This window comes from Lontra canadensis, unplaced genomic scaffold, assembly GCF_010015895.1.
Source record: "Lontra canadensis isolate GAN:19392208 unplaced genomic scaffold, GSC_riverotter_1.0 scaffold148, whole genome shotgun sequence".
NCBI classification, from domain to species: domain Eukaryota; kingdom Metazoa; phylum Chordata; class Mammalia; order Carnivora; family Mustelidae; genus Lontra; species Lontra canadensis.
In genome coordinates, this window is record NW_022631142.1 from 1,556,726 (window position 1) to 1,614,826 (window position 58,101).

The window sequence follows — 58,101 nt, forward strand, 5'->3', positions numbered from 1 at the left end:
CTTACTGCTATGGTGTCCCATGAACTGTGTGTGTGTATATGCAAATGGTAGGGAGGGACGAAGTTTTCATTTATTGTGTAAGGAACAGTGAGAAGTTCAATGTGGTTGAAGTATAATGTACATGGCTCAACCAAGAAAAATTTGTGCAATGAGTGATTGAATGAATGCTTTAAAGAACTACAACTTCACCCAGGAAAGTAGGCATCAACCAGATTATTAAAGGTCTCCTAAATTCACACATCCAGACATTTGAACTGCCTCTATCACATTCCCCTTCTCTCTCCCTGGTCTTCTACTCATTGTTCAAAATGCCTTCTTGTCCTAGAATCCTTTACTGAAGGCTCTCCTCTGTTCTTCCAGTCTACCACTCTGTTGTGCCTTTCTGGGATCATTGAGGTCCTGCAGACAGGCTCTGGGGGCCTGATGTTGCCGCTGTCCGGATCAAAGTCCACTGATTAGAACTCTAGATACCAAGTTGTATGAAACCTTCAAGATTATCCCTTCTCTAACAGGGAACTAGTCTCCTGGCCTTTTACTTTTTGTTTGTTGCTGAAGCACCTAATTCTTGGAAGTCTTTGACGAGAAGGGCAGCAGTGCCACCCATGGACTCCTGGATCTCTCCAGTTGATGATCTGTGGGGACCCCAAATTCAGCTTGTCCAAAATCAAACTACTGGAAAGGGCTTGCGTTTTGGAATCAGAAAAACCAGAGTTTATCTCTGCACTTTACTTGTTATGTGGACATTGGGCGAGTTATTTCAAATCTCTGAACCTCAGTTTCCTCAGCTGAGAGCCCAAAGGTTTTGGAACAGGGGAGAGCTATGGTCTATGCCTCTTTTAGAAAGATCACTCCGCAGCTGTGTGGGGGATGGGCTGGAGGGGCGAAACCAGAGGCAGTTCAGAGGCTGCTGAATAGAAGTGTTTCCAATTACCTCAGCCTCGGGCCTCCATAGCACACTCTCCACTGTGACCCCAGAGCCAACCTCATGCTGTTGCCTAGCAACTCACCTGCATCACCCAGGGATCTGAAGCTGGGGCCCCACTGACGATGGGGAAATGACCGGTTTAATTACAAAGTCTCAAGGGAATCATGCATCCGTTCATTCCTCAAATACTCATGGGGCTCCCATCAAGTGCCAGGCCCTGGGCTAGGTATTAGGGATTTAAATATTAATAAAACACTGTCCCTTTCCTCAAAAAACTCATAATGTAGCAGAATGGATCACCAAATGACCTATGATGAGTGAAAGAAGCCAGATAGAAAAAGATATATTGTTTGCTCACAGACTAAGTCACTGAAGGGTATTTAAACAAAAGAAAGCAAACCACGATCAGATTTTTGTATGAGAAAGATTTTTCTGGTTTCTCTGTGGGAAATTGCATTGCATTGGATGGGATAAGAGTGGAGGCAGGGAGACCAAGGAGAGAGCTGCCCCAAGAGTCCAAGTGAGAGAAACTGAGGCCTAATTGGTGAGGATAGAGGCTAAGGAGAGGAGGGGAGGATTTTTAAAAATCAGTGACAACCTATCTGCTTTGCATTTTACATACACTGTTAGAAATAAAATCCCCCCCCCCAAAAAGAAATAAAATCCCAAGAAGGCAGAGATTGTAGTATTTTATTTTATTTTAAACTTTAAGTGCAGAGAGTTGAGTTAAACATATTACTCAGTTGTTTCTTTGGCCTGAAAGACCTGTCCCGTTCATTCATTCATCCATTCTCTCTCTCTCTCTTTCTCTCTCTCTCTTTTTTTAGTTAATCTCTACACCCAACATGGGGCTCAAACTCATGATCCCAAAACTGAGTTGCAGGCTCTATGGACTAAGCCAGCCAGGTGCCCCTACTTATTTTCTTTTACTATCTTTCCTCTCCCCTCCACTGTAGGTAACTCTTTAATGTGTTGATTGTGAGACCGTGTTTGTGTTTTTGTTTCTAAGATTTTATTAATTTATTTGCTAGAGAGAGAGAGCACAAGCAGGGGGAGTGGCAGGCAGAGGGAGAAGCAGGAGCCCTACTGAGCAGGGAGCCCTATGCAGGACCCCGGGATCATGACCTGAGCCTAAGGCAGACGCTTAACCGAATGAGCCACCCAGGCGTCCCATATGCAACCATTTTTATTGTTCTTGCAAAATGTGCATTTTCATATCATGTGCACATATTTCATATTTATATAAATGACACCCGATTATGTATCTCATTCTGTATCTTACTTTTGTACCACACACTCTGTTTCTCAAGATCTATCCCTGCTGCTATGTGCGTCTTTAGTTTGTCGTCTCTAACTGCTTGCCAGGATTTTAGAATTAGATGGACAATACAATGCCACTGAAAGTGCTGTGCCACGGAGCGGAGAGCCTTCAACTATAACCTCTACCTCTCTACTACCTTGTCGTGTGAACTTGGGCAAGTGCCTTCACCTAATTGAATCTTGGCTTCCCCACTTGTAAAATCAGAGGTTCCTTTTACCTCTAACTTCCACGCAATTTCCCTTATTTTACACACAAGAAACTCTGGTCTGGAGTATATGATTTGATCAAGGTCACACAACAGTTACCCATAGTTTAGCCCACATTTATTGCGTATCAGGCATGGTGCTAAGTGCTTTGGATACCTAAATAAGCCCTGCTGAGTCCCTTCTCCCAGGGCCTCTAAACAGAGCTGTGTTAATTTTCCAAGAGCAGGTGCAGAGACAGCCTGCGGGCACCGGTCAGAAGCAGTAGAGATATTAATAGGATATAGCCTCAGATAGAATCTAACACAGCACCTCCACCACCCCAATCAGGCCCCACAACATTCCTGACCTCAAGAAAAGGAAAGAGGTTGGGTACATAGTTTCCTGTTTATAAAAGGTTATGTACTGCCTGCCACAGTATTTACCAACGATAACTGGTCTAAGACAAAAACCCTTATCTATCTGCATGCCCAATAGTATACAGCAGTAATTGCAGGATAAATAAACTTTTATATTCTGCTTTTAAAAAGGTTTTTGTTGTTGAACAATAAAACTGTTGATTATTTACTCTGTGCTAGACACCAAGCACTTTACATATATTATGTCATTTAATCTTCTTTGCAATCCCATAAAGTAGGAGGTACTATTACTACCCCCTTTTTATTTATTTATTTTTATTTATTTTTAAGATTTTATTTATTTATTTGACAGAGATCACAAGTAGGCAGAGAGTCAGGCAGAGAGAGAGAGGAGGAAGCAGGCTCCCCACCGAGCAGAGAGCCCAACGTGGGGCTCGATTCTAGCACCCTGGGATCAAGACCTGAGCTGAAGGCAGAGGCTTTAACCTACTGAGCCACTCAGGCGCCCCACTACCCTCTTTTTAAAAAATAGGGAAACAGAAGCACAGACAGTAGATTACTTGTCCCAGGTCCGTGGATTTCAAGCATTGTGTACGCAAGCAACAGCAGAAACATAGTTCATATTGTAACCTGGATCACTCATGCCTGTTTCACAATACTACACTAAACCTTACTCTGTGGGACCTACTCTGGTATTTTCTATTCAAGTCTTTTTTTTCCCCCTCATACTGTTCTGAGCCACTAAATTGATTCTAGGACCTTCTAATGGGTTGCAACTTGCAGTTTGAAAACAATGCCCTAGGTGACAAATATACCATAATCCTAACAAAATTACACAAAATGTGAAGTCATCGTACTCTGTAATGTGAACTCTCATGTCCTGAGCACCTGCCAGGTTATCGAGTTCCATGCTGCATGTTAAGGACATGATCTTCCCCTCACAGCGCTCAGACACTCAAGAAAACACAGGTAGGTAGGTAATGACAACACAGCAGTAGTTCTCAGTCCTGGCTGCACCTTAGAATCACCTGGAGGATTTTTTAAAAAGCACTAATGTTGAGGACCTATTCTCAGACTTCCTGATTCAACTGGCCTGGAATGGGACCGGATGTCAGTTATTTTTTCAAAGCTCCCCAAGTGAGGGGCGCCTGGGTGGCTCAGTGGGTTAAGCCTCTGCCTTCGACTCAGGTCATGATCTCAGGGTCCTGGGATCGAGTCCCGCATCGGGCTCCCTGCTCAGCAGGGAGTCTGCTTCCCCCCCAGTCTCTCTGCCTGCCTCTCTGCCTACTTGTGATCTCTGTCTGTCAAATAAATAAATAAAATCTTAAAAAAAAAAAAAAAAAAAAAAAAGCTCCCCAGGTGATTCTAAGGCACAGCCAGGATTGAGGATCGTGGCAATACAGCCTAAGTACTACGTTAAAGGGAAGCTTAGCATAGGCACACCTAGCTACCTAAAGATCTTGAGAGGGGCACCTGGCTGGCTCCGTCAATGGAGCGTGCCACGCTTGATCTTCAGGGTTGTGGGTTCGAGCCTACATTGGGTGTACAGATTACTCAAAAATAAAATGAAAGATGTTGAGAAAAGCCTCAGTTGTTTTTGGAGTTGGGTTTGCATGGATACCTTCTGTTTGGCTCTCTAGATCCACTGTCTACTCACAGCCCAGTACAATGAACCTGAGCAGACCAAGTCAATTTGCTTCTTCCACTTAGGTATGCACCAACACCCTTGCAGGGGATCGATGAGAGGGAGGAATGTGAGAGCTGGGTCATTAATTCCCCGGCTACTTCCTACAAGTTTCCCTTGAGCTGGCTGTGAACCTTCTTTGAAGGTAACTGGTGAACGGGACTCTTCCAGTTTCGGTAATCTCCCCCCTCCCCCAAACCCCTCCAGGTCAAGGGGCCTTAACAGCTCGCATGAGGTTCCTGGACTCTTCCTAGTCTTCCTCTATACCCCATCCACATGTTTGAAATTAGCCCCTTTGTAAATAAACCTTTGTCTAATTGTCCTAATCTGAATGTGTCATCTGTTTCCTATTGAGACTGACTGATAAAGCCTGGAAGCAGGACAGGAGCTTGCTGTAAGGATAAGAAGAAAAAATGGCAGAAGGAGCAGGATAAGTAATGGCAAAAAGGCTTGAAAATATTGTATTTTTGTTTGTTTGATTCTCTTTGTGGGCTAAGAACAAATTGATAAATCCACTGTTTGGTTCTCAGTCCTAGTCTTACCACCAACAGCATTTGACTAGTTAACAACTCCTTTTTGATAAAACAAGCAAACAAAAAAATTAAGAATTTGAAAAAATTTTAAAACAAAATACAAAAAAATAAATACATAAAAAATAACTCCTTCTTGAGACAAATCTGTCACTTGTTCTCCATGACACTGCACCCTATTGGTTCTTGTTCTTCCTCTAGCTACTCTTTGGAGGCTCTCGTTTCCCTGATGCTGAATGTTGGGAGTCCCAGGAACTATTCTTGGTTCTCCTGTCTATCTAGACCAATCTCTATCTCTATCATCTCCATCATCCAGTATCATAGCTTTAAATACTCCACATGCTGTCCACTCCCAAATTTATATATCTGACCAGTTGTTCTCCTCCAAGTCCAGACTCAGATACCCAGCCTAAATAGAGAAAGAGTGGTGTCTGGACCAGGCTCCTAGAGACAACTGCTACATTTTCAGGAATTTTTCCAGCCTCTTGTTAAACACAGCCATTACTAAAAATTAAGTTATATAAAGTTAAAATGAAATAAATTCTATTTTTAAAAAGGTAAAATTTAAAACTCATCACTTTATAAAATTTCATTTTAATTCATATAAATGAAATTTATAAAATTTCATTTATTTATTTGAGAGACAAAGCACAAGCAGGTGGAGGGGCAGGAAGGAAAGAGAGAAACAGACTCCCCGTGCTCCAGCGGGGAGCATGATGTGAGGCCTGATTCCAGGACCCCGACATCATGAATGGAACCAAAGTCAGACACTCAACCAACTGAGCCATCCAAGCACCCCAAAACTCATAATTTTCGTATATTTTATTATTTCCTATGCTCTTGATGTGATTTACAACTATTCTTTCTTATGAAAATACTATTTAATGATGTGCTATTCTTTCATCTCTTCCCAACTCCACATTCAGTGACATGTTGGTAGCTCTGAAACCAGTCATGGTGAGAGTATTACACTGCAGAAATTGGCAAATGCTACCAATCAGAGTTTGACTTGTTACTTTGTTGATTGCCTGCACCTAAGAAAGCGATGTAAAAAATATTAATAATGCAGATTAAATTTAGATTGCATTGTATCTGTAGCCATTACACTGTAAATAATATTTAAAAATTTGGGGACACCTGGATGGCTCAGCAGTTAAGCTCCACCTTTGGCTCGGGTCATGATCCCAGGGTCTTAGGATCAAGCCCCACATCAGATTCCCCGCTCATTAGAGAGTCTGCTTTTCCCTCTCCCTCTACTGTTCCCCCTGCTTGTGCTCTCTCTGTCAAATAAATAAATACATATAATCTTAAAAAAATATCATTTCAGGAATGCCTGGGTGGCTCTGTTGGCTAAGCGTTTGCCTTCGGCTCAGGTCATGATCCTAGGGTTTTGGGATCGAGTCCCACATCGGGCTTCTTGCTCACAGGGAGCCTGCTTCTCTCTCTCCCTGTCACTCCCCCTGCTTGTGCTCTCTCTCGCTCACTTTCTCTGACAAATAAATAAATAAAATCTTTAAAAAAAAAATTTGAGGAACTATTCTTCCAGTGTTGGAAAACAACTGAGTCAACAAAGAGTCATTTGTGTCATTGGCTAGTGAAGTTCCAAAATAGTTCTTTCTTGTTTCACTTTCATCTTATTATTTTAAAGATTTTATTTTTTTCTATTTATTTATTTGAGAGAGAGAGAGAGCACATGAGCAAGCAGGGGGAGGGCCTGGAAGGGGGTGAGAGAATCTCAAGAAGACTCAGCACCAAGCAAGGAGCCTGACACAGGGCTTCATCCCACAGCCCCCCAAGATCATGACCTGAGCCAAAGCCAAGAGTTGGACACCCAACCAACTGAGCCACCCAGTCCCTCCAATTTGCATCTTACTATTAATGTAAAGAAATATCAACCAATATTCACCTTGGAATTATACTTTTTTAATTTTAATTTTAACTCTACTATAGTTAACATACAATGTTTTATCAGTTTCAGGTGTACAATGTAGTGATTGACCAATTCTGTATGTTACTCAGTGCTCATCACTGTAAGTATACTCTTAATCCCCTTCCCTATATCACCCCTTTGCCCACCCATCTCCCCACTGGTGACCATCTGTTTGTTTTCTATAGTTAAGAGTGTGCTTTTTGGGTTGTCCCCCCTTTTTTCCCCCTTTGTTTTGTTTCTTAAATTGTACATATGAGTGAAATCATATGGTGTTTGTTTTTCTCTGACTGACTTATTTTGCTTAGTATACTACTCTAGGGGTCATTTTCATTTCATGTTGTTGCAAATGGCAAGATTTCATTCTTTTTTATGGCTGAACCTTGGAACAATCCTTGTTCAGCAGTTGCAACCATTAGCTGGCTTCAGATACAAATCTGGCAAAAATCGTGGCACCTGCCTGTCTCAGTCCATAGAGTGCAAGACTCTTGACCCTGGGGTTGTGAATCTGAGACCCATGTTGGGTGTAGAGAATCCTTAAATAAATAACTTTAAAAATTCATTGAAAAACAAACAGACAAGTTTGGCAAAAACTGATGAAAACATTCTGTGAGAATAAATTGGCCATATGGAGTTTATGATAAGGAGTATTATATAAAGTCCTCCCTTCTCCGAGGCTTTGCCTTCTGGAGTTTCACTTATCCAGGTCAACTGCTGTCTGGAAAAAGTCTTCCTTCTGATGCACCATTAGGAGGCCAATAGTCCCCTAATACTACATCACAAATGCCTAGACATTCAACCCACTTCACATCATCACAAGAAGGGAGAATATAAAAGAGGACGTCAACTACCTGCATTGTGACCTCAGTCTGTACTTTCACATTGATAAAGATCTTTTGTTTTTTTAAGATTTTATTTATTTATTTGACACAGAGAGAAAGGGAACAGGGGGGAGTGGGAGTGGGAGAAGCAGGCTTCCCTCGGAGCAGGTGGACCATGATCTCAGGACTCTGGGATCATGACCCGAGCTGAAGGCAGACACCTTCGAGACGCCTTAATGACTGAGCCACCCAGGTGCTCCACACATTGATGAAATTCTTCCCCTGCCCCCCCATCTCTTAACTCAGTCAGAAGACCCTTTGGGCAAAGCATCCCCTAATGGGAGCCCAAAATGCCCTCTCAAGCAATGAGGACTGCCCTGAGCCAGCAAGACCTGGCTGGTGATTGACCCCAAGATAATGATCAACCTGACATTTACTGTGCACCTGCCTGTACCCGCCCACCACCATCCCACATCTTCTGTATAGAAACCTAGCAGTGTTCTGGACACTTTGGAGACAGGCTTTGAGACGCACTAGTCCGTTGTCTTCCCGCTGTTGGCCTTACTGAAATAAACTCCTTTCATGTTACCACCACTCATCTCTCTGCCTTTGGACTTTGTCAGCAACAAGTGGCCAAACTTGGTGTGTTTGGGACCCTGAGAGCTGGGTGCTCTTGTACCCCGGCACCCTGACTACAAACACAGCGCAAGATGTTTTGAGAGAAGGACCACACTATGTAACTTTATACTATTCTATTACTTGCACTTGTTTTCAATCTCAGACTGTGCCTATTTATAAATTAAACTCTCTCGGGGCGCCTGGGTGGCTCAGTGGGTTAAAGCCTCTGCCTTCGGCTCGGGTCATGATCCCAGGGTCCTGGGATTGAGCCCCGAGTCGGGCTCTCTGCTCGGCGGGGAGCCTGCTTCCTCCTCTCTCTGACTGCCTCTCTGCCTACTTGTAATCTCTGTCTGTCAAATAAATGAATAAAATCTTTAAAAAAAATTAAACTCTCTCGGGTATGCATTTATAGAAAAAAATCTTAGGTTTGTGGGTTTTTTGTTTGTTTGTTTGTTTTGATTTGATTTTTAGGGGAGGGCAGAGGGAGAGGAAGAGAAGCTGAGTTCCCGCTGAACAAGGAGTCTAAAACAGCTCAGTCCAATGACCCTGAGATCATGACCTGAGCTGAAATCAAGATTCAGATGCTTAACTAACTGAGCCACCCAGGCATACCAAAACATAGTTTCATATAGAGTTCAGTACTACCCCAGGTTTCAGGCATCTACTGTGGATCTTGGAACCTATCTTCCACAGATGGAGGAGAGCTACTAAATTTTATTGTGAATTGGGTGGTATATGTCCATTTATAATAAATTTATATGAACACACACACACACACACACACACACTCACACCCCTTTTTCCCTTGGAGAACCAGTTGTCAAACATTCACCAGCACACTCCTACTCATAAGCAACTCCAGAACTGAGCTCTTGATCTTCCATCCTGAACCAGCTGCCACTGTAGGCATCTTCATTTCAATTAATGGCAAAACTTCATCTTTCCAGTTGCTCTGGCCAAAACCTTAGAAAGTCATCCATGACTCTTCTCTTTCTCTCACACCCTACCTCCAACTATCAGGAAATCCTTTTGCGTCTCCTTTCAAACCTGACTACTTTGCACCACCTCTACTGCCATCTCTTTCTTCTAAGCCAATCAGTTATTGCACTAGCCTCTTGACTGGTCTCCTTGCTTCAACGGTGCAGTCAGAGCGATTCTGTTAAAATATGAATTAGAAATGCCACTCCTCTGCTTAAAACTTTTTTTTTCTTTTCACATTTTTTTTAAAAAGACTTTATTTATTTGAGAGAGAGAGTGAGGAACTGTGTGTGCGCACGCACCTGCACACAGGCGAGAAAGAAAGCAGGGGTGGGAGGCAGAGGGAGAGTGACAAGCAGACTCTAAGCTGCCCACAGAGCTCCACACTGGGCTCCATCCCGCTGATGAGGGATCGAAGGCAAGCTGAGATGCTTGGGTGGCTCAGTTGTTAAGTGTCTGCCTTGGGCTCAGGTCATGATCCCAGGGTCCTGGGATTGATCCTGCATAGGGCTTCCTGCTCAGCAGGAAGCCTGCTTCTCCCTCTCCCACTCCCCCTGCTTGTGTTCCCTCTCTCACTGTGTCTCTCTCTGTCAAATAAATAACTAAAATCTTAAAAAAACAAAACAGAAAAAACCACAAACTGACACTCTGTAATCCTCCTCACTCCCCGGGGGGAGGGGGGCTATACGTGACATTCCTCAGGCACTGCTTGCTGCCCTAAAGCTAAGGGAAGGAAAAACAAATGGTTAACTGATAGAGATCACAGTTCAGTAAACCGAGAGTCTCCCTCAGCTACAAATGTCTTAGTGTCTTACAAGAGTAAAAGCACTGTTACCAATAACCTAACTTCCAGAAGGAAACTCCCAACTATCTTCATATTAATGCTTTACTAGAGGGAAAAATCACCTTAACTTGACAATGACAAGGCGTCTAGTATCTTGTAGATCCTCCTTAGCATACAAAAATCTTTTGAAAAACTCCCTTTTCCCTATGTCTCCCAATACAATCAGTCACCCCTCAGAACCTTGGGGCAGCAGCTCTTCCTGCCCACGGGTCCTGTCCCAGTGCTTTAATAAAACCACCTTTTTGCACCAAAGATGTCTCAAGAATTCTTTCTTGTCCATTGGCTCCGAACCTCACCAACATTCAGAAACTACATCACTACCACCTTGAAATCATGACCCGTGTCTCATGCTCAACGGACTGAGCCACCCAGGCGCCCCACCTGCTTACAACTTTTCAGTGGCTCAACATCTCAGCTTCCAAGCCAATGTCTTTACAATGGTTTGTGAGGCCCTACAGTATCAGCCTGCTCCCCTCCCATTACCTCTCTAGTGTCATCTCCTGCTACTCTTCCCCTCACCTGCTCCACTCCAGCCACACTGGCCTCTTTGCTGTTCTCCAAACACACCTTCACGCTCCTGGCGTGGGGCCTGTGGACTTGCTGTTTCCTCTGTCTGGAATGTTGCTCTTCTACTAGTTCTCCCCATTGTTTACTCTCTTTCTTCAGTCTTTGCCCAAATAACACTTTCTCAGTGAGGCCGCCTGATAATTTGAATTAAAGTTGCAAAATCCTTCCCACTCCCCCCCCCTTCACCACCACATTCTCTATCCTTCTCCCCAGTTATCACCATCTAATGAACTATATGTTTCATATTATACATTTTAGTTATTATTCGTTTTCCCCCTATAAGAATGTAAATTCAAGAACTATTGTCTTTTTTTTTTTTTTTTTTTTTTTTTTTCTCTCCTATTAACTACTATATTCCTAGCCCTTAAAATGTGTTCTGTTGGGGCACCTGGGTGGCTCAGTCAGTTAAGCGTCTGCCTTCAGCTCAGGCCCTGTATTGCAGGGTCCTGGGATCGAGCCCCACATCTGGCTCCCTGCTCAGTGGGGACCCTGCTTCTCCCTTTCCCTCTGCTGCTCCCCCTGTTTACACTCTCTCTCTCTCTCTGTCAAATAAATAAATAAATACAATCTTTAAAAAAATGTATTTTGTGGATAGCAGGTGATCAATAATTTGAGGAATGAACAAAACATTAATAAAAATATTCTAAATACCTATATAAAGCTTCTTTGAACTTATTATGGGGAAGAGGAGTACAGGATATCCAGGAGTGAGTCCCTTACCCTTTCAGGCACTCAGCTAACTGTGTGGGTCTCCCACTTAATAGACCACTTAGAAATAGCTGTGCTCTTTCAGAAACACAAAAAATTCATAGTGGACTGAAAATAAAATGACAAAATATACACTGATGGCTAAAATCAATAGCATCTCATCTCAGATTCTAGCAGAGACAAGTAATGAAAGTCACCAGAAAGTTTAAGAAAAATGAACATTTACTGAGTAGCTAGTGTATGCCAGAGGGACAATGATCATTCTGATATGGTCCAGCCTGCCCCAAAAGCTGATGGGAAAGATGGCCATGGAAACAGACAACTACACAATATTATCACCACTCCACCAGGAGGAAAATGTAGTAACTACAGAGGCATAAGAGAAGAAAGAGTGATTCAGTGTAGTACCAGAGGAGGGTGATATCTGAGCTGGGTTCTCAATAGGGAGAAGGATATGCCCCAGAAGAGAAATTTAAGTGAGAAACATTACATCACTATTTTTTTTCCCTACTTAGTAGAAATGCCTACCTATCCGGATTTTTACAGGAAAAAGCTTGGCCAAGCTTGCAAAACTCTTAAGTTGTATAGAGCAGAATTTGAGAACTCATGGTTATTGGGACATCCAGGGACAGGCTGAGTGAAAGGGACAGATGGCAGGAAGAGAGATCAACATCTTCATTGGGCAGAGTAAAGCAGGAGCCACTTAATATCATAGAAGCATCATAGGCCTGAGGCTCCCATGGTGAAGGTGGGGGAGGGAGTGGGAATGGCAGGAGCACTTGATTTCTGTCTTGGCACTTGCCGGGAGCACCTCTTCTTCTTTTCCTCCTCTACTTTTTTTTTTTTTTTTAAGGATTTAATTTATTTATTTGATAGAAGACATAGCGAGAGAGGGAACACAAGCAGGGGGAGTAGGAGTGGGAGAAGCAGGCTTCCCGATAAGCAGGGAGCCTGATGTGGAGCTTATGATCTGAGCGGAAGGCAGATGCTTAACGACTGAGCCACCCAGGCGCCCCTCCTCCTCTCCTTGATAATGTTGTGTGCTCCTGAAGACAGAGGCCACCTTGGCAGTTCAGAAAGATCCCATGTTCTGAATTTGAAGGCCTGGATTTGAGTTTCATTAACTATGTGATCTTGTGCCCACCTTCCAAAACTTCTCTCGTCACAGTATAGAGTGAAGTCTGAGCTCCTTGGCTTGGCACTTAAGACCCTTCTCCATCTGGACCCTGATGACTGCTCCAATCTCATCTACCCTCAACCCTTCTCATCCCAATTGTCAGGCAGACTCTTATGAAGACTCTGTGCCCCCACAGACACTGCTCTCTCAGGCTGACATTTTGCCCTCCCCTTCCCCAAACTGGAGAATTCTCATTCCTCTCTGAAGACATGATTCTAGTGTTACTACCTACCTACTTTCCTGACTGCTAGTTTAGCAACTGCCTCTAGGCCTTAAAAACCCAGAGTTTCCTCTACCTCAGTGTCTAGAATGCTTGTGCTCTTTCCCATTTCTATCCACTCTCCTTGGAACAGCCAGAGGGATCTTTCGACATCATAAGACTCCCTGCCACTCCTGTACTTTATTTATTTGACAGACAGAGATCACAGGCAGGCCGAGAGGCAGGCAGAGAGAAAGGGAAGCAGGCTCCCCGATGAGCAGAGAGCCCAATGCGGGGCTCGATCCCAGGACCCTGGGATCACGACCTGAGCTGAAGGCAGAGGCTTTAACCCACTGAGCCACCCAGGCGCCCCGACTCCTGTACTTCAAATAACATCAATGGGCACTTGGGGGGCTCAGTCAGTTAAATGTTGACTCATGATTTCAGCTGAGGTCCTGATCTCAGGGTCATGAGATCAAGATCTGCACTGGGCATGGAGCCTGCTTAAGATTCTTTCCCTCTTCCTCTGCCCCTCCCCTTTCCATCTCTAAAGGAAAAAAAAAAAAAAAAGATAAATAACTACAACAACAAACCACCCTCATTTCTTGGCTTAAGACCATAATCTTTATTGTGGCCTACTAGCTACTTTGTGATTTCACCCCTTACCTGCCGCATTACCTTCCCCTCTCACCCTTTGCTGTCTGTGCTCCAGCCAGACGAGTCTTTTTTGCTTCTCAATGCACCATGTTTCTCTCTCCCTCAGGACCTTTGAGCTTGCTTCCTTGCTTCAACCTGGCTACTTTTTGCTTATTCTTCAGAGTGCAGATCAAACTTCCTCTGGGAAGCCCTCCTTGCCTGCCTCCCTTTCCCTCACCAAGCTAGTTAAGGTGGTACTTAACACAGTAGTAATTAGAGACCTATTTATGAATTAGTTAATACCTGTCTTCCCCTGGGTAGGGACCATGCTGTCTTGTTCATCACTGCATAAGAGGTGCCTAGAGCAGAACCTGGTACAGACCAGGTGCTCAATAAGTGTTTGTTGAATGACTATAGGAGTGCTTAGCCCTTACAACATTACAACAAATCTCCAGTTTACCTGGTTTCTCATGAAAGAGGACTTCAGCTGCTTCCATTTTGACCTCAAAATTCCCCGGTTGGGCTCTTTTTTCCAGTTTGTCTCTTGGCTCAGATGGAAGACCTTGCAGGCAAAGCATCCCCTGATGGGAACCCAAACCACCCTTTTAAGCAATCAGGACTGCCCTGAGCCAGCAAGACCTTGACCATGACTGACTCCAAGACAATTTGATCAATTTGACTGCTACTGCCTCCCTGCACATAGCCACCCACTTTTGCCCTACATTTTCCATATATAAATCTGGAAGTACTCTTGGCACTTTGGAGATAGTCTTTGAGAAGTTAGTCCACTGTCTTCCAATGTTGGCCTCACTGAAATAAACTCCTTTCTCATTTTATTACCACTCATCTCTCTGCCTTTGATTTTGTCAGTAACAAGTGGCTGCACTTGGTCTTTTGGGACCCCTGGAGCCAAAAGCTCTTGCACCCCGTGTGCCCCGGCTGTTCTCTAACAGCAGCCTGTTAGCTCCTGAAGAACCAGCACAGCATCAGCACCCAGCACCATGCTTGGCACTTTATGGGGCTCAGTAAGGGTTTTCTGATGTGGGAGACACTGTGATGTGCCGCCCAGATTCCCCATCAGTGAAGACCTGAGATATCAGCTGCTGGGAGTGTGGTCAGTGGAAAGCCTTTAACGATCGGCCCCTCCAAGGACAGGGTCACCTTGGCTCCCCTCAGGCCCCTTCCCAGATGGTCCCACATCCAAAGACTGATGAGGCAGGGATATAAAGGGATATAAAGCCCTGGCCTGGCCATTTTAGCTAATCTGGGGACTACCCTGATGGGCCGTTCTAGCTCCAGAGTCTCCAGAGACTCCATGGGGTCAGCCAAGACTGTCCTTGGGCCTGCAAGGAACTCTGGACTTGTGCCCACTCCTGTTCCCTCCCTCCCTTCCACAGGTGTTGATTCCACAGGTGTTCCCTTATAAAGTCCTGCACTGTAACCTCCATTCAGAATCTGCTTCCCCCAAACCCCACCTGCAACAGGCCCTCTGTCTTTTCTCCCCTTTCTCTGTGCCATCTCTTTCAGGGAATGTACATTCATTCACCTAAAGTTTGTAGGCACCCTTCAGCTGACAAAGCATTCTGAAGTGATGTGGACCAGGAGCAAATGGTCAAGAAATGATTCTTGAGACTTTTTTTGTGCAAAAAGATGCTTTTACTAAGCACGGGGTCAGGACCCGTGGACAGAAAGAACTGCACTGGGCTTGGGAGGAGTGACTAATGATACCCTTTTTAGTTAGTGGGTTTTAGGGATGGACTAAGTCTCTAAGGAATTTGGAAGTAAAGCTTCCAGGACTTTGAGGGGGTTAGGTGCTGCTAAGATAAGGTTATTTACTACTGCCTGGTAAAACATCAGTCATGGACCCTTCGGATGCCTATCATTGGGCCACATGCTCAGGAGGTAATTGCAAATATATCTTGAGGAGTGTTTACAGCTATCAAGGAAAGTGACATTAATAAAAGCAAAGCTATAGCGGTAAAGCAATAAAGGAAGTCCTTGAGAGAGATGTAGGAGTGTTACAATCCGTAAGCCTCAGGAATTCTGCCCGCCGCAGCAAAGTCTGGCCTTTGATTCTTTTTCTTCCGTCAGTTTCACCTCCATTTTTTCTGTTACTCCCATTCTATATCGTCTAGGCGCGTCAGGAAGGGGGACTAGCCAGCCTCCACTGAACAGAGGGAGAAGCTGAAGCCCATTGAAGTCGCGTGACCAGCTTAAGGTCGGTCACTGAGCTCATTAAAAGCTGAGCTCTCAGATCCAGTTTTTCACCTCCCTTTCCCTGCCGAGTCGCTGCATCCTGGAACGAGAAGCCTCACAGTCACTGATCAGAATGGTCTCAGCGGTCAGAATCCCCAAACCATGTTTCTGGGGCCCGGGAACCAGCGCGCAGTCGGACGCTCCCCCGGTGTCGGTGGGGAGACTGAGGTCCAGAGCCCCGTGCTCCAGCGCCAGCGAGGCAGAAAGCGAGGGGGAGCGCCCAGCCTTCCCAGCCGCCCGGCGCCGGGGCCGCCTCCGCCCGCCCCCCACGCTGGGTCCCTCCGCCTCGATTTTGCCCTCGCGGCGCCGTCAGCTCGGGAGCCAGTCATGGTGGTCGCACTGGTGGCGGCGTGGCTGCTCCTGTCGGCCGCGGCCTGCGCGCAGCGGGATCAGGACTTCTACGACTTCAAGGCGGTCAACATCCGGGGCAAGTTGGTGTCGCTGGAGAAGTACCGCGGCTCGGTGAGTGTCCGCCCGCGGCAGCCTCGGCCCCTCCCGGGCAGGGCCTGGTGCCCGAGCCCCGCGACCCAGGACCCTGCGGGTGTGGCTCCGAGGAGGCTCCGCAGCTCTGCCCTGGCTCCCACCACCCCAGACATTCCCCGCGGGGTGCAGCGCCCCCAGATCCTGCTCTGGGTCTGTCCCGCGACTACGTGGCACGGCCCCGGCACGCAGTGAAACCCGAAACTCTCCCAGCGGACGAGGATTTCCCTCCCAGCGAGCGACTTTGGGCTTTGGAGTCTGGACTTCTCCCAGAGGCTGATCGCCTCGGCCCAGCCTTTGTCATGCACGGGTCGGAAAGTAACCCCAGCATCCTGCCGCCTTTGTCTCTCCCACCCCCAGTTTCCGCGTCTGGAGCTGGGATTGTTGCTGCTCTTGAATCTAATGAGAGCACTGTGAAAATGAATGTGCAGTGTAGCGGGGGTTATCTGTTCAGATGCACGGGGACCTTGCCGGATCTCCCTTTAGAGGAGACACTGGGGCCAGCAGAGGAAAGGTTATTTGCACAGGGTCACACAGCTCTGGAAAGCACAGAGCCTGGAGGAGAATCACCCACCCATCTGTGGACTTCTCTAGGCAAACTCCTAAGATGGCAGCTGGGGCTGGGCTCCAAGTCACCCAGGCTAACTGCTATCTTCTTAGCTCAGAGAGGACTCAAAGAGAAATGTGCCTGGGTGAGTCTTGGAACAAAGGTGAGTTTTGGCAAGACCAAGAACATTCCAGGCAAATAACTGTTCATACCAAGGCTCAGAAGCAAACAGCAAGAAGGATGGAGGATGGGTGGGTGGGCTTCAAGGGTTCTGCTTGCAGGAGTATAAAGCTTGAGGCTTAGTGGTAGAAGATGAGGCTGAAGGGAGTAGGGAGGGCCCAAGAGGGGCCTTGAACACTATATTCAGAGGCCTAGATTTTGCACTGGGTGTAATGAAGAGTGCTCAAAGTCCATTTCCCAAGATGGACCTGAGACAAAAAAAAAAGAAGGAAAGAAAAGACAGAGATGAACCTAGGTAGGGCCTTGTTGTGGGAAAGGTCAGGAGTTGGTAATGGACACATAGGGACAGCATCCAGATTTGGAAGGACTGCACAAAAATGGCTATCAGCATTTTTCTCCTGGGAGAAAGTCTTTAGTGAAGAATGCACTTTCTAAACCTTAAAATGCCCAGTTATGCTGGGAATCCTGGGGGCAATATTCCTTGTCCTGATTGTTCCCCAAGGTGTTGTGAATTTCAAATGAGATGATAGTGTGGAAGTGATATGGGAAACAAAGGCAAAAGAAATTAAGTTTTCTTACTGCCTACAGCCCATTGACAAGTCCTTGAAACAGGTAGAGTGATATTCTTCTAGGAGCTCAGCTACCTCGATGCTGACACTTTGCTAAGGGCAAGAGGCAATCTTAGCCTGACCCCCTAGGATCCTGTGTGTCTACTTTAACATACAAAAATTCCTTTGGAAACTTCCTTTGTCTCTACCCTCTAAGATATATGTTAGCAATCATCCTCCAAGCAAATGACCTACTGATATACATATGGAGGATCTCAGGGCTGAGTTTTTACTAAACAGTAATAAATGACCTTTTCCCAACAATGGCTAGCCCCCTCAGAATCCTGGAAACCTTGTTTCCAAAATACCTTGGAGGCTTGTGCTGTCCCTAACCCCATCTCAACCTGAAAGTATATAATCAGCCACTGCTCATGACCCCAGTGCAGCTCATTCGCCCATGGGTCCTGTCCTCGTGCTTGAATTAAAGCACCTTTTTGCACCAGACTTCTCAAGAATTCTTTCTTGGCTGTCAGCTCTGAAACTCAACATTTTCCTACATCAGAAGAACCTGGTAGAGTGCTCTGTACCTGTGTTTGGTGGGCCCCAGCAGGAAACTCATCCAGGACTGAGGACAAAAAAGCCAGTAAGAGTAGGGCCCATTCCCAGTCAGGTCTCACCTTCCTTCTAGTGCAGGTTGACAGAAAGCTCCAGATTTAGCACTTGACCAGCTCTGCTATTCATTCATTCATTATTATTGAGCACCTACTGTATGCTAAGTACTAGGCCGGTGCTCGGGATACAGTGGTGAACAAAACAGACAAGTTTCCACTTTAATAGAGCTTATATAAAATGGAAAAGAGAGAGACCATAAACAGAAACAGAGAAGTGAACAAGGTAATTCCTAGTACAGTGGTACTAAATGCTAAGACATAAATAGAACAAAGTCTATTTATTTTTAGAATTAATAAGGCACTCAGAATGTGAGGAACAGAACTCTTGGAGAAAATGACCCAGAGAAGTGATCCCAGAATTCTGAGTGTTTTGATACTCTAGGTCATTGGTAAATCCTAAAAACCATGGGAGTGAGAAGCCAAGAAATCAATCCGAAAGGAATTGAAACAAACAAACAAACAATCAGAACAAAATCACATACCTACCAAGAGATAAAGTAAGAATTTGAACCCAGGCAGTCCAGGTCCAAAGCCCAAGCCTGTAACTGCAAGGTTTAAAGGGAAACCAGGAATAGTCATTCCAGGGAAGCTGTAAAGGATTCTGTGAATTAACCCAAGCTGGGTCTACTACTTGGACGATAGGGGTCATTCATTTACCTGTAAATAATTACTGACTCATTATGTGTATCTTAATAGTCTTTTTTTAAAAATTGAAAAAGGTTTCCTGGCTCCCAGTACCTGCGTGGCACTGGGTCTAACCCTGGAGACAAAGCCATGAACAAGAGCGTACGGTTTGTGCTCTCAGGCTAACTGGGAAGGCTGTCATTTAGACCAGTGTTGAGTATGGATGAATAGGTGACCACCTGGGAAAGCACTTGTCTCGGGTGTGAGCTTATGTACCTGTGGGCCTGAGTGTAGCCTGTGTGCAAATGGTTTGTTTACTTCTGTGTGCACACCTGAGTCTGTATGTTTGGCTAGACATATATGTAAATTAGCTATGTGTATTTGGGTATGTCTGCCCATCCGTGTTTGGGTTACTTAAAGGATAAACTTTTTGGTTTCAGGAATGGAACTAGAAGCCGAATTTCCCTCCTTCCAAAAAAGTGGGCAGATGCACAAATGTAGGTTAAAAATAAGCAACCTTCAATGTTCTCATTGCCCAGGTATCCAGCAGAGAAGAAAGAGGAAGACCGCTAACTAGGGAAGGGAGATAAGGGTCCTAGTTTCTCACCACCACAGGCAGAATATGACATGCTAACACCAATGAGGGAGGTTGTACTAATGGCCTGTGGCTCCATAGGATGGGTCCTTCCTTATCTGGTGGAGGCAGGGTAGAAGAGTTATAACTCAACAGTTCTCATCATCCAGCCAAGTAGTTGTCAACTCCTCTAGGAGACATACAGCAATGTTTGGAGACATTTTTGACTGCCAAAACTAGACATCTGGTGGGTAGAAGCCAGGGGTGCTGTTAATCTTCCTACAATGAATAGGATAGCCCCTGCACAATAAAGAAATAACTAGTTCAAAATGTCCCTAGTACTGAGGTGAGAAACTCTGCATGGCCTGAGCAGTTTGTGCCTGTGCATGCCCAGTGCCAGACTGCCCCTGGGAGGTGGCCCTCTTTACGGAGACAGCTAGTATAATCCCTGTTCTTCTAGAAAAGCGGCCAAAGAGATAGGCCCAGGCGGCCCAGACACAGGATAAGATTTAGCAATTCTTTTTTTATTTTATTTTATTTATTTGAGAGAGAGAGAGAGCACAGAGGAAGAAACAGAGTCCCTGCTTAGCAGAGAACCCGATGTGGGGCTCGATCCCAGGACCCTGGGATCATGACCTAAACTAAAGGCAGATGCTTAACCCACTGAGCCACCCGGGTGCCCCAGTTTTAAGAATTCTTTAACAATGTATAACTAGAAGCTAAAAACAGCACTGGTGCCAAAATTCTAACTGCAGTATTATAACTGAGTTCTACCAGCCAGCTTTGTATTTATCACCTAGAGGCTATAAATAAATGCATTTATTATAAGGTGATAATAAATTTAAGGATTAGTTACGTTAGACTCAAGAAAGTGATATTTGTGTGCTGGAGAGAGAGGGTAAAATGGGACGGATTACTGTGGGGTCCTTTTATGAAGAAAACCCATGTCTGTCTATATACCCCTGCAGGGGTATGACTGTCTGTGTGCACACTAACTTATTCATTCCACACACACTTTCTGCTTTCTTTTCCATGTGTTAAGCCCAGGAGTGAAGCAGGCGTAGCCTTCAGTGGGTTCACAGTGAGTTTATTACAAGGGAGACCATGTAAAGTGATGAGTGCCGGTTGACTGAGCCAGAAATTGAACTCAGATCTGCCTTTCCACTCCTCCACATTACCTCCTGATGGGAGGTCACCAGCGTGTGTGCCTCTCTCTGTAAATGTGTTGTGTGTGTTTGTGGGCACGTGTGATGTGCTCTGATATATTCTGTATCTTGGGGCATACGCATCCCCATTTATGGAGAGTGTATTCTCATCCTCATGAGTGTTCATGTATGTGAGTGCACACATATCTGCGTGTTTGATTTCATTTGTGCCTGCATGCATGTGTTCTTCTATCTGTGCAAGGACTGCATATTTACATATGTGTACGTTGTGTCTTTGTATTTATGAGAAAGCATTAATTATTGGGGGGCTCACTGTGTGGGCGTGTTAGGTCATGTACAAGTGCATGACTCGTCACTGGGTTGTGTATGTGTCTGGGTTTTGTTTTCGGCGCCCAGGTGTCCCTGGTGGTGAATGTGGCTAGCGAGTGCGGCTTCACGGACCAGCACTACCGAGCCTTGCAGCAGCTGCAGCGGGACCTGGGGCCCCACCACTTCAATGTGCTTGCCTTCCCCTGCAACCAGTTCGGCCAGCAGGAGCCCGACAGTAACAAGGAGATCGAGAGCTTCGCCCGCCGCACCTACAGTGTTTCTTTCCCCATGTTTAGCAAGGTCGCAGTCACTGGCACCGGTGCCCACCCTGCCTTCAAGTACCTGATCCGTGAGTCCTGATCCTTTCCCTCATCTTCCTGTAGCTGGCTGAGGTCATGGCTCCCTGGGCAGCAGAAGCCACTGGAGGGCTGGGTGACCTGGGGCCCCTTCCAGACCCCTGCATGTAGGTTCGTGGCCTGTTCCAGCACTAATCTTTGAGGGTGGGCTCAGAGGTATTCCTACCTGAGAATATCTCTAACCCCAGCTCACCCTGCTGCCTTGAGGTTCTCCCTTACTCTTGCAGACTTCTCTGGGATCCTGTTTTCATATGCGGGGGTTCTTAAAAGGAGACTGGGCCCTCAGATTTAGTCAACATTAATTAGTCGAGGTTATGGACTTAGGTTAGAGAAACCAAGGCACAGACAAGGGATGCCACATGCCTGGAGAAGGCTGACCAAGATGGCTGACAGGTATCTCCTTTCCTGAGTTAGGGGCAAAATTTGTAGACCATGGCAGGGAAACCTTTGGAGCCAAAAATACCAGATCTTAATATTTCAAAAATAGATCCCTTCTGCATCCCCAGGAGCCTCAGAACCACAAGACGGGGTCATGGGCCAAGCTTGTCATTGTGGTCCTGTTTCCTCCCTTGGGCCTTTCTCTTTCTTTTGGGGGCTCCATTTTTGCGTTCTATTCCATGCTTCTGATTGCCTTCCTATCCCTCACCACCACGCCCCATTTACTTGGAAGAGTAAATGAAAAACAACAGTGTAGCAAACAAAAGATCCCTTACTGAGGCAGATCTGAATTTTGCTCTATGGGTCAATCCTAATATTTGCTTTTTTTCCCCTTGTGTGTTTTTATTAGTTCCTTTCCAGTTCCCATAGTTATAGATCAAACCCAACACTGCTTTAGAAGCAACTGGGGAGCTCTTAAAAGTGGTTTAGACTGATACCTACTGAATCAGGGCCCAAGAATCTGTTGCTTTTAGCCCACGCCCCCCCCCCCACCATACCACCACCACCACCATGATTCAGATGCAACCAGTCCACAGACTAACATCTGGAAACTATTAAGATTTCATTAGAGAATAGAGTGTAGACTATTCAGTAGTTTGAGATCATTACAAAAGGAGGATCTGATACTGCTTTATCAAGCACTTCACAAAATCCTAAAGCAATAGTTCTCAACCTTGGAGCCATACTGACATTTCCTGGAGAGCTTTTAAGTAATACTGATGGCTAAATCTTAACACCAGAGATTCCAGTTTAAGTAGTCTGGGGTGTGGACTGGGCATCAGGATTTAATTTGATTTGATTTTAAAAATTTTATTTACTTGAAAGAGAGAGAGTAAGAGAGTGAGAGAGAGAGAGAGAGCACATGCATGGGCAGGGAGGAGGGGCAGAGAGAGAGGGAGAAGCAGACACCCCGCTGAGCAGGGAGCCCAATGCAGGGCTCAATTCCAGGACCCCAAGATCATGACCTGAGCTGAAGGCAGACACTTAACGAACTGAGCTACCCAGGTGCCCCATGGGCATCAGGATATTTAAAAGTTCTTCAGTTAATTCTAACTAATAGAACCACTGCTTCAAGGGAAGGATGGACACCAGTAGTGGAATTCCAGGAGAGGCGACACAGGGAAGCACACTTTGCTCTCCTTCTTCCTTTTTCTCTAGAGACTTCTGGGAAGGAGCCCACCTGGAACTTCTGGAAGTACCTAGTGGCCCCAGATGGAAAGGTAGTCGGGGCTTGGGACCCAACTGTGTCGGTGGAGGAGATCAGGCCCCAGATCACGGCACTTGTGAGGAAGCTCATCCTGAAGAAGCGAGAAGACTTATAACCACTTTCTCTCCTCTCCCCCATCCTCCCACCCCTGCCATCCTCCACCTTGAATGGGTGACCAAAGCAAATTCAGTGGTGCTCAGTGGTGCTATTGACTCTCCTTCCTCCATTTTTAACCCACCTACCCTATCACATCTATGGGGGGAAATTTCTAGTATTTGGGTTATTTGAGTCTTAGAACAACCTATACGAACTCTTGGGCAGTAAGAGCTCTTGACCAATGAATCACCAGCCAACAAGAACCTCTAGCCCATGAAAACATGTGGCAAATAGAAGTATATCAAGCAATAATCTCCTGCCTATTAAGAACTCTGTAAAATGGGACCAATTCCTACCTCACAGGGCTGTTGTGAGGATGAGGATGAAAGATCTATGAAAGTGCCTAGGGCAGTGCCAGTTCACTAGGAGGCATTCAATAATTTTTTTTTGCATATAAACCGTAAAATAATTTGTAATCAATAAAAACTTTTGCCCAGCAGGAATTTCCAGCCATTGAGAATCCAAGGCCAAAGATTTATTTGTTACTGTAATTGATTTCCTCTGTATTATTTTTTTAAATCACAAAGTAATGCAAATAGATTGTAAAATAATACAGGATGATATAAAATAAAAATGAAGATATCCCCTTTATTTTCTATATCTCACTCCCTGGAGGTAAATAAATACTGTCAGCATTTTGGTACAAAGACTTCCTAATTTTTTTTATCAAGCCAATCATTATTGCCCAATAAGAATTCACAGACCAAAACTACACTATAATAACAAATAGGCAAAGGATATGAATAGATAATTCACGGAATAATGTAGATGGATAATAAGGATATGAGAAGATACTCAGCCTCATTAAAGTTGGAAAGATTGTTTTAAATGATAATACCCATAGTTGGTAAGGATGTGGGGAAATGTCATTCATAGTAACTGTTGGTGGGACAATGAACTGGCACAAGTTTTTAAATGGTGATTTGGCAGTATCTTACATCATTTTTCATCCTAGAAGTCTCCCAAACGGTGCAAATATATATGTACAATAATATGTATGTACATTGTTCATAATAGTGAAAACTGGAGGGACACCTTTTGTGGCTCAGTAGGTTAAGCATCTGACTCTTGATCTCATGGTTGTGAGTTCAAGCCCTGTGTTGGACTCTATGCTAGGTATGGAGCCTCCTTATACAAAGAAATGAAAAACAAGACAAGTATCCAATAGTGAAAATTGGATGCAACCCTGTATCCATCAATATGGCCTGACAATGAATTATGGTACAAATCCAAATGGTACACTAATACAGTTATTAAAATGAATGAATTAGGGGCACCTGTCTGGCTCTGTCAGTAGACCATGCAACTCTTTGTCTCAGGGTTGATTTTGAGCCCCACATTGGGTGTAGAGATTACTTAAAAATAATTATAAAAAAGTAAAATTTGAAGGCAGACACTTAACGAACTGAGCCACCCAGGTGCCCCATGGACATCAGGATATTTAAAAGTTCTTCAGTTAATTCTAACTAATAGAACCACTGCTTCATTGGTCTCAGGGTTGATTTTGAGCCCCACATTGGGTGTAGAGATTACTTAAAAATAAAATATTTCAAAAAATATAATTTATGCATCTTATTTTAATTTTTTTTTAGTTTTTTTAAAGAATGTTATACCTAATGTGGGGCTTGAACTCAACCCTGAGACCAAGAGTCACACGCTCTGCTGACTGAGCCAGCCAGGTGCCCCAAAATGAATGAAGTAGATTTCTATATGCTACCATAGAAAAAGTTGTCCAAAAGTGATAAAAGGGCAACTTGTAAAACAGAATGAATACATGCACACACACAAAACTCTAGTATGGGGTGCCTGGCTGCTCAGTCTGTAGAGCATGTGACTCTTGATCTTGGGATTGTAAGTTTGAACCCCATGTTGGGTGTAGAGGTTACTTAAAAATAAAATCTTTTTTAAAAAATCCAGTATAAAGAAGTATAATTTTTTAAAGATTTTATTTATTTATTTGAGAGAGAGAGAATGAGTGAGAGAGAGAGCATGGAGTGGGGGAGGTCAGAGGTAGAAGCAGACTCCTGGCTGAGAAGGGAGCCCCATGTGGGATTTGATCCTGGGATTCCAGGATCATGACCCAAGCTGAAGGCAGTTGCTTAACCAACTGAGCCATCTAGGTACCCCAAGAAGTATAATATTTTTATCAAAATTTTTCTATATTAAGTGAGAGAGAGAGGAACTATTTCTTTTTTTTTTTTTTTCTTTTTAAGATTCTGTTTATTCAAGAGAGGGAGCATGCGGAGGAGAAGCAGAGGGGCAGGCAGACTCCCCAACCCCTGAGCATGGAGCCCAGCACTGGGGTGATGCAGGCCTCAATCTCAGGACCCTGAGATTAGGACCTGAGACAAAGTCAGATGCTTAACCAACTGAGCCACCGAGGTCCCCCTAGACCAAACTATTAATGGTGGTTGTCAATGAAGTAGTCAGGGGAAAGAGGGGATAACAGGAGACCTTCACAGTCTTTGTTAACTATTTCTATAATGGTTGAATTTTGTATGTAAAATATGTGTTTCACTCTTTATAGAAATATAAAAAGAGGCAGCTAAAAACTGAAGTAATGGGCAAAGTCACTCATTGATAATTCATTAACCATAAGAATTTCATGTCCACTTCTCCCAAGGTCACTTTTCTAGAAGGCAGACTCAGATGTAAGTCCTGGCTGTGCCCCTGACTCACAGACTGAGCAAATTGTTTCCTCTCTGCTGTCTTCCATTTTCCCACTGGACAATGAAAAGTTTGAACTGTGCTTATAGTTTTTGCAGTGTCCCTTAGTGGTCCCCCTCAAAAGCTACCCAGAGTAAATGAAGGCTCTCTGTGAGCTGATCACAGGCCCCACGATGGTAGCCTGCCCTTACACAACCTGCTCCAAGTTCCAGCTCTGCGTATGCTATGCGTACACACACAATGAAATGCAGCAATCATAGAAATGTTCATGATGGACACCTCAGAACCACATTCTCAGTGGACATCTCTGACCTGTCCTGCTGGACCTCTCAGCCACATCTGACATTGCTGACTGCACTCTTCTCCCTGACACATTCTCTTCCCTTTCATGCCACTATCTTTCCTGGTTTTATGCTTTTCTCTTTGAGGGCTCCTTCCTTTTCAGATCTGTTGATGTCTCTTCCTCCTGCCCACTCCTTCCCGGTTGCTCTTCCTTGCAGTACCAGGCTGGTCCTTCTTCTCACTCCATGTACTCTTCTTCAGCCATCTCATTTTTCCTCATAGTTTGACCACCACCAATGCCCTATTTTTAAAAAGATTTTATTAATGGGGCACCCGGGTGGCTCAGTCGTTAAGTGTCTGCCTTCGATTCAGGTCATGATCCCAGGGTCCTGGGATGGAGCCCCTCATCAGGATCCCTGCTTCTCCCTCTCCCACTCTCTCTGCTATGTTCCCTCTCTCACTCTGTCTCTGTCAAATAAGTAAATAAAATCTTAAAAAATTGAAATTAAAAAAATACATAAAATATTTTATTTGTGTATTTAGAGCTAGTGGGGGGAGGGGCAGAGGGAAAGGGAGAGAGAATCTCTAGCAGACTCCAGGCTGAGCACAGAGCCCATGATGGAGCTCAGTCTCTTAACCGTGAGATCATGACTTGAGCCAAAATCAAGAGTCAGGCACTTAACCAACCGAGCCACTGAGGCGCCCCACCATGTATGCCCTACTGACACCCAAATCTCTACCCTGTATCTACACTGGACTCCTAGTCACCTGCCTAGTGGGCATGTCTACAGACATTGCAGTTCAGTGCTTCTAGAACTTAACTCATCACCGCTCCCTGACACACCTCTCTCCCTTCCACTCAGCCTTCACAAATCCCCAGAGCCTTTCCTTTCACATACCACTCACTTACTACACTATTATTATTTAAGCGACTGGTTTCCCCTCTCTCCTTAGCCCAGCACCTGGCCTTCAGGATACATATAATTTAACTATAAAGTAAGCATTCTGAGCATCAGCTCCCTGCTGTCCCTGACTAGGACCTATCTAGAAACCAAAGACGAGCAGTTTCCCCCAGAAATTTAGAGTCTAGCTGAGGATTTCGCATTCCCAAGTAGGCCTTCATTCCTATGCTTTTTCAGCATTCTGCTGCTCCCATTGTCCCCTCTAATGTGCAAGAGTTCCCTAGGGAAAAAAAATTTCACTTTAAATCCTTATCAACTGTTACCTTAGTCATTGGCTAACCAGTATCTGCTAACAGCTTAGTTTTAAATTAATCCCTTGGTAATTAGCTAACACTTGATTACTTAATATCTGGTTTTCTACTAGCACTTTAGTTATTTTCTAACACTTTATTTATAAGCAATATATTTTATTTATCAGGTTTTATCTTAGCACTTAGTAGTTTAGCTTTCTGCAAAGCCTTAATTATTAATCAATATTTTGGTTGTCTGCTTAAATCCTATACTGATCCCTTAGCTATCTGCTATTAGTTTAGAGTAAATTAGCAATCCAGAGACCACCAGGTAGGAGTTTGGAGAGGGATCACTTCTGGCTGTGGATATGACAAAGGCCTTTGTGTTTGGCTGATCTCTCCTTCATCAACTGGTCCCGGGTCCTCTAAGAAAGGGAGGTCCCTCCTAATTGCTTATTTACCTCTCTGAGCTGAGCTAAAATGTAGTGAGAGGAGAGTATGACTATGAGGGTGTTTCCTGGAAAGCTATGGTTGAAAGGGACATTCATTCATCAACAAATATTTCTTGAGCCCCGTTTATGTGTCAAGTTCTGCACTAGGGTCTAGGGATACATCAGTGAACAAAACAGGCCTGTTCTCAGCTGCCATGTTACTTAGAGAATAGTGGGAAAGACAAACATTACTGGGAAAGATAAGCATTACACAAATAATTACACCAATTATTACATAATTATGACAAGCACCAGGAGGAAGTACAGGGAGGCTGGCCCTGGAGCTATTCTGGAGTTCAGAGGTCTCCCTAAGGAATGACATTTAAGCCAAGAGCGGAAATTTTATTTATTTCTTTATTTATTTATTTATAAGATTTTGTTTATTTATTTGAGAGAGAGAGTGCACAAGGTGGGGAGGGGTCGAGGGAGAGGGAGAAGCAGACTCCCTGCTGAGCCAAAGGCAGATGCCTAACTGACTGAGCTGAAATTTTAATAAGAGTTAGAGGAAAGAGGGTTGCTTGGGTGGCTCAGTGAGTTAAGCGTCTGCCTTCGCTCAGGTCATGATCCCAGGGTCCTGGGATGGAGCCCAACATTGACATCCGGCTCCCTGCTCAGCAGAGAATCTGCTTTTCTTTCTGCTTGTATGCTCTCTCTCTCTCTCTCAGATAAATAAAGAAAATCTTTACAAAAAAAATTTTAAAAAGAGTTAGGGGAAAGAAGTGGGAAGTTCTTAAGTAGACAGAGACCCTAAGGAAGAAAGATGCTCAATAGGATGGAGCCAGTGCTGTCTGGAGCCATGTGATAGGGGCCAGACCATGCGGGCCTTGTGGAATCCAGGTAAAAAATGAGAGTGACCTGACTTAGCATGACAGAGCCTGTCTTCAGTTCCAAGTCTGAAGGCCAGAAATAAACTCCAGGGCAGACACAGACACTGAACTACAGATAGGAGAAGCAGGTTGTTCTGGCTTCCCGGAGGAGGGATCACCATGGAGACTCCTGTGGAAAGCAGGAGGACCTGGCAGATCCCAGTTCCAGCAAGGCCAGCCTGGCAGCTGAGGGAGGGGATTGCCAAAGCCTGGTACCTACGAATCACCAAGTGGACTCCACCCTGACAGATGACACAGCAGGTGGTCAAAAGGGTACATTTCAGGGGTGCCTGGGTGGCTCAGTTGGTTAAGCGACTACCTTCGGTTCAGGTCATGATTCTGGAGTCCCGGGGATCAAGTCCCACATCGGGCTCCCTGCTCAGCAGGGAATCTGCTTCTCCTGCTGACCTCTCTCCTCTCATGCTCTCTCTCTCTAATTCTCTCTCTCTCTCTCAAATAAATAAAATCTTAAAAAAAAAAAAAGGTACATTTCAAAAATGAAACACTGCCTTAGGTCTCACAAAAACCTCTGCAGCTTCCTCTCTTCCCCACATCTCCTTTAGTCCCTACATCTTAGCTCTCACCTGTGGCTTTTACCGCTTTGTGTTAGGATGGAGATTTGGCAGCTATAACAGGAACCCAAAGTAAACACATCCTCAAATAAAATTAAAGTTTATTTCCAGCCTATGTAAAGGACCTTTAGCCAGGTTAATGGCTCTTCCAGCCTCAGGATATTGCCATCACCTGCACAACCCAAGAGAGTTCGCCACCTCAACCCTAGTCCTTTTTTTAAAAAAGATTTTATGTATTTATGTTATGTTGTGTTATGTTATGTTATGTTATGTTATGTTATGTTATGTTATGTTATGTTATGTTATTTATTGAGGGCATGTGAGCAGGGATGGGGCAGAGAGAGAGGGAGAGAGAGAATCTCAAGCAGACTCTGTGCTGAGCACAGAACCTGATATGGGGCTCGATCCCAACACCCTGAGATGATGACCTGAGCTGACACCAGAGTTGGAGCTCACCACTGGGCACCCTCAACCCTATACTTTTAAGTGAGGGCACTATAGCACATCCTATAGGTCAGATGAACTTGACCAAATAGCCACTCAGACAAGGATGACTGAGAAATAAAGTTTTTATTTGTATGGTAATGTGCCCAGATGAAAATTGGGAGTTTCATTAACATAGAAGAAGGGGAGAACAAATAGCCCCAATAGTTGGGTTCTGGAACAAAAACCCCCACATTTTAACATCTTTCAAATCTCTCCCTGTTCTTTCCTGCTACCATTATCCTAACTCAAGACTTATCATCCTTCTTGCTCATCAGCTTGGTTCCAGCTCCCTTCTCCAATCCATCCTTCACGTCACAAGCTAAATGATGTTCCAAAAGCAAATCTGAGCATATCATCTCTCTGCTTCAGTGTGTCCTCCATTCCTATTCTTGGAGTAAAGGCTTTGTTCCTTAATCTGTTATTCCAAGTCCTTGTGCCTCATTTTCCTCCATTTCTTGCCATATTCTCTTTACTCCTTCCTCCCATTGCACAGGTAAAAAATATTCTCACTTTCCTTGATATTGATATTGCCTTATCCCTCTTTGAGTATAGGAAATGCTTGGCTCAGAGTGGGTGTTCAACTGACCTTATTGTTGTCATCTGTATTTCTGAATGTCCCAAGGGCTGTCTGAGCCCCTGCATCTGGTAGGCTTCTCCCACAGAAGGGGTGACCCATTTCAGTGATATGGGAAAGCCTGGTCAGAAGACCCCTTCCTCTAATCCCTTAGAATATAAGTGCTCCACTCTGATCGCATGGCCAACTGAGCCCTGCTCATCATTCTCCAGTGGGAGTGCCAGCGCCACGGCTGTCTTTGGTACTAGTGATGATTACACGGGGCATATGTCTATTAAAAAATTATTTGTTATTGGGGCACCTGGGTGGCTCAGTCAGTTAAGGATCTATCTGCCTTTGGTCCAGGTCATGATCTCAGGGTCCTGCAATCGAGCCCCAAGTCAGACTCCCTGTTCAGTGGGGAGCCTGCTTCTCCCTCTCCCTCTGCCACTCCTTCTCCTTTTGCATTCTCTCTCTCAAATAAATAAATTAAATCTTTTTAAAAAATTATTTGCTGTTTTCCCAAAATTCAATTTTAACTTGCCATCCATATTTTATCTGGCAACCTTTCCCTGGATTGAATACCATACAGTAAGGTGTTGAGCTAATGCCTCTAAGATCCTTTCAACTCCAAGAAACAAAGATTCTAACTCTTCCGATTTGCCTTGTTCCTCCCAATGAAAGCAGAAACTCTTCTCAGGGTTTAAGTAGAAAAGCTGGGAAAAATAGTTAACAGGTTAATAAATATGATAAATGACAATACCCACTTAATAGCTGTGTAACCCTGGAACTATCCCTTAACCTCACAAAACCATCACTTCATCTAGCCAATAAAAGGAAATCAAGATGTTGATTTGTGGCACTGTGCTAGATAACTTCTATGTGTTCTCTCACCTGGAATATTCAGACAAACTAATGTATGAGAAGGCACTTTGCAAGTGGAAATGGGCTGTAACAAAAATGAAACTATTATCATCAGAGCAGTACTTGTCTGCACTTGATTTCCTTTACTGACTCTTGTGGGGAAAGAAGCTTCCCAAGCGTGGTCACACTGCAGAGGAAAGACATTGTCTAAAACTCGAGAGTATAGACAAGACAGGTGGTTTTTAATTACGGGTGATTTTGCTCACCAGGGAATATTTGGCAATACCTGGGGACATTCTTTGTTGTCACAACTGGGGGATGGGCACTACTGGCATCTAGTGGGTAGAGGCCACAGAAGCTTCTATAATGCATAGGACTGTCCACCACAACAAAGAATTATCTCAAAGCGTCAATAGGCTGAGAAATCCTAGTCTAGAGAATTGCAAAGCAGGATTCACATCCCAGCTCTGCTGTTTAGCAGCTGGGTGACTCATAAACAAAGTACTTTACCTCTCTGGGTCTCAGTGTCTTCCTCTGGGACGTGGGGATATTAACGCACTTAACTCATAAGCCTATTGGGATGATTAAATGCTAATACACCCACAAACCACTGCAGTGTCTGACACATAGTAAATATCCAGTAAATGATAGTTCTTCCTGTGGTTATTTAGGAATTACTGTCTCCGTTTAAAAGACAGGAAATAAAAGCTCAGAGAGGGGAACAGACTTGCCCAAGATCAAGAGAAAAGGCAGTTCCAGTCCTAGGGTTGGCAAACATCACTAAGAATCTTCTATAAACAAATGCTGTGGTTTTCATATTACATTATAATAACAATATCTTGAAAATACTTACACTCACTCACCACCTTGAAATTATAAAGCTAATAGGCCAATCTCTAGATCTTGTTATTTAATGTTTAAGAAAGACATTCATGGGGCTCCTGGTTGGCTCAGAGGTTAAAGCCTCTGCCTCTGGCTCAGGTCATGATCGCGAGGTCCTGGTATCCAGCCCCTCATCAGGCTCTCTGCTCGGCGGAGAGCCTGCTTCCCCCTCTCTTTCTGCCTGCCTCTCTGCCTACTTGTGATCTCTGTCAAATAAATAAAATCATTTTTTAAATTTTTTAAAAATTAAAAAGGAAAGACATTCATAAAATAAATATATTTTTTAAAGATTTTATTTATTTATTTGACAGACTGAGAGAGAAAGAGAGAGAGAGAGCACAGCAGTGGGAGCAGCAGAGGGAAAGGGATGATGTGGGGCTTGATCCCAGGACTTTGGGATCATGACCTGAGCTGAAAGCAGACACTTAACCAACTGAGCCACCCAGGCGCTCCATAAAGTAAATATTTTTTTAAAAATATTTTGAAGGGCACCTGGGCAGCTCAGTTGGTTAAATGTCTGACCTCAGCTCAGGTCATGATCCCAAAGTCCTGGGATCAAGCCTCACATCGGGCTCCCTGCTCAGCTGGTAGCCTGCTTCTCCCTCTCCCTCTCCCTCTGCCCCTCCCCCTGCTTGTGCTCTCTCTCCCTGTCTCTCTCTCTCAAATAAATAAATAAAACCTTTAAAATATATATTTTGATAATGATTCTATATAACTGGTATTCTTGTTATCCTAAGTAATTTACTTTTTGTCGTTAAAAGTACTCTTCTGAATAGGGGTCCAGAAGTCTTCATCAGACTGCCAAAGGAACCCTTGGCTAAGCAGACCTGAGTGCCAGTCCTGCCTGGACCAGCAACTGCTGTGTGACATTGGGTTTGTTATTTCTCAGGGGCACAATCACCCCTGCTTGGCTCACTCCAGGAACAAGTTAATTCTTGGCTGGGAAAGGGCTCTGGGAACTGTTGGCAGCTTCACAATTTTCCCAAAAGTCAGAGCAGTGTGCTTTCTACCTCCCAGCTAAACCCTGTCTCTAGGAGACCTCTCTCCTTTCCACAGGATTTCCACTCCACCCCCTTTACTTTCCATCTGATAAATAAAGAGGCCAAAGTGCACCTTCATTAGTGTACAAGATCCAGCCTCCAGTTTGCCGAGATGCATAGCTCAGTAGAAAGGTTTTCTGGGGTACAATAACAATTCCCTCCAATTTTCATATCCAACCTTATAGTGACCCTAGAGGATACTACCCCCTCGAAATTCTTCCTCTCTCCTTCAGACAGTGACCTCTCTGCAGCCATGGTCCCTACCTTTCCCCTTTCACTGCCCTGTTCTATGATCATCTGTGTGACTCTCCCACCACCTGCGTGTTTCTCACGGGCAGACCCAGATCTGATCCCTCTCAGGGACTCCAGGGCTGAGCTCAAAAACATGGCACACATTAGCATTAGAAGCTGGCCTAGATGAAGAAAGGTAACCTGAAGCACAGAGAAGTATCAAGGAACGGGGAGAGCTAAGCTTTGAGTGCAGAGTGCCTGATGCCCGTGTTTACCCCACGCACCAAAAGCAAAGGATGGAGAAATAGGGGTGTCCTGGGCATCACAATAACTATTTCCTACTCTACCCATTCCTGTAAAAAATTAGAAGAGCTAAAGATCTTGTCATCTTGAGCTAGCCCCTGCCCATCTGTCCAATGAGAGACTCAGTGGCTTTCAAACCTTTTTGACATGACTCAAAGCAAGAAATGCATTTTACATTGTGCTCTGGTCCATAATACATATGTACATACATATGTAACTGAAATAAGCATTTTATGAAAGAATACTTTGCTTTACTATCCCACAGTGCACTTTTTCTTTTTTTTTTTTTTTTTAAGATTTTATTTATTTATTTGACAAAGATCACAAGTAGGCATAGAGGCAGGCAGAGACAGAGAGACGAGGAAGCAGGCTCCCCGCTGAGCAGAGAGCCCGATGAGGGGCTCGATCCCAGGACCCTGGGATCATGACCTGAGCCAAAGGCAGAGGCTTTAACCCACTGAGCCACCCAGGTGCCCCAGTGCACTTTTTCTATTCCATTTAATTATTGTTTTTTTATTTTTATTTATTTTATTAAGTAGGCACCACTCCCATTATGGAGCCCAACCTGGGGCTTGAACTCACGACCCTGAAATCAATACCTGAGTTTAGCTCAAAAGTCTGACTCTTAATGGACTAAGCCACCCCGGTGTTACTAATGATTATTTTTTAAAACTAGCTGTGACTCATTAACTGGTTACATGTCCCACAGGTCTTTTTCAGCCCAATATCCTGTGACTAGCTGAATGGAACGACTAAAGCTCATATAAAATGGGACAACTAGGGGCACCTGAGTGGCTCAGATGGTTAAGCGTTTGCCTTCAGCTCAGGTCATGATCTCTGGCTCCTGGGACAGAGCTCCATCTTGGGCTCCTGGATTAGCAGGGAGTCTGCTTCTCCCTTTGCCTCTCCCTCCTGCTCGCACTCTCTCTCAAATGAATAAATAAAATCTTTTTTAAAAACTTTTTTAAAATGCGATAACTAAAGTTCAGGAGTCTCTAGTCTTGAATCAGTGTGACTGGGCCAAGCTGTGTACCTCTCAAAGCCTCAGTTTTTCCAGTTTACCCTGAGAGGACAGATAGGAAATTTCTAAGGGCCATATATGGCCCTTTCAGACTGTTATCCCCCGATCCTAGTGAGAACACTGCTCTTGTCACCTGGAAATAATTTCTGAGAGTGGAGAGGTGTGCCCGCTTTGCTTCCTGGGGAGTGGGGTTCCATTTGGGACATCATGTAGCCCTCTTGTTACATGAGTTAACTGCTCAGGGAAGGAATAGACAGGCAAGGAAGCCAGAGGCTGAAGACATTTAGAACTCTACTGGAGGGAGGCCTGACTGGATCAGTTGGTGGAGGGAATGACTCTTGATCTCAAGGTTGTAGGACTTCTGGGTGGCTCAGTCGGTTCTGAGTCTCCCTTCCTCTCAGGTCATGATCCCAGTGTGCTGGGGTCCAGCACCCTCCCCCCTACACTGCCGGGAGTCCCCTGCTCTCTCCCCACCCCCCAGCCTGTGTGCCTGCTGCTCTCTTTCTTAAATAAGCAAAATCTTTTAAAAAATAAATTCTTGGGGTGCCTGGGTGGCTCAGTTGTTAAGCACCTGCCTTTGGGTCAGGTCATGATCCCAGGATTGAGCCCAGCATCAGGCTTCCTGCTCAGTGGGGAGTCTGCATCTCCCTCTCCCACTCCCCCTGCTTCTGTTCCCTCTCTCACGATCTCTCTGTCAAATAAATAAATAAAATCTTTAAAAAATAATAATAAAGTCTTTTTGAAAAAGTCCACTGGAAAAAGAGGCACAGTGAGAACCCCGGAAAGAACAAGGGCTTAGGTACTACACGGACCCAGGTTAAAATCCCACGGACTTGAGGACTGGGGGAAATGACCTCTCTGGCGCTCAGCTCTCGTTTATAAAATGGGTTTGAAAATCCCTGGTCCTCTGGGTTGGTGTGGAGGTTCAGCGAAGTAGTGTACTAGTCATCCATACTGATCGAAAACCGTGCGGTCGCTGCCTGGCCGCTGTGTCCCGCACTCGCCTGGACCTGCCCTGAGATGCCGGCGAGGAGCACAGCGCCCAGCAGCAGGAGGCTGCTCGAGAGCAGCGGTGGAATCCACGGCGGCGGCTTCGATTCCCGCCCTGCCACCTTGGACGTGTCGCCTAGTCTCTGCGAGCTCCCAGCACCCTCATGCATACACTGAGAACGCTGTGAGGCGAGTGGGGGAAGCGCGGGCATAGACCCGCGCCCAGAAGGCTCCCTCCCGGCAGCTCCCTCCTCTCGGCGCCGCGGGTCGCCCTCCCCTCCGGTCCCCCCGCCCCGCGCTCGCGCTCTGGCGCCGGGTCTCCCCGGCGCCCTCCCGCCGCTCTCCACTCCCACTGCTCCTCCGCCCTCCTCCCTTCTCTGTCTCCTCTCCACATCCTCTCCCGCCGCGCTCGGTCCGCGTACCTGGTGGCCCTTCTCGGTCCTCCGGGACTCTAGGTCTCTAGCCGCTGCGTCTCCGCGCCACTCGCCGCGTCTCTCTCTGTCTCGCTGCTTCTCTCTGCTTTTCTCTCCCTCCGTCTCTTTCTCTGGCTCAGTTTTGTCTCTGTCCGTTCCTCGCTTGCCCGGCCGTCTGGTGGCCCCAGGTGGCGACGGGCCCGGCGCCGGGCGCGATGAGCGGCGCTTGCACGAGCTACGTGAGCGCGGAGCAGGAGGTGGTGCGCGGCTTCAGCTGCCCGCGGCCGGGGGGCGAGGCGGCCGCCGTCTTCTGCTGCGGCTTCCGCGACCACAAGTACTGCTGCGACGACCCGCACAGCTTCTTCCCCTACGAGCACAGCTACATGTGGTGGCTCAGGTACCGACCGTGGCCCTAACCCCAGCTCCAACCCCACTCCAGTCTTAGCCCCTCGCTGCACCCTCAGCCCAGCGCGAGCTAAACCCTCAGTCCTCACCCACGTGCCCACCCCAACATCAGCATCGACCGCACCTGCCCTTTAGCCCTTCCGTTCCAATACTGACCTTCGCTCTCACCCTGTCACCAAGCCAGCTCCCTCTGTAAACCCCTTCCCCCATCCTGACCTGAACAGTTATTGGGATCCAAACTTGAACCTCACCCTCAACTCCACCCTGGAGAAACTTGAGTCCATCTCTACTCCCAGTGTCATCCTCTGCCACCATGAACCCAGCCCCAGATTACACACCAACCCTGTCCCTGACACAACACTCCCATCTCCCACATTCACAGGAAACCCAAACTCTACCCTAATCCAAGAGCTCACCAGGGTACCCATCCTAATATGAGCCTGACCTCATTCCTGACTTTACTCACTCCCCAGGCAATACTGATCACCAGCCCCAACCTCCCCGAGTCCTCCAGGGAACCTACCTCAGCTCTCCCGCCCACCCTGACTCCAAACATGGTCTAGCCCTACATCCAGACCTCAGCCACAAGTCTTACTCCTCCTGTCATGCTACACCCCAAGTCAGTCCCAGCCTAGCTGAGGCTCAGCCCTTTCTTCCTCCTTAGATTTAGTCATTCTTTCAGCTACCCCTTACAGAGCACTTAGCTGTGCCAGGCCAGGGGTGGGTCCTGGGGATGTACTCTACTCCCTAGCTAAAGCAGAGGACCAAGAGATCAGAGCTGCATGCAACATCATAAGGCCACAGCAGAATCCAGCTCAGTAAAGATTAACAGAAATGTAATTTGGGTGAATCCCCACCCAAAGGACCTTAGTTTCCCTGCCTGTTCAGGGCGGGGAGTAGATAGGCCAGTGCTGACATTCCTGGAACCTTAAGTGTGGTGCTGAGAGGGCAGTGGGTCTCAGTCTCTATCAGTCTCCAGAGGCCTCACCCAGAAAATAGGACCCGAGCCTAAGCCTGCTCTGGGAAATAGGCATCAGTAAAAATGGAGTGGGCCATCTCAGGAGACAGTGATTTTCCTGTTCCTGGAGGTGTGTGACCAGAGGCTGCATACCCTCTGGGTGGGAAAGGACATTGGCCACAGAAACCTCTTTGAGCCTGTCTTTACAGCTATCAGATGAAGAGTATGATAAAGGATTGCCCTGATTTCTGACTAGGATCAAAGAGACAAAGAGGTGAACTTGACAACTTGACATATGCCACTGACAATTACAGATAATCGCTTTTTCTAGACCATTCAACTATTTTCAGATAGCCAGGCTTGCCAGTCCTGCATATTCGGTTACTATCTGTAACCTGAGGAATATATTAGCTTATTCTCTATTTAGCCACATATTCATTCATTCCTTATAGCCTTTGCTTTGTGCCAGATACTATCGTAGGCAATAGGGACACAAAAATTAATTATTCCCTCCCCCTGAGGAGGCCCACTATCCATTTAGAGAGATATGACATTCACCTAGAGTATAACAATGGAGTAGTTGCTGAAGACCCACTGTGTACTTAGCACTGAGCTGGTGTGAAATATGATAGCACTGACTTCCCTTTGAGGTATAGAGACAGTGTGGAACTCTGGGGCTGATTAGAACCCCGTCAACCCAAACTGTGGCTCTGTCACTTAGTAGCTATGTGAATTTGGCCAAATTATCTCTAAGCCTCTTTTTTCATCTTCAAGATGGCAATCGTACTACCTGTTTGTGGAATTGTGAAGATTAGGTGAAATAATGCGTGTGAAAGAGACTAGTACATACTGTAGGCACTCAGTAGAAGGGAGTTTCTTTCCCTGTTTCACAGGTGGGAAAGTGAAGCTTGGAGTATGAAAGTGAATCGTCTAAGATCTTCTAGCAATGTCTTGGTGGACTGAGATTTAAACATGAGCAAGGATGAACCAAGAGTTAGATGTAGTCACATGTTCACAACCCTTCTGTCCATTTTACAGATGAGAACACTTGAAAGCCGCTAAGGTACTCCCTGGTGAGGCCCTAGTGAGAGCAAGTGGCAGAGCTGGGATGAAAACTCAGGCCTTTCTGGCCCAAGTCCGGGCTTGTCCTGTGGCACAATTGCCTAAACCTAGCCTGGCTCTCTCAGAACCCCCTCTACTCAGATCATTTGAAAGGACACCCAGTGACCCTCTGCTGCCTTCTGGGCACTGTGCTGGCCCTTGGAGACACACACCCCATCAGCACCTAGCCAAGATCCCCTCCCTCTTCTGACACCTCCTTCCCTCTAACACCCCTGTGGTACCCTCCTGTTGCTTTGGCCCACTCATGATATGTGGAATGCTTTAGTGGTTCAGTGAGGTGGAGGGTTGAATGGGGTGACCTCTGAGGTCACATCACGTGTCAGTGTGCTCCCATTCTGTGGCCTCAAGGGCAGTTGCGAGGTTTGGCCTGCAGGGTTGACTCTTCCTTGGCTTGGACATAACGTGGTTCATAAACATCACAGACAGTTGCAAAGTGGAGAAGAGGAAAGGAGGGTCCCCAGGGCATCTAGGTAATCGGTGTACTTTAGAGTACTTTTAGGGTTTAGCCCTAAAACAAGGCTTCTGGAGTGCTCCTCAGAGCCCCACCATGGCAGGGCGGAGATCTTGTTTTGCTCTCAACTCCATTTGGCCTTTTTCATGAAAGTTGGTCCTTAAAAACATAAAAATCTGCAGGTAAACAACTTTTTCCGTGGATGGTGCTCCAGGAGAATTGCTGTCTCTAAAAGTGTGTCTCAGGAAGTGAAGACTCCCTGTGGAGAAGCAGCTGGTGCTATCACATGTCTGGTCCACTTTCCAAACACCCTCTATTAGTAGCTCTGTTTTTTACCAGGACATGAGCCAAAAGGCAGCAGCCTTGCGCAGGGCAGAATCGGTTGTCGGCCGCTGTATATACACCATCTCGTCTCACCTTCAGGGACACCTGGTGAGACAGGAGCTTTAACAAATGAAGAAAACGAGATCAAGAGATGAAGGATTTTTCAGTTTATGTATGACAGAACCCAGATTTGAACTTAGAGCTGCCTGACTCAAAAGCCCTAATGGAGAAATATTAGACCGCCTCTCCAGTTCTTTCCGAGGGGTCAGTGTGTTATCTTGTCTCTCAGAGTTACGGCTCTGTGAACTCCTAGAAGGCCAGCAGCTCTTCAGTTTCTCAGCCAGGGCAGGAAACTCCAGCTTCACTGAGAAGTGTACTCGTCCCAGTGTTCTTTACAAACCGGTGCTTTAATACAGAACTTACCGCCTCTCGAGGCAGTCCATTCACCTGGGGACAACTCCCATCATTTAAAGTTCATCTTCTGCCAAGCACAGATGTTTCCACTTGGAGCCTCCTCTGTTGTTCCCAGCTCTGGTCTTGGGGCCTGGTTCTTCAGTCCCCAGAGAAACCATCAGAGACAGCGCTGGCTCCCTGACTGACTGCTAATCTGGGATATCTCCCGCCAGCTCTCTCACCCATTCCTCAAAGGACCTTACGTTTAGAGGGCCCTTTCCATCCTGCTGGCCACAGATGTCCCATGTAAAGTGTGGGGTCCCTATTGCAGCACAGGCCTTCCAGATAATAGCCTTATAAACAGTGAGCATATCTTGGAAGGGGAAATAATATTTCATTAAAGTACTTACAAGAACTAAAAGAGACTGCATGCTCAATATGGAACGTGTGGAAAGGATAGGGGAATCACGGGAGATCTAGTGGCTTAGCTCGGATTCCCCAAAAGACTTAGAAACAAGGATTTGAGGGCAAGTAGTTTGTATGGAAAACCATCCTAGAAAACATAGGTAGAGGCTGGCAAAAGGAGGCAGGGAAGGGTATGAGCAAACAATAGTGGGTCACCACTGAGGGTCGCTGGAGCTTATACCTGCCGAACTCTGCCGGCCCTGTAGAAATTACACCCCAGAATTATCCCACCTGAGAGCCAGGAAACCGGGTATTCACATACAATTGTGTCAATCATTGGGTGTATGGTGATGGGAGAAGCGAGGGACTAATTTTCCTGCACTTCTGATCTGCTCAATGTACAGATGAGACTGTTCTGGGCCCAAAGAAAGCCCTCAAGCCAAGGGATACAGATGGTGGCATTTGAAACCCTGGCCAGAATATTCTACAATTACAAGACCCCACGGGACACAGGCAGGACATCCACAGCCCACACTATAATCAGAGACAGCCTGTTAGCATTTTGGTATATTTCCACCCAACCTTACATATGTATACTTACGTATATGTTTATGTTTATTTAAGTTGGAGTTATGCCGTATATTTAGTAATATGTTCTACTCTTTTCACTTAGCATTATCTCATCAGAACTTATCCTTGATCTTTTTAAAATTTTATTTTTAAAAGATTTTTATTTATTTATTTATATTTTTGAGAGAGAGAAAGCATGCACAAGCAGGGGAAGCAGTAGGAAGAGGGAAAGTGAGAAGCAGGTTTCCCATTGAGCAAGAAGCCCGATGTGGGACTTGATCCCAGGACACTAGGATCATGACCCAAGTCAAAGGCAGATGCTTAAGCAACTGAGCCACCCAGTCATCCCTATCCTTGATCTTAAATATTACTTGAAAACATGTTTTTAATGGCTCTATACTATTCCACTGCAGTGGTGTTCAATAATTTATTTAGCCATGGGAAGACAGATTTTCCAAAGCTCTAAGGTTGTTCTGCTTAGTGGAACTTAGCTATCAATTAGATGGAAAATAAGTCATCAGCTAGCTGGGACCAAAATTTGGCAGAAGCAGCAAGGGCAGGAGTCTGGGGCTGGGGTCAGGGAGAGGAGTGGCCAGAAAAGCTGGTAAAGAAGTCATAAACAGGAGGGGAACCTCGGTGGCTCGGTGGGTTAAGCCTCTACCTTCAGCTCAGGTCATGATCTCAGGGTCCTGGGATCGAGCCCTGCATTGGGCTCTCTGCTCAGCGGGGAGCCTGTTTCCCCTCTCTCTCTGCCTGCCTCTCTGTCTACTTATGATCTCTCTCTGTCTGTCAAATAAATAAATAAAACCTTTTAAAAAAAAGGCTTAAAAAAAAAAAAAGTCATAGGCTTCATAGACACAAACAAAGCCTGCTGCTGACCTATCCATTATTGTTGGGGGAAAATCGCACAGTGCCTAATACACAGTAGGTATTCAATAATATTTACGAAATGGTTACTATGTGCTAGGGCTTCTGCAAGAGGAGGACAAAGCTCATTATTTATGGTCTGATTCTTCCTTGAAGGAACACATGAGGAATATGTTGAACACCTACTATGTGTCAAGAATATTGCATATATTAGTCATCCTCACTACCACCTGTGAAGTACTGTATGAATGTGTGTGTGTGTGTGTGTGTTTTAGATTTTGTTTATTTACTTAACAGAGAGAGCACACACAAGCATGGGGGGCAGCAGAGGGAAAGGGTAAGTAGACTCCCCACTGAGCAGGGAGCCTGATGTGGGGCTTTATCCTAAGACCCTGGGATCATGACCTGAGCTGAAGGCAGGCACTTAACTGACTGAGCCACCCAGGTACCTCTGTGAAATACTGTGTTTTGATCGTTTTCACTTTTCAGACAAAGAAGCTGAGGCTCAAAAGGTATAATAACTTCATCAAGACCTTAGAGTGAGTTGTTATATACCTGGGTCCTAATCCAGGCAGGTTTGGTTCCAAAGCCCTTTGTTCTTTCCTACCACACAGGGCTGCCTGACCCAGTGGAAAGTGCTAAAGGCCCCAGAAGTGTCCTGGGTGGATTAGCCTGGCATAGGGGGAAAAGGAGAGAGAAAGATGGCCAAGGAAAGCATTATTGAGGAGGAGACATTTGAAATGGGCCTTCAAAGACAAGTAAAACTCTAATGTGGGGAGATGATGGGGGAGGAATCATGTGAAACAGGAAAGACAGTGACTCCCAAATGAGCCAGGAGGTAGTCGACTGGAGAGCAGATGCCGAGGGCCTGACTTGGGGCAGGGGCGACAAGATTGGAGGGTGAAGGAACGGCTGTGGGGAGGTCTTCTAAACATGGAGTCCACACTGGCATGATGACCCACTGGAGGGTGAGTCAGAAACTACCTTGAGGCTGAAAGGACAGCTAGTTTTTAGCTAAGGCCTGCTATGTGTCTTGATTTCTAAGAATCGGCATTGTGGGGAGGGCTGTTTAAGACCATCTCCAGCTCCCTGGGCAGGGTGGGCGGGAATCAAGTCGAAGAAAGTAGGGAAGGAAGGAGAAGAGAAGAAAGGGAACATGTACTGAGTCCCAACTATGTGGTGGCGCTGACGCAAGTCGTTACATACGTGGTGAGTCCTGGGCATATAGCTAACACTCTGTCTCATGCTTAGCCACAAACAGCCTACGGTAAATAGAGACAGAACAGAAGTTGAAGCCTGCTGGTGCCTGTAACACCAACAGCACTTCATACGTCATCATAGGTTACCTCCTAAGTCCCTTCCCGACACTCGGCTCCCTCTGATCTTCTCTCCCCAGCATTGGTGCCCTTGTGGGCCTATCCATAGCAGCCGTGGTTCTCCTGGCCTTCATTGTCACCGCCTGTGTGCTTTGTTACCTGTTCATCAGCTCTAAGCCCCACACGAAGTTGGACCCAGGCTTACACCTCCAGCCTCCAGGTAAGAAACAAACCTCATGATTTCCTTGTATTAAACAGGCTAGCACCCTTACAAAGGGGGGATATTTATTTATTTATTTATTTATTTATTTATTTATTTATTTTTTAAAGATTTTATTTATTTATTTGACAGACAGATCACAAGTAGGTGGAGAGGCAGGCAGAGAGAGAGGAGGAAGCAGGCTCCCCACTGAGCAGAGAGCCCGATGATGCGGGGCTTGATCCCAGAACCCTAGGATCATGACCTGAGCTGAAGGCAGAGGCTTTAACCCACTGAGCCCCCCAGGCGCCCCCAAGGGGGATATTTAGATGACGTTTGGAACCTTTGCCTCACAAGAGTTCCTAGAATATTGTGAAGCAGTAGCACATTTTTTAGGAGGTTCACAATCTGAACATTTACATCCCAAACTCCTCATGTGCTCAATGTTTATCAGAATAACTTGATAGAGTCAACTCAGTATTTATCAAAATAACTTGACATAGTCAGCTCAATGTGTTCAGTGTTTATCAGAATAACTTGATATAGTCAGCGTTGTATTTGTCACACAAAGATTAATCCATTTGTGGATTTTCTCAGACACTGCTTTAAAATTCTAGCCTTAGGGAATGAAAACTGATTTTAATATTATCCCAAACAAAATAGAATTAATAAGCAAAACTTGCTGCTCTCCAAACTTGGTTTGTTCAGAAATTAAATAGTTGTGGGTTTTTTTGTTTTTATGTTTTTGTTTTTTTTGATAACCTGAATTGCTGGACTACCCCTTCCTTCATTATTGGCGTAGGCCCCCTAGAGCCTCAAAGGACCCCCCCCCTGCCAAAAGTGTTGCTTTTTCATAAGTCTTTATTGCACACGCTTTTACAACTTCTGCAAGGTACTATGAAAGATACAAGTGCCTACTGGCAAATGATCTTTCTGTGTAGTTTGGTAGACAACACTCAAAATGAATATTATCATCTCCATTTTACAGATGAGAAAATCAAGGCTAAGACAGATTAGATGACTTACTCAAAGTGTCACAGCTAATAAACGGTAAGGCTAAAATTCAGCCCATGTTTTTCTACCTTGAATCGTGCTCTTTCTTCTGCCTACCACACTGGGTCTGTGCAGATATGAAATTAAGTACAAAATTGTTTAATACCAAATATAAGGATAATTTCAAAAAGGAGAGTATATTTGAATGAGTGCTGAATTAGCAAAGGAGTTGGTTGGGTAAAAGGAGAAAAGGCATTCCAGGATAGGATAGATAATGGGTAAAAATGTGTGGGCTGTTCTGAGTAAGACCTATGCAGTGACTGGGTCATTCATCCTGGGGCACCGTATGAAAGAAGGCCAGGCAGGAATTTAAGCTAAGCAGAAGCAGAGTGGTGGCAATGATCAGGGCAGTAGAAAGGTGGGTAGTAGCTAAATTTCAGAGAATGACAGACAGGGCCCTTTTAGTTGTAAAAGATTAGTTTTCCAGCTTGACATCAACTTGTGCAACAAGCAGCAGCACGAAGAGCCCTTCTCAGATCCCAGTGGCAATAAATAATCCTTCTGTTGCTGAGCATTGAAGAGCAGGAGGGATGGCTTTTGAGGGTAGGAGGATTCTTCTGGCTTGCCTTGTAGTCAGAAACCTGGGAGGCTGGCAGGGAAACAGGAAGAAAGCCTGAGTATAGATCCAGACAGCCCAGGGAGACCAGAGACAGCTCAGGCTTCAACTTTTATAGAGAAAAATCATAGAAGTTAATGAAAGGCATCAAAGAAACTATCTCATGAGATATGGCATGTATGTGGACAGATGGCTCGATGTCACAGACCTGTCACTTCCAAATTAATCTATAAATGAAATTCCCAAGAAAACGTTTCATGGAATTTGTCAAATTGGTTCTAAAATGTATCTAGAAGAGTAAAAGTGCAAAACAATTTTGAAAAAGAAAAAGAGGAGGGACTTGCCCTATCAGGTAAGAGACATTTTTAAAAGTTTGAAAAATTGTCCACTTGATTTTGGCACAGCAGTTGACAGAATTGGGCAATGCCGTGGTCCTTAATGGGGAGCATATTACCACCCAACCCCCCAGGGACATTTGGCGATGTCTGGAGACGTTTTTGGTTGTCGCAACTGGGGAAGGTATCTCTTGGTAGAGGCCAGGGATACTGTTAAACCTCCTACAATACAGAGAACAATGCTCCACAACAATGAATTATCCAACCCAAAATGTAAACAGTGTCAATCTGAAAAACCCTAGAATAAAAAGAGAGTCTAGAAACAGATTAATTAAAATATAGGAATTTGAATAAAACATTTAACTTTTTTAAATAAGGGGAAAATTGGCAAATTTACCTTCATCAAATCCAAATAATCATGAAATAAAAATAAGACAGGGGCACCTGGGTAGCTCAGTCAATTAAGCATCCAACTCTTGATTTTGGTTCACGTCATGATCTCAGGGTCATGGGATGAGCCTGAGAGGGCCCAGTGCTCAGCAGGGAGCCTACTTAAGATTCTCTCTCTCCTTCTGCCCCTCCCTATGCACTTACTCTTCCCCCCCCACCCCCCCTACCCCCCGGGCTCTCTCAAAAAAAAAGAATATACAAAGACATCATACATAACATTACAAAACAAGTGATGGACTACAAAGGTTTTATAAACATAAAGATAAATACATACATATAGACAATCCTCATTCACACAGTTGATATTTGCAAATTTGTTTACTTGCTAAAATTTATCTGTAACCTCCAAATCAATAATTGCAGTGCTTTTGAGGTAATTTGTGGTGTGGACATGTGCAGAGCAGCAAAAAATTTGGGTTGCCCTATCACACACATTCCCAGCTGATGTTAAATAAGTCTACATTCTGCCTTCTTGTTTTCAGTTCTCCTACTGTAAACAAGGGTCTATTTAGTGCCATGTTTTTTGCATTTTTGTGATTCTTGTTAACTTCACTGTTTAAAGTGGCCCCCAAATGTAGTGCTGATATATTCTCTACTACTCCTAAGTGTAAGAAGGCTGTGATGTGCCCTGTGCAGAAAATACATGTGTTAGATAAACTTGGTTCAAGCAGGAGTTATAGTGCTGTTGGTCATGAGTTCAATGTTAATGAATCAATAATATATATTAAATCATGTGTCTTCAAACAAAACAAATTTATGCATTGGACAGTTGACAAAACTGTTGTGACCAAAGGCCCATAGGAACTTAACCTTGTATTTTCCATAGGAGCAATGATTCAGCATTCGTTAATTCAGTGTTTGTGGTGACTTTATAGAATACAACTACTGTGAATAATGAGATACAACTATATATAAAATAGAGATGACACTGACATCCAGAATATATAGGCATATCTTTAAACAAATGAGGAAAATGTAATGTACAAAAAAAAAAAAATCACAAATGCTCAATACACACAAAAAGTGCTGCTCAACCCTACTAATAATGAGAAGAATACAGGGCACCTGAGTGGCTCGTCGGTTAAGTGTCCAACTCTTGATTTCTGTTCAGGTCATGATCTCGGGGTTGTGAGAGTGAGCCTTGTGTTGGGCTCTGTGCCAGGTGTGGAGCCTGCTTAAGATTCTCTCCTCCTTAAAAAAAAAAAAAAAAGATTCTCTCCTCCTTCAGCTCCCCAACCCCAATTAAGAAAGAAAGAAGAATGCAATTTAAGAATGATGTAATTTTTAAATTTTTAAAAAATTATTATTTATTAGAGAGAGAGAGAGTACAAGCAGGGAGAGAAGGAGGCAGAGGGAGAGGGAGAAGCAGGCTCCCCACTGAGCAGGGAGCCCGATGTGGGGATCGATCCCAGGACCCTGGGATCACGACCTGAGCCGAAGGCAGACACTCAACCTACTGAGCCACCCAGGCGCCCAAATTTTTTTAAAGATATATTTATTTTAGAGAGAAAGAGGAAGATTTATTTATTTGGGAGAGATTGAGAGAGACAGAGTATGTGCACAGATGGGGAGGGATAGGGAGAGAGACAGTCCTCTAGCAGAGTCCCTGCTGGATGCTGAGGGCCACTCAGCTGGCTGTATGTCACAACCCTGAGACTGTGACCTGAGCCATAAGCAAGAGTTGGACACTTAACCGACAGAGCTACCCAGGCACCTCAATTATATAACTTTTTTAAACAATTATATTGGCGGGGTGCCTGGCTGGCTCAGTCAGAGGAGCATGCAACTCTTGATCTTGGGGTTGTGAGTTCAAGTCCCACATTGGGGTAGAGATTACTAAAATAAATAAATAAACTTCATTTGTTTATTTACTTTTAAGATTTTATTATTTATTTGACAGAGAGAGACACAGTGAGAGAGGGAACATAAGAGAGGGCAGGGGAAGAGGGATAAGCAGGCTTCCTGCTGAGCAGGGAGCCTGATGCAGGGCTCCATCCTAGGAGCCTGGGATCAAGACCTGGGCTGAAGGCAGACGCTTAATGACTGAGCCACCCAGGCGCCCCAATAAATAAACTTTAAAAAAAAATTACATTGGCCAAAGTCCCAAAATTGGCCATATTAATAGAGAGAAATTTGACTGTGAGGAATTGATACTGTCATATGCTACTGGTAAGAGTATAAATTGGTATGACCACTTTGTGGACTAACTTGGCAGTATCTATTTAAACTAAAAGTATCTATACCCTAGACTCCATAATTCCACTTCTAATTATCTACCTTAGAGAAATAGTTGCACTAGGAGAGGACTTGTACAGATAGATCCATGATAGCTTGTTGTATAAGAAACAAACTAAATGTCCCTCAGGAGAGGAATAATGAAATATGATATCACAGTTAAAATGAATGAACTAATTCTAAATAGACTATCTCATTTGCTCTTCACAGTAACTGGGTGGAGTATAGATCTTATTACTATGCATTTTACAAGTGAGGATTTTACAGACAGGGACCCAAAGTCACCTAGTGAGCGAGTGACAGAGTCATGTCAGCCTCCCCTCTCCTTTGTCTCCTTACCCTATGCTGCAAAAGGAAAGTCCTCACTGCATACCAGACACTGAAACTTTACATGCACTATCTCATCTCATTTTCCCAACTATCCCAGTGCGGGAGATATTATTAGCCTCTGTTTCACAGACGTAAAATCCAGGTATCGGGGAGGTTAGATGACTTGCCCAAGGGTTTACAGCTTGTAAATCATGGAACTGGAATTCTAATACATGTGTTTTTGAGTCTCCAAAGTCCTATTCTTTCTCTGTCACCAGGTGAGTTCTGTGGGGTGCTCCTGCTTGTGTCCTCCTTCCCTCCCCTCTCCCTGTTTTATCCCCTCAAGCCTTTCTGACTCAAAGGAAATACAGTTCATGCCTTGACCCTGTGAATGAAAACCACCCTCCTATTTTTCACTGATCAGCCACCAGCTGGATAATTCAGTTTCCAGGGTTTGAGACAGCTTGCATCCTTGCTCTTTGCTTCTTATTTTTAAGATGGAAAATGCATTTCCTGACCTTTTACTAAGTGATAGCTTTCATCTTTCTCTGCCTTTTGCCCAAACTCAACTTTGTTCCTCCCATTCATAAAGTGCTGTGCTCTCCTTCCTCTGAACTCCCAGCATCTACCAGGAGCCTCCTGTCCCCCCTGCATCTGAGGCAGCTTACAGGCCCACTATCTTACATTCAGCAGAGTTTTACCTTTACAAAAGTGTCTCATTTCTGTCTCCCTCTCATTGGACATATGCAGAGATCATTAGCCCCATCATACGGCAAAGGAAATGGAGGGTTAGCCAAGAAAAGTGAATTAGCCAAGTCACAGAGCTACTGAGCCTGTGTTGCTGAGGAGTCAACCCTGATCTCCCAGATTCTAAAGCCTACAATCATTGCACTGTATCTTGGGGCCATGATACCTGACTGTGGGAACAAGGGCAGTGTGGGAAGTACCTTAACAAGGACAGAGTGGAAATGGACCAGAGTTTCTGAAAATAGGCTCCTCCTGCTGCCCAGGCATTCTGTAATGTCCCATCACTCCCACCACAGCCCGATCCCCCAAACTGAGGATGCACAAAGACCATAACTTTCTTACTCTGGTACTCTGGTACCTTGTGAGGAACTAACTTGATCAGAAGGATGACTGAGTTCCTACCCTTGTGCTAGGTGCTATGCTTTTTACACCTTATCCCCTTTAAACTACTCAACTACTCTACCAAGTGGTGATTATCAACTCTATTTTGCAGATGAGGTGAATGAGGTAAGTGTAGAGGTGATATTCCAACCTAGACACATTTAATAAGAGACAAAAAAATGGGGGGCATTGATAGACAAGAGTTCAGTTCTCCCTCTAAAAGGTGTTGATGGGAGATCCCTAATTGGCCCTTCTCACCATCCATCGGCTTGGTGTTTTCATTAAGTTAAACATACACTTATTCTATGTATTAGATACCTATGGCTACTGTAACAAATTTCCACAAACTAGGTGGCTTAACATAACAGAAATGCATTATCTCACATTTCCGGGGGCCAAAAATACAAAAATCCGTCTCACTGGGTTGAAATCAAAGGCTCCAGGGGAGAATAAGTTCCTCGCCTTGTCCAGTTTCTGGTGACTGCCAGCATCCCTCTGCTGGAGCTGTATCACTGCAATCCCTACATGTGTCTTTACATCACTGTGCGTGGGTCCGTCTCTGTCTGCCTTTCTCTTATAGAGGCAGTTTTGATGGCATTTAGGATCCACCCAGATAATTCAGGATAAGCTCCTTATCTCAGAATCCTTAATTTGAGGCATCTGGGTTGCTCAATTGGTTAAGAGTCTGCCTTTGGCTCAGGTCATGGTCTCGGGGTCCTGTTTCAAGCCCTGCATTGGGCTCCCTGCTCGGTGGGGATCCTGCTTCTCCCTCTCTCTGTAGCTCCCCTGGCTTGCACTCTCCCCCAACTCTCTGTCAAATAGGTAAATAATCTTTAAGGGGGAAAAAAAACACTGTAATTTAATCACATCTGGCAAATTTTATCATATAAAGTAACATTCATAGGTTCCAGAGATTAAGACCTAATATCCAGGGGTTACTATTCAGCCCACTACACCATATAAATCAGCAATTACACTCCTATGTATTTATCCTAGAGACATGAAAATGTACATCTGCACAAAACCTAAACATGAATGTTCATAGCAGCTTTATTTGCAATTGACAAAAACTGGAAACAACCCAAAAGTCCTTCAATGAGCAGATAGTACAACCATACAATGGAATATATGCAGCCATAAAAAGGAATGAACTACTGATGCACACAAAACTTCAGTGGATTTCAAGGATGTTATAAAGAGTGAAAAAACCCAATCTTAAAAGGTTGTATACCACATAGTTCCATTTATATCACACTTCCGGTATGACAAAATTATAGTAATAGAGAATGGGTTAGTGGTTACCAGGAGTTAGATTTTTTTTTTTAAGATTTTATTTATTTATTTGATAGAGAGTGAGAGAGAGAATGACAGGGGAGAAGGTCAGAGGGAGAAGCAGACTCCTCATGGAGCTGGGAGCCTGATGTGGGACTTGATCCGGGGATTCCGGGATCATGACCTGAGCTGAAGGCAGTCACTTAACCAACTGAGCCACCCAGGCGCCCCCAGGAGTTAGATTTAGAAGGAAGGTTCAAGTATAAAGAGGAAGCATGAGGAAGTTTCTTTGTGGTGACGGAAGAGTTTATCCTGATTGTGGCCGTGATTATGTAAGTCTATATATGTGATAAACTTTGATAGTACACCACAAAAAGAGTACATATAAAAACTGGTAGAAATTGAACAGGATTTGTAGTTTAGTTAATCATACTGTATCAATGTCAGTCTCCTAGTTTTGAAGTTATCTTATGGTTGTTTAAGATGTTATCATTGGGGAAAGCTGGGTGAAGGATAAGTGTACTTTTTTCTTTTTTTACTTCTTAAGAGTCTTCAATTCTTTAAGAATAGAAAATTCAAAACAAAACAAACAACAAAAAAAGGAAATTTATTGGCTCTGTAGGTGAGAAGTCTACAAGAAAGGTGGGCTTTATGCATGGTTGAAATAGAAGTTCACTATGTTGTCAGGCTTGCGGCTCCATCCTCTAAGGTTCTTTCAACTCTACCCTCTATTTTGAGTTGGCTTACTCCTCAGGCTGACTTTTCTTAAGGTAGAAAGTTGGCTACCAACAGTCCCTGGGGCCACCAGCTTTTTGTTTCCCTCTAGCCAGGAGAAGAAAGAGGGAACTATCTCTTCCTTCAAAGGTGCAGGGAGCTGAGCTCTACTCTGATTGGACCATTCAGGTCATGTGTCCATCCCTAAACCAATCATTGTCCTCAGGGAAATGCTATGCACCCATTACTGAGCCATGTGGCAAAGGAATAGGATTATCTGATTGGCTCAGCTCAACCAGGCCCCACACCTATAGTTGGGATGGGACCAATACCAAATATAATTGCTATTACCAGATGGGAAGAGGTGGAGTGAATGTTAGATAGCCAACTCCAATGTCCAATATAACTTGCTTCTTAAAATTCACTCTTCCCCTAGTTTCAAAGTTCTCATTCTTCCTGGGTATCCCCTGCCCCCCCCACCATCAATGGAGTTTTCTAGACAGAGAAGGTAAAAAATGTCATTCCAGGCAGAAGTAACAGCATAAGCAAAAAATCAGAGATGTAAAGGAATGGAGCTATTTAGGGTACAATGAAAACCTTGGTGTCGCAAACACAGAGTTCTTAAGAGTGATAGTAATGAAGCCAAAGAGAAGGGATAGGCCCAGTATGTGAAGAGCCTTGAATGCCACCCCAAGGATAACAGGTAATGAGAAGACACTGAAGGCTTTTGAGAAAGAACAGTACATGGACTCACTTGACTTTAGAGTGTTCTCTCTGGCTACAAAGTGGAGGGTAGACTGAAGGAGACCCAACTAGCGGCTGTTCCAGTGGTCTGGGAGGAAGGAGATGAAAAGCTTGATCGAGGGTGGTGGCCATGAAGATGTAGAGAAATGGGTGAATATGGAAGATGGTAATTGATGAAATCAGAGGGACTTGGTGACTCACATTTCTGGCTTGAACAGTTGATATGTTTTTTTGTTTTTTAAGATTTTATTTTAAATAATTTCTATATCCAACATGGGGCTCTAACCCACAACCCTGAGATCAAGAGTGTCATGCTCCAGCAGCTGAGCCAGCCAGGTACCCCTGAACACTTGATACACATTTTATCCAAAAAAGGCAAGAATGCTCAATTATGTCAAATGCTCCTGACAAGTCAAGGGAGATAAGGATTTGTAAGTGACTGTGGGATTTAGTGACAAAATATTTTGAGGTATGTTGGGAGCAGAAACCAAATAAATTTTGGCAGAATAAGTAATGAATGGTAAGTGGGGAATACTAATGTCAAGTGAGCCTCCTTTCAAGCTTGTATACAAGAGGAGGAGAGGATAAATCAGCAGCGTGTCATTGAATCTATTCTTAAAGAAGAGAATAATGTATGTTTTAAATTTTCCAACACATCTCTGCATGCTAGCTGTGTAGTCAGCCTGTATCCTCATCTATAAAATGAGTTTTTAATAGTACCTACCTCATGGGTTTATGGTCAAGGTCAAGTCTTCATTTTTTCCTAACAATTGTTTATTGTCTGTCTCCCCCACTAGACTTTAAGTTCATTAGAAACACTGACAGCTGCTATTGAATGATGTAGTATGTTGTTAATAAATATTTGTTAAGCGAATGATGCATATAAGACTGAGTGCAGTCCTGCCCAAGGTGAGCACTCAGGAAAATTGGCCAGGGTGAGTTTGACTGGGGGAAGAAGGTCTGTAAGAGGAATGCCTTGTGCTTGCTGTTTTCTAGACCCCAAGGAGGAAGCGCCCCCTGGCCGCCAAGGTGGAAACGCAGGCAATTCAGTGGAGGTGCCAGGAGTGAGCATTCCCTGGCAGAATCACCCCTTCCTGAACCCACGGCTAGACTACAATGAGGAGCAGGCCATGGACCCCAAACGCCTGCTCCAGCACTGCTTCATGGCCACAGTGACTGCCAGTGACATCCCAGGCAGCCCTCAGGAGGCCCTTGTCCCAAATCTAGACCCATGTGGACCAACCCCATAAACATCCAATAAATATCTCTACACCATCCTTTTCTGGAGCCTCTTTTCCATGAAAGGTGGGGGTAGGGATGATCAAAGGGACTTGGGAGACTGGTGGGATAAATGAGGGCTTTCCCCAGCAACTCCACCCAGGCCCTGCTTTGGACCCAGTTACACTGCTCTGCCTTGCCGCCTGTGAGTCAAAGAGAGTTTAGACATGTGCCCGGGGGAAATGGTCAGTAACAACTCCACGCAGTCAGGGGGAAGCCTGGGGTTATGGAGTCTCACAGGAGCCGCTCGCCTAAGGGGGAGGTCAGAGAACTCTGACTTGGTCTTCCTGTTACAGAGCAGGTATATTTAGGATCCCCCAGGAAGATGGCTGGGACCCAGAGGCAGGTGACTCCTAGTTCTCCTGCAACTCTGCTGTGAGGAACAGAATGAGAAGGAGTGGGGGGGTGGGGATTAAATTACTTAGTCCAAGCAAAGTACTTAGAACAGCGTTGGCACATGAAAAGTGCTATGTGGGGGCGCCTGGGTGGCTCAGTGGGTTAAGCCGCTGCCATCGGCTCGGGTCATGATCTCAGGGTCCTGGGATCGAGCCCCGCGTCGGGCTCTCTGCTCAGCAGGGAGCCTGCTTCCTCCTCTCTCTCTGCCTGCCTCTCTGCCTGCTTTGTGATCTCTCTCTGTCAAGTAAATAAATAAAATCTTTAAAAAAAAAAAAAGGCGCTATGTGTTAGCTATCATCATCATCATCATTGTTATTATTATTAGTTTACTGGTAAGGAATCTTAGGGCAGGATGGCTGACTGCCACCCCTCTCCTGCCTATTCTCTTCATCTTAACTTTGGCAGTTGCTTTAGGCTTTGCCTTGGGAGTACAAGGCAAGGATTGGAGAGAATCAGTGGCCACTGAAAGCAGCTCTCAACATTTCTGGCGGTGATATGACCTGCTGCTGGATTTGGCGACAGTGAAATGGCCACTCTTAGATATTTGGGCATGGGGCCTGAGCCAGCCAAGGGCACATGGTAGGGTGACAAGGCAGGGGGTGAGTCACCTGCAGAAGTGGTCTAGGCTGGAAATTGAGAGAACTTGGTTTTGGTCTTCATTTGTTGTTTTGTGTGTGTGTGTGTGTGTGTGTGTGCATATGTGCACATATATGTGTCTTTTATTTTTAGCACTCTGAACCCAGCACCTTGTCTGCTTATCATACATCCAGCAGTGTCTATTCTGTGCCAGGACTCGCATGGGTTACCAGAAACAACAGGGAATCAGCCACAGCTGCTGCCCTCAAGGGGATCCCATGGAGGGCAAGGAGAGCACACGAAAGGGAAGTGGGCCCAGTGATGGCCCCTCATGCAGTTTGAGCGAGGAATGAGTGATGTCTGAGCTGAATCATCAAAGATGAGTCAGTTTCCAGGAGAGACAAGGTCAGAAGCCATTATGTTCAGAGTACAACTTGTTCTAAAACAGAGAGAGAGCCTAGCGCAGCTCAGGAACTGCAAGTTATCTGTTGGGGAGAGAGCTTAGGGTACTTTGGTGTGTGCGTGTGTGTGTGTGTGTGCACGTGCGCGATAGACGAGAGGTTTCGTCACTGATGTTCTGCATGACCTTGCACAGGACAGATCCTGTCTCTCTTCTTTATATCCGCATCAGTTAATTTCAGTTTTCCTCCGAACTTCCTATGCTGAGCCTTCCAGGACGTTTCAAGGAAAAATCCGATACAGCCTGTGTCCTTAGGCTACTCATGGACTGATGGGGGGACACAGTCTGTAAATTCTAAAAACTCAATTGGTCATTAGTGGCCTAAAGCAGTCGTTCTCAAACTTTAGACTGCATCGGAATCAGGTGGAGGACTTGTTAAAACACAAATTGCTGGGCCCACTTCTCTCCCACCATGGAGTGTCTACATCTGTAGGCCTGGAGTAAGTCCCCACAATTTTAACTAGTTCCAGGTGATGCTGATGCAGCTGGTCTGGGCCAGCTTTTTGAGCATGACTGGGCAGGAAAAACAAAGAGGACTCAGCTGGAGAGATTAAGAGGCAAACTCATACTGAAGAAGTTCCATGAAGGCCTAGTAGAACTTCCCAGCAGGAGGCTGTGTAGATGGGGTGGGGAGAGGGGAAAACAGACTGTGTGTTTTGCTGACCTATACATTCCAGGCACCATAAAGCTCTTCCCATCCCCCATGTTTCCGGTTCTCCCATTTGAATTCAGTCAGTCCTCAGAGCTGGCTCTCACTGGGGTTGGCTTCTCTAAGTCTGGTGTCAGAAGGCAACTGCCCACCCTGTGCAGTGGGAGCCTCCTTCCCTAGGGCCGTGGAGCACGAAGGAAGCTGGGTGGGCTGACTCACAGACAAAAATAGTCTGCGCTCACCGCTGCTCCCAAGCACACATCGACCGGCAATTATCTCTTGTAAATTGCTTTCCTGCTTACGTTCAGAACATGTGAGTGTGTCTGCCTGCCCGCTTGAGAACAAACACTCAGAAGGCGCAGGGTGGAGGTGGCCAGCTGGGAGTGGGCTCCAGATGGAGGGAAGCCCAAGTCTGAATCTTCAGCCAAGAATTAGGGAACTGTTGAGTCTCAGACCTTGGAAATATCAGAACCTTGCACTTGCCCTTGTAACACTCCCACCACTTGGTTTTCCAGCCTCTCAAACATTCTCATTTGTTTCTTCCTTCAACATTGACTGGCAGTGATTCTCTACCAGGATCTGGGCTAAATGAGGTCCCAGTCCCTGTTCCTGAAGGAGCTCATCGCTATGGCATCGATAGAAAATTCCTAACACAGCTAAGAGCTTACAGGAAGCTTCTTGGAGTTAGTAATGTCTGAATAAAGTCTTGAACCCATTGACAGGTGAAAAGGGGTTTGTGATGCAAGATGGGGAACAGCGTTTAAGGCACAGGGAATAGCATACATAAAGGCCCGAGCTAGGAGAGAGCAGATAGTGATTCAAGGGACAATAATAATTCAGTATGGGTGGACTCTGGAATCAAGGTGGGATGGCGAGAGATGAAGCTGGACGGGTATGTGGGCCAAGCCCTGAAGCCTCTGCCATATTAAGGGTCTCAGGCTTTATCCTGAGGGCAATGGAAGTGACTGGAAAAGGTTTGGCATGGGAAGGAACTCAGAACCTTATGTGATAGCTTGCTTTCACATTCTTCATGAAACTGAAGTAAAATGTGTTACCCAGGAGCTCTGCTTTGGGGACCTATAGAAACCTGCTCCTTTGGTTCCTGAAACCCCAGAAATCTGAAGGGCGGTGATGGCTCTCATGCCCACAAGAAATGGCTCGGGTCCTGGACGCTTATTAGGGGGAGGAGGCCTTTCCACTGTCATTAATGACTCTGCTCTTCTATACCCCGTTAGCTCAGGGGCCAGAGCCTGGTACAACAAAGTCCCAGGCCATAGAACAAGGCCCAGGCCATAGAACCAGAGCTGTGCCTCACTCTGTCATGGAGATCCAGGAGGCTCTCATGTGCACAGCACTGGGAAGGGTATGAATGGCTCCTTGCATACCTTCTCCATACCTCTCAGGATCAGGACCACCCAGATTGGATGGTCCACTCAGGGAGTATTGACTGAGGACACCCTGTGGGCCCAGCACTGTGACAAGCCCTTTAGGAGAGAAGATGCAGCTCTGTAAGTCTTGGCAACTTCCCACTACAGATGAAAAGTAGGTGTGACCCATAAGACCCCTAGGGAGCAGGGAATCAGAGAATTCAAAAGCAAATGCAAGCTGTGGGTTAAGAGCCATTAGAGTTGTGGAGAGTTTGTAACAGAAGAAAAGAAATAGCCTTGGAAGCCTTTATGGAGGAAGTGGTGTTAAATTTGACCTTGATGAATCATGGTAATATTTGAAGGGTCTCAATGAGGTAAAGAAAGTGTTCTATAATGTCAACTTTATATTTGAAGAGAATATTACTTGTGGCTCCAAGGGCTTTGAACAAGTAGATCTTTCATTCACCAGCTCTACATCAGCCATAGTCATTCAGTATACACTTACTATCTTTTGTGTGCCAGACCTTGGTCTGAGCATGAGGAACAAAGTAATGAGTCAGTCAAAGTTCCTGTCCTTGAGGAGCTCTCAGGCTATTGGGGAAGATTGGTAACTTAAAGAGACAATTACAACATAGGACAGAAAGTGCTTTTCCTATTCACTGATTGAAAGATGGTTATGGTAACCTTATACGTGGTGCTACATTAGTGCAACTTAACTTTGCCACCCCTCAGTCAAGCAATGGAATGTATTTTCTCAGCCTTGGTTTCTATGCTAACTTTGTGATTTGCTTCCAAAAAAAAAAAAAAAAAGAAAAGAAAGAAAAGAAAGTGGCAGAAATGACACTGCACCAATTTTGAGTCTAGGCTTTAAGAGACTTTGCAGCTTCCTCTCTCAACTTGTTGGAATGCAGTGTCACTATGCAGGAGCCTAGAGCCCACTGGAAGATGAGAGCATGCAGAAGCTACATGAGCTCTCTACTGAGAGAGAGACCAACCAGCTAGACCAACCAGCTCCCAGCTGAGTGACCAGAAGAGTGAAACTACATGAGTGACCCCAGGTGAGATCAACAGAAGAATCACCAGCTAAGTCCAAAGCACCAATCCACTGACTCATGAGCAAATAAATGGCTATTGTTTTAAGCCATACGTTTCTGGTAGTTTGTTACAGGGCAAGAGATTACTGATGCAGTTCTTTTCACATACTTTGTTACAACTGTGAACCCTGTGTCCATGTCTTCTCTATTTGCCTGTGAGCTCCTCCTTAGATGAAAGAAACTGTGCCAACTGTGTACCACTCCAGATCCACTTTCTTCCCTTCTCCATCTTGCTCTGTGCCTTGAGAGGGTTACACAAAGAGGCTACCTTGCCCTCTGGAATCTGGGGGGGGGGGGGGGGGGTGGTCCACTGGAGTCCCAACAGAGTACATATTCTCCTAGCTTCCTCCCTGAAGGCTCATGACAGGGTGCATCTCTGCGCCAAGGGATAATCCTATCCCTTGGATTACAACACCAAGTGCTTACAACAGCTCTCTTTGTCCAGATTCTATTCCTCCCTCCCCTGCTCCTTTAGGCCTAAGGGTAGTAACAAGTGCTCTTACATGACTTGCCCTGGGGCATTTCCCTATTCCTTGACCCTTTATTAAATAGTCCCTTTATTAAATTCTACTCAAATTACCCAGTTTGCGAATGCCACATATTTCCTTCTGAC

General features: G+C 45.1%; 2 protein-coding genes across 3 annotated transcripts; both read left to right on the plus strand.

The window, feature by feature from the left end:
* The first annotated feature begins 15,790 nt into the window (after nt 1–15,790).
* On the plus strand, nt 15,791–42,856 carry GPX7 (glutathione peroxidase 7). Of its 2 annotated transcripts, none has more exons than XM_032844200.1 (3): nt 15,791–16,215; nt 20,940–21,201; nt 42,754–42,856. In XM_032844200.1, the coding sequence occupies exons 1-3, from the start codon at nt 15,856–15,858 to the stop codon at nt 42,780–42,782; spliced, it is 651 nt and encodes a 216-aa protein (XP_032700091.1). In that variant the 5' UTR covers nt 15,791–15,855; the 3' UTR covers nt 42,783–42,856. The 2 variants fall into 2 exon arrangements, with proteins under 2 accessions (XP_032700091.1, XP_032700090.1); XM_032844199.1 differs by lacking the exon at nt 42,754–42,856 and adding an exon at nt 22,805–23,054 and having other exon boundaries at nt 15,798–16,215.
* SHISAL2A (shisa like 2A) lies at nt 35,842–52,930 on the plus strand. Its single transcript, XM_032844201.1, has 3 exons — nt 35,842–36,259; nt 42,754–42,893; nt 52,665–52,930. The coding sequence occupies exons 1-3, from the start codon at nt 36,078–36,080 to the stop codon at nt 52,916–52,918; spliced, it is 576 nt and encodes a 191-aa protein (XP_032700092.1). The 5' UTR covers nt 35,842–36,077; the 3' UTR covers nt 52,919–52,930.
* Nucleotides 52,931–58,101: the final 5,171 nt, after the last annotated feature.

What these genes read in the sequence shown, in the direction of transcription:
- GPX7 (XM_032844199.1), top strand. Translation starts at nt 15,856, where the DNA reads ATGTTTCTGGGGCCCGGGAACCAGCGCGCAGTCGGACGCTCCCCCGGT. An exon ending in TGGAGAAGTACCGCGGCTCG is followed by an intron (nt 16,216 to 20,939) that starts GTGAGTGTCCGC and finishes TTCGGCGCCCAG; the next exon opens with GTGTCCCTGGTGGTGAATGT. An exon ending in TGCCTTCAAGTACCTGATCC is followed by an intron (nt 21,202 to 22,804) that starts GTGAGTCCTGAT and finishes CTTTTTCTCTAG; the next exon opens with AGACTTCTGGGAAGGAGCCC.
- SHISAL2A (XM_032844201.1), top strand. Translation starts at nt 36,078, where the DNA reads ATGAGCGGCGCTTGCACGAGCTACGTGAGCGCGGAGCAGGAGGTGGTG. An exon ending in AGCTACATGTGGTGGCTCAG is followed by an intron (nt 36,260 to 42,753) that starts GTACCGACCGTG and finishes TTCTCTCCCCAG; the next exon opens with CATTGGTGCCCTTGTGGGCC. An exon ending in CTTACACCTCCAGCCTCCAG is followed by an intron (nt 42,894 to 52,664) that starts GTAAGAAACAAA and finishes GCTGTTTTCTAG; the next exon opens with ACCCCAAGGAGGAAGCGCCC.